At 25.9% G+C, this 68129-nt stretch overlaps 2 protein-coding genes across 2 annotated transcripts; one reads left to right on the top strand and one right to left on the bottom strand.

Annotated features, from left to right (window-relative positions):
- Positions 1-11402: 11402 nt before the first annotated feature.
- LOC129614045 (uncharacterized) lies at positions 11403-18596 on the bottom strand. Its single transcript, XM_055528431.1, has 2 exons — positions 18573-18596; positions 11403-13100 (listed from the first exon to the last, which is right to left on the bottom strand). The coding sequence occupies exons 1-2, from the start codon at positions 18594-18596 to the stop codon at positions 11403-11405; spliced, it is 1722 nt and encodes a 573-aa protein (XP_055384406.1).
- A 583-nt stretch (positions 18597-19179) lies between these two features.
- LOC129614046 (uncharacterized) lies at positions 19180-27160 on the top strand. Its single transcript, XM_055528432.1, has 4 exons — positions 19180-19191; positions 21014-21110; positions 21153-22960; positions 25613-27160. Exons 1-4 carry the CDS (start codon positions 19180-19182, stop codon positions 27158-27160), a joined length of 3465 nt encoding a protein of 1154 aa, XP_055384407.1.
- Positions 27161-68129: the final 40969 nt, after the last annotated feature.

Here is a 68129-nt window from a genome sequence, read left to right on the forward strand (position 1 = left end):
TCATTAACATACACGATAAAATGATGTCCCCATTTTATTCTCTTTATACAAAACTTTTTGCTCCTTTACAAATCACATAATGCTCTCTATATTCTATACATACACTTATATAAATAATATATTTTTATTCACTAGTCAAATGCAATTAAAAAATATTATTTAAAAGTATACAAAAATGAAAGAAACCCATCCCTCTTATATTATTTAACACTGACGTTTGTTTGTAAACAAAATGCAACATTTTATAAAGGTAAAATCTTATGAAAAAGGAGAAAAGAAAAAACAGGTATTTAAATTTCCATTAAAGAAAAAAGGAAATAGATAAAATATTATGTTTATTTTTTAACTGTAAATAAGAAAAACAAAAACAAACAAATAAAAATGGAATATTTATCTTAATTTCAAAATTACTGCAATAAAAACCCTTCCTTTATATCTTTTACACTTGAGTCCTTATTATTATTATGTAATGAATTTCGTCTCATCCTTTCAAGTTTGCTTTTTTTTTTGCGTTTTTTCTTCTAATCATTTCTATTTTTTGTTTTGAATTTAAAAAAATAAAAAACACTTTATACGATGACGTTCTAAAAGTGGAATTTTTAACGCTCAACAAATTTTTTAATTTATTAAAAAAGTTCAAAGTAATTTAAATTAAATATTTTTTTCAAAATAATGAACCTATAGGTGTGGATGGCAATAACCCTGCCACATAGCATCTAATATTTAGGGGATTGTTTATCGAAATTTTTCTCTAAAATTGGTTCTGTATAACGCCCGGCGAATAAATAAGTATGTTATGTTGCAAAACATACAATTTGGAGTCAAAACCAAATCAAAGTTTTGCGACTCTATATTTTTGTACGGAAATCATTCCAAATTTTGAACGTTGAAATAAATTCGATTCGATCCGACTGAATCATGTAGCGGAATTGTTAAAGAACATATTATAGAGAAAGTAATATTGAATATCGATAATGTCAGATATTTCAATATAAATCTATATATATATAACTATTAAGTTGAGTTAACAACTTAATCTTAATTCAGTCGATCAAAAGACATATATGTGACAATATAATCGTGTAAACAAAGAACTAAACCGACGACGACAGCCAATCTACATTATACGTAGATAATTTCCAAAATTCTTAAAATGAAAATTTTCATTAACTTTTGAAATGTGAAAATTTTTGAAAAAATTTATGCTTTGAACTAAAGTAACAAACAAAATAAAATTAATGATTATTTAGATTTTTCGGAGTAGTTTTTAAATATTCTCTTACCTTAGACTGTTGCTACTCAAAAATTGTCATATAGTATTACTCATACTTAAAATATAGCAAATAACTCCTGATTCATTTTCTTAATTTCAGAGAATTCTCATTCTCTTATTATATGCAATGAATTTAGATTCATCTTTTTTTAATTTATTTAAAATAGAAGGGCTTACTTTATTTTTTTGTCCTTTTTTCACTCGTAGAAGGAGCATAGGGCTAGCGAATGATATCATAGATAGTCATCCCCTAGTTTCATTGTATCATAGAGTTTTAACTAGGTAGGTGACTAGACTGAGTTTGAACCCGAGACCGTTCAGTTAAAAGACCGGTACCATAACTAGTGCACCAATGGTCGGAAAAGACTTAATAATATATGTAACTATTTTCATTATTTTTTCACAGACTAATTCTAAACTGCATAGAAAAATTATTTTTTTCAGTTGTTTTTAAAGCAATTTCCTAAAATACCACCTTAAAATCAGTACCGATGTTCACATACTAACAGAATTTAATATTAGAACTTACAATTTAAAAAGTAAAATGATTTGTTTCACAGTTCACGTAACTCACAATAATCTTTTTAAAATAATTTAATAAATTTCTACAATAAACTTATAGTTTCTTAATTCGGTTGCATGCGCGTACTTTAACTTTCTTCTCAAACCAATTACTTTACAGAGGAATGATTTCCTGTAATTTAATGCCCATTATATACTCCAATATTCACAAACTTTAGCGTAATTTATTCCTTTGTCCTTGAAATTTGATTTCTTTCACTATAAATTTTATACATTAGCTTAAAGTCACAATGACGACAAAATAATATTATTCAAACATCTTTTTAGATCCAGTAGGTGGAATTTTTCACCCTACAACTAGTATAAAAAAATATGTAACTTTGTAATTTTATAAAGTTTTAAGACTTACAATTTATTTGAATTAATTATTTTTGAAAAATGAAATTTATTATAAAGCATACTTATACTTTATAGCGCTATTTTTTTCCCCTTAAGTCTTTTAAAATGTTAATCTGCATTCTTGTATAATATTCTCCTGTACACTTACCACACAAATGCATAAAATTATTTTGATTCAACCAATGAATTGCAAAGCTTTAACCTTTACTTTTTTTAGAAAACGAAAAATCTGTTCATATGTAACTATGCTTTATAAAATATATTTTTCTTTTAACGGCACCCACAAAGTTGTTGCATATAACTATGTATATAAAAAGTAGTTAACTTTCAAATAATTTTTATCCTTACTTCAGTTATCTTGTATCTTTTACCTTTGGTGGGGTGTAATTTACAATATTTTTGTTTCATTTCAATTCCACCTTCTTGTATAAACTCTTTTTTGTGTTTTATATACTAAAAACTTTTACTTTTAAAATGTTGTAAAACAACAAAAAAAAATTGTTCAAAAGCATGAGGTCAAAAACTTTAATACTTTCTTTTTATATTCTCATTTTTTACCACGTCATTCTAATAAAATTTGTAAAAAAATGTGAGTATTAATAACAATTTGTCTGTTCATCCGTCTTTTCGCATGTAAGAGACATGCGAAACCGTTTAGAATGAAAGGTATAAAAGAAAAATTTAATTAAATAAACTCTATTGTTCTCTTATACTCTTTATATTGTATCTATTGTCGATAGTCTATAATATTCTTCCTCTCCTATCTAAAACTTGTGACATCTTTTTAACGGATCTTTTTAACGGAAATCAAAGCACCGTATTAATAAATAATTCAACCTGGTAGCACCGCCTTGTCGAGTCCCCTCGCTTCAAGAAATAAGCACATCTTTCTTTAAAAGCAAATAAATAAGGGTAAATGCCTTCATATAAAAAAATGCAGTGAAATATATTATTTAAATATCGCAATTAATCCTGTATAATTCCAATAAATTGTTATGATTTCTATTAATTTCGTTCTCTTTAAAAAGATATGCAAGAATTTTAAAAAAATGTCTTCGCTTGGAAATGTGCTACTTTACAAACTTTTTGATTCTAATTTATTCCCCCTACGTTCTTTAGTTGCATAGTATATAGTATACTATATATATATTTATACATAGTTAAAGGTTTTAACTTCTAAAATTTCACAACCCATTCTTTTTAGTTGATTCTGTAGTTAAAAAAAATAAAATCTTACAACATTAGTTTAAAATAACTGAGAAAAAGATGTTACAGTAGTACTTTAAAGAGATCTCTTTATTGCCCTTTTCAACTTGAAAAAGTTTATAACTTGAAAATTTGATCAAATTTTAACAAATATTTTCCCACTTATGTCGGTAGGAGTTCAACAATACTCGTATTATTACGTTTTGTAAAACTTTTTATTTTTGTGCGATTCTTATAACTTAAAACTAGTATGATTAATGGTTCTAAGCATTGTTCGAGTGGCAATACCTGGTTGTTTTTTAAATAATGTATTTCATAATTTTACATAAACGGTCGCGACAACAACAAGTGCTATTGAGTTTTGGTTGAGAAACACGGTTCAAACCTTAATTAATCAAAGTTTGGATTTTTAATTTTTTCTCATTAGTAGGAAATGAGATACATTAACGTGGGAAAAAATCTGTCAATATCGCAACATTAGCTAAGCTCACTTTGCGACATGCCGACATATATGCGACTAAAAATCGCAAAACAGGTTAGTGTTCGTTTAGCTGTCGGAGCTTGTTGAGTTTAAGTAATAATTTTGTTTACATGTGGAGAGTTGGCAGGTTAGTAAGTTTTAATAAAATACTTAAGTTTGTAGGGTTCCAAAATGGAATAGTGATGCGATTTATGCTGTTGTATGCTGTTTACAGCACTTAGCCTCTCCTATTCAATCCCTATCCTCACTATATCAATCAGGAGTACGACAGGGTGATGCATTATAAGCTATGCTGTTTAACATAGTATTGGAAAAGGCTATAGGAGAAATGGATGGGGGTGGAAATATTTTTACAAAGTCCCATCAAATAATTGCATACGCTGATGATATAGCAATCATATCAAAAAATTACAGGACTCTAGTTGAAACATTCGTGACACTAGAGGAAAAATGCAAAAAATTCGGACTAATAATAAATGAAAAGAAAACAAAGTACCTAAAAATATCGAAACAAGAACACAGAAGAACCGCCCAAAATATCACCATCAACGAACACAATTTTGAGGGTGTTACACATTTCACTTACTTGGGAGTATTAATAAAAAATGACAACAGTATGCACTCAAGCATACAAGACAGAATAACAGCAGGAAATAGAAGCTACTTTGCAAATAAGAAATTATTACAATCGAAATTACTTACAAGACAAACGAAACTTATAATATATAAAACCATTATACGACCAATTGTCACCTATGGATGTGAGTGCTGGACACTTACTGTTAGAGACGAAAATAACCTACGTATATTTGAAAGGAAAATACTCCGTAAAATATTTGGTGCAAAAAGACTAGATAATGGCGAATACCAAAGAAGAACAAATGAAGAATTAAATAATATAATGAAAGACGAAGATATTGTAAGATTTGTAAATGCACAACGATTAAGATGGGCAGGTCATTTAATACGTATGAATGAAAATAACCGGGCTAGAGGCAGACCGAGAGTAAGGTGGAAAGATAATATTGAAAATGATACCAGAAAAATGGGTGTACAAAACTGGCAACATTGTGCACAAGATCGAGTTGTCTGGAGAAATATTGTGAAGAAGGCTAAGGCTCACACCGAGCTGTAACGCTAAATGATGATGATGATGATGATGACTTAAGTTTGTAACCAGAAATACCAGAAACCAGGCGTAAAGTGTTTATATACTAATATTAATTATTATTTTACTTTTGTTCTTTAACAAATGTAAACTTATTTTAACTTATTCATGTATACCAAAATTAGTGTACTATAATAAAGGCCAATAAAAATTTTGAATAATTATTTTGTATTTACATATTATATTCTACAAATATATGTATCAACAATGTTTATAAACAATGATATACTTATTAGAACAAAAATATTTATACACAATATCTGTAAACTATTATACATAATTGTTGTATTTGGAAAAACAAACTCACCACAAATTTTAATTGATATTTAGATAATTTTTTTTTCAATATTTTCGCCTAAATATATGCAAAATATCATGAAAACTAATATTTGATTAACGGAATAGAAAAAAATGAAATTAATTTCAAAGATAATTTGGGATTATAAGAAAATACTAATTACTATATAGTAATTAATAATTATATTATATACCTATAGCCATTTCTCTCATCATTAATATTTCGTGACTATAGAAAATAATTATAATTAAATTAAATAATTGCTGAAAAATTATAAAACATTATTTTATTGGGAGAATTCAGGAAATTAAGTGGAGAAAATTTAATTTTTCTTTTAGGTGTAAGTGCTATAAAGCTTTGTGTTGAGGGCTATTGTCGCTCTGGGATCACGAAATTAAACCGCTTGATTATATCACCTGCCTATGTCAACGTATTATTGTAAAATGTAAAAAACTATAAAAAATATTTAAAAAAATTAGCTCCAAAAAAGCAATATTGAACTTGTAAATCCGAAACCATCGCTATTATGGAAATAATTTGGGGATCATTCATATAAAATATATACACCTAAGAACCAATTTATTTGTTGTTGACAGACGCATGCTATTTGAACTCATCTATTACTAGTTTAGTAACATAAATAAACCTTGAAAATTTGTATTGAGAAAATTTGTACAGGATTCATGATATTCAATTTTTTTAAAAGCTTTTTAATAATAAAATTCCAAGCCGGAGGCGAGTATAAATAGAATCACGTTCAGATATTTTAAGATTTGTTAACACGCTCCCTGTCCGCTGAGCCACATATGGTTCAGAAAACGTGCGCTTGATAAGCACTAATACGTTCCTGAGCCATATGTGCGTCAGGGGGGTATATGAAACTTCTAAAGCAAATTATTCGACTGGACGTAACGGAACTGTACTTCCGTAACCTTTTGACTACAAAAAAACAAATTATTCAAAAAACCCTGTTGGACTTGTCGATCAATTTTGCATTTTTGTAATATGGGACAGGGAACGTGTTAAGATGTATAGTAATGTTGTAAGTGCAACTGTTATTGTATACATATATAATAAAATGTTTTACTCTGGCCAAATACTGCTTAAAAATTAAGTAAATAAAAATACTTAATCACATTTTCTATGTGAAAAACAAGTTCAGAATTAAATTAATCTAAAATTTGACTAAAAAATTTTCAAATTACCAATATGTCGTCGCGCTTATGTCAAATAATTTTCCACTTGTAAATTTTTTTTTAAACGGAAATCTCATCTCAATTGATCTTTTTACACAATATTGTACATGAAATGTACACACATGCGAAATTTTTAAGTCATTTATCAAGGAGCAAATCTATTTTTTATTACAAAATATTGTAAAAAAAAAAATGAACTCTATAATCTATGAGAGAAATCAAGCGTATACCACTATTAAATTTGATTTACTTTTACATTCTTATAGTTGCAATTTATCAAAATTTCCAATATAATATGACGGAAATTTACAAGATGAACTTATAAAAAGGGTTCTGAATAAAAACCAAAAAACAAGATTGAGTCAAAAATAAATAATGACATTGTTTTTTACACTATACCTACATAATAACTACATTTTCCACACTATGTTAACACAAAAATATTTTTCTCGGTGCTGTACAATGTCTTCATAAAAAGTATAAGAGGAAATTTCCCGGAAAATATTACAATAAACAACGAAAATTATTGACAACTTACATAATATTTATTTCAAAATTGTTTTTTTTTTTTGTTTTTTATTTTATTATTATTGTTAATCAACATTTTGTCAAAAATAATCAAAGTATTTTTTTTTGAGCCAGGAATTATGTTTTCATATTTTCACAAACACGTGTAAGTATATGTGTTGTGTATTAAATAAATATATAATGTACAACAATATTATATTGAATTATTTAATCATATTGATGTTTATAAAAAAAAGGATATTTTTTGATTACTGTGTTATTTATAATGTTATACAGTATTTATATAGAAAATGATTATCTGAAGAAAATTGGAAAAATAAAGGCCTAAAATGGTAACAAATAGCTCTCAGATCTACAGCGTGATTTAGTAAATGAATACTTTAATAAGTACCATTGTTTAAAAGAATGAAAAATAAGAAAAATTTTTTTAAAGTGTTCGTTTTGCTTATAGCTTTTGTTCTCTAAAAGATACAAACTTCAAATAAATAATTTTTGAAAGGTTTAATAAATAGCGACTTGAAACTAATAATTATAATATTGCCTTATTTATTGTATTCGTTACAAGAGCCTTTCGAACTTTAAAAAAATTCCAATATATATGCCATTTTTTGTAATATTTGAAGCTAAATTAAAAATTTACGAACGAATATTAGAAAGATATCGTAAATTTAAAATTTCGTTTGTAAGGCTAAGGAATGAGTATTTGAAATGTATATATATATATATTATGTGTATAAATATAACATATAGCTCAGCATCGATGGGTCGCATTAATTATGTTTTTTCGTTCCTCTGTTTGTCTATCCGTTTGTTGCAGTGGTATTTTAAAGCCTACGAGTATTAAACTAGCTAACAATATTTTTAATAATTAATGAAACTTATTACTGCAAGAACCCTATTTATTTTGGATTTGATCGTAGCAGTGGTTCGAATTGCTACCATGCAACGATCTATAGAATAAATTTAGTAGTAGAAATTTAGTAGTGCTTATATAAGTTTTTGCAATAGTGGCCATATAAATTTAAAAATAAAATAAATAAATTTATTTTACATTTTTCTAGGTCTATTACCTTAGCGCCGACTAATAGCTTTGATAGTAGTTGAAAGAAACGTGTAAAGAATATTTTGACAATCTTATCATTTCGTCAAGTTAATCATAATGAAATAATAAGAATTTCTATAAATATTATTCAAAAAAATACGTGTTGCTGTGGTCAGTTGTCTGAGGTCCACACCAAATTTTTAAATATGATTTCATTTAAATATTGGTGACAACTGCTTAAGTTGTCCTGTTATCCATTTGAAGAATTGTGAGTTTTTGAACAGAAATGCAATTAACACTTCCGAGTATAAATTCAAAAAAGCAAAATTTATAGTTTAAAGACTAAAATAATAAAACTAAGGTGAAGTCTAAATAGCTATTTCTGCAAATTATTACGGATTTTATGAAACAAAATTAAAATTTCGATTCAATTATCTTTTCATGGAAATCCGAAAGTTCCTAAGAAAAATTGACGAAAGGCGAAAAATTGTTGTAACCAATGTTTTATAAATTAATAAATTGAATTCTTTGATTATTCAATAATATTAAAATGAATTATTTAGATAGATTCATTTCAAAATTGGAAGAAAACTTTAGCAAATTTAAAAGAGAATGGGATTTTGTCATAAATAACAAACTATGAAAAATTCAAAAAAAAACTCTGGGAAGAGAACATAAATGATTTTAATATACACACATACATTTCTATATGCAACACAAACTGTGAAAAATCATTAAAAATTATAAAATGTTATGCAACAAAACATTTTACTGAAATCGCCTTCTCGCTGATTTTACATAATTTTTAACTTTACATAACAATATGTAGATATTATTACACAGCATTTATCCTAGTAAAAATTCCTATAATTTATATGCATTTCATTGAATATGTGTGTTGCATCCATATATTCTTTTCATATGTGTGTATCATAACGTATGTCTACAACTTAATGTTCAGAACAAAATTTATGGATGTCATGTTCGTGTCAAATTTACCGCATGGGAAATAAATTAGGTGAACGCAAAAATATTGACAAAAGTAAGTGATGGTTAGCACGTTCATTTTTTGCTCTCTTTTTTCTCTATTATTTTTGCAATGGAGCAAACGAATGAAAAGAAAATTTTTTATACTTTTTACAAAACAAACGAGTTAAAAGGATGCAAAAAAAATAAAATATGTAAAATTTTCGTTTGCTGGCAAAAATAAGCTATATAAACATGAATACATTCGTATGTGTATGTGGGCATATAAAAGTTCGGTGATGAAAATATTGCTGTAAAGCGTATAAATTATGAAATACCTATATACGTATGTATAGGTAAAAAAGGTACAGAAATTACAAATAATTTAATCGATAGATATTGTTAATGCTTGTATAAGTAACGGTATTATCGTTATTGTTGATATTTTTGATTGGGTTTTCAGAATTTTGTTAATGTTTTCTTTTACCATGTTGTTAAATATTTATAAACATGATGTTTTTCACTTGCGATATTGTGAATTTTTTTATGTTTTTTGTTTTCTCTGATGAAACGATATTTTAAATGACGATGATTATAATGAAGTTAATAAGTTTTTAAAGAAAAACAAATAAATAAATTTAAAATTTTTTCATATGAACACGTAATATACAATATAATCGTTGAGATTGACCGAAAGGTGTAGCATAATAATTATTATTTTGTTGATCGGCTTAAAAAAATCCAAAATTTGAGAATAAAAAAAAATTATTATATTCATATCAATTAAAAATTATGTTAGCATGGGTGCTGTTAGCATCTCATGACACAATGTAATATTTTGAATATATGGTAAAAAAGAAAATTATATGGACCCATTAAATCGGGTTAAAAACAATAAAATATTGAAGGTACAGGGAATTATAAAATGATTGAGTAATTATTATGAATTTTACGAAACAAAATTGATATCATTCTGGGCAAACAATAAAAAGCGTTTAGAGCAGGGTTGTTAATAACAAATCTATAAGAAACAAATGAGGAAGAGTATATTCGAAAATATCGCACAATTTTAAGAAAGTCAGAAGAAATGTCGCATATACTTTAAACTGAAATTTTATATTTAATCAAACTAAAATTTGTGGGATTACCCGATTTATTGAAAAAAAATGTTACAAATTACCCGATGAACGCTTTCTTGCAATTTTCTTGGTGTTTTCTACGTTCTTAAATGAAGTGATAAAGACAGCCGAAAGTAAATATTGTCGTACTCTAATAAAGGGCATTCTAACCTTTCAACATAAAATTTTATTAAAACTATGATTTCTAATTCATGTACAGTTTCGTTGAAGATTCAATTGTCAAAATTGTTAACTGCCTAATTCTACCAGCAACAACAAAGTTGAAAATGAGGCTTTAAGTAGTCTTCAAATCAATTTTATACTCTTAAATATAGATTTTTTTTTTGTTTTTTTTTTTTAGAATTATATAAGAATATTATCAACGCACCTTTAAAATCCGGTATCATTATAAAAACTAGAATTTTTCTTAATTTATTCGTGTATTCAAATAATTTGAAAGCGAATACTTTTTTTTTTTATTATTGAATTTCTATCAGATTTAATTTATCAATATTTATAAGTCTAGAAAAAGGTCTGTTTTAGAAAATTATTATATAAAAAATCATAAAATTAAATCGATTTTGCGATAATGTTTGAAATAAAAAAGAAATGTTTTAACAATACCGGCTTTCGATTCTCGCATAATAGAATATTCAAATATTTTCAAAAAGAAAAAACATGTTTCAAAAAAGAAAAGATCATTTTTGATTATGTAAGAAGACTAAAAACCACCCTTTTTATTAGTTTTAAGTTTGGATGACGCAATTCTTCTTATATGAGATATGTAAGATTAACCGTTTAGAAACAAATAGCTTGAACTTGTGTCTTTAAGGTCAACATCCCAAAGGTAAAAGTTTTAAAAGTTTATTTTGTGCTGTATTTTATCTCCAGCTGGCAAATTAAATCTTTGAAATATATGAGTTCTGGACATTTTCAAAAAAGTATATCCTTTTACTTTTAGAGTCTCTCTTCAGATTTATGTTAATGTTGTTGGTTAAAGGAATGTAAAAAAAAATTGTTAAGGGAGTTTTGAAAAGGAACTATTTAAATTTCATTTTTGCAGCACTTGAAACTCACATATCTTTTATAGACATTATCGAATTGAAAAAACTAATTATTATTTTTTTAATAAAACGTTCTCATCTCTTTTATTAATATTTAATAGGAATTTAAAAAATTATATTCAAAAATTAATATAATTTGGTTTAGTATCTTCGTCTGAATACTCTACGTTTAATAGCTTTGTATCTATAACCATCATCACTCAATGTATGTGCTGGGGCTGCTTCTACAGCTGGTTGAGCTACTGGAGGTAAATATTCTTGGCTAACTTCTTGGGTTGGTGGTAAGTATTCATTATTTAATTCAGAAACATCACGACGATGACGGTATCTGTAACGTTTTACAGCCTTGTAACGGTATCCATCATTAGATAAAGTGTGTGCTGGGGCTGGTTCTGGGGCAACATCTTGAGCAACTTGAATTTCTTGTTCTTGTACTGGTGGCAAGTATTCGTTGTTCAATTCTGAGACATCACGACGATGACGGTATCTGTAACGTTTTACGGCTTTATAACGGTAACCATCATCAGATAAGGTATGGGCTGGTGCTGGTTCACCAATTGAAATTGGTGCTGGAGCAGCTTCTTGTACGAAACCTTGTTCTTGTACTGGTGGTAAGTATTCGTTGTTGATTTCACCAACATCACGACGATGACGGTATCTGTAACGTTTTACGGCTTTGTAACGGTAACCATCATCAGATAAGGTATGGGCTGGTGCTGGTTCGGAAATTGCGACTGGAGCTGGGGCAGCTTCTTGTACGAAACCTTGTTCTTGTACTGGTGGTAAGTATTCGTTGTTGATTTCACCAACATCACGACGATGACGGTATCTGTAACGTTTTACGGCTTTGTAACGGTAACCATCATCAGATAAGGTATGGGCTGGTGCTGGTTCAGAAATTGAGACTGGTGCTGGAGCAGCTTCTTGTACGAAACCTTGTTCTTGTACAGGTGGTAAGTATTCGTTGTTGATTTCACCAACATCACGACGATGACGATATCTCAAACGTTTTACGGCTTTGTAACGGTATCCATCATCAGATAAGGTGTGAGCTGGTGCTGCTTCAATTGTTTGTACTGGTTCTTGGACAATTCCTTGTTCTTGTACAGGTGGTAAATATTCATTGTTGATTTCACCAACATCACGACGATGACGATATCTCAAACGTTTTACGGCTTTGTAACGGTATCCATCATCAGATAAGGTATGGGCTGGTGCTGCTTCAATTGTTTGTACTGGTTCTTGGACAATTCCTTGTTCTTGTACTGGTGGCAAGTATTCGTTGCTGATTTCTCCAACATCACGACGATGACGATATCTCAAGCGTTTTACGGCTTTGTAACGGTATCCATCATCAGATAAGGTATGAGCTGGTGCTGCTTCAATTGTTTGTACTGGCTCTTGGACAATTCCTTGTTCTTGTACTGGTGGTAAGTATTCGTTGCTGATTTCTCCAACATCACGACGATGGCGATATCTCAAGCGTTTTACGGCTTTGTAACGGTATCCATCATCAGATAAAGTATGAGCTGGTGCTGCTTCAATGGTTTGTACTGGTTCTTGGACAAATCCTTGTTCTTGTACTGGTGGTAAATATTCGTTGCTGATTTCTCCAACATCACGACGATGGCGTAATCTGTAACGTTTAACAGCTTTGTAACGGTATCCATCATTGCCTAGCGAATGAGCTGGGGCAACATCACCGGGTACTGGTCCCAAAGCTTCGTTATAGCTTAAGACATCGGATTCTTCTTGTGGAGGTAAATATTCTCCACTTGGTTCACCGCAACTGACCAAGCCAAAGGCCAATACGCACACACTAACTGTGATAAGTAGTCTCTGTATGTAAGAAAATTATATAGAAAAATTAGAAATAATATCTGATATTTCTTTTTCAAGTATCTAAAAAAAAGTATTTTAGAATAGGGATGATTTTTAAGTGAAAAATACTTAAAAAAATCAAAATGACGAATTCTCGATTAAATAATCCAAATTACCATTTTAGCCCGATTTAATAGATATTAGTAGTATGAAGATGCTACTCTGAATGATTAAACCTCGTTTTGTTCTGTCTATTTATACTAAGCAGATGACTCTCAAATTCTAAACAAATGAAATTCAAACCATCTTAAGATTTAACCAATTTTTTTTTGAACAAAAAAAGCATTAATGCAAAATACAACCAAAACATTTTTTTTATTTGCAAAAAAACAAGAGAAAAACCATAAAAAAAGAGCATCAAAGCAAAAAACATAATAGAAAAAGCTTTGGACTTGAACTTTACGATTCTAAGGTTATTCAATTTATTTTTATTTTAATGTATTTTTTTTTTTGCTTTTCTCTAAGATTTAAGACTACAATTTATATTCTAAATTATGTTGTTAACTCCTTATGTTAAATTATCATAAGTTGGTAATAATTTCTTAGGGGCAAAATATTTTTCATATTCTGCTTTTTCTACGGTGGTTTATGAGTAAAATTTTTTTGAAATCAATTGTTACTTTTATTTTTCGTTTTAATACTCACGTGCTTTCTTAGTTCATAAATCTTAAGATTTTTATTTATAAAATAATTTCTGGTTCGATTCACTCTTGCTTTTTTTTCGGTTGTTAACTTGATAAATTTCCAGTTAAAGAAAATTCTGGTTTATTGAATAGTCAGTTTAGAAAATAATTTCTACGAAGATGGTAGCAACCACTATGTTCCTCATTTTATTAAAATTAATTAAAAGGAATTTTTTAAAAAGACATAGTTGAATGATTTACGTTGAGCATTTACGATTTTCAAATTATATTTTAAAATTTTTGTCTTTAACAATATTCTTGTCTTTTATTGAATTACAAAAATTTTAAAACATTCTTATTATTTTGCTAAATTTCTGTAATTTAAAAAATAAAGTATAAAATTTAAAAATAATATTTCTTCTAAAACGTTTTCGCATTTTAAACCCCGTTTAAGGAACATAAAATTTTGTGTTTATTTTATTATAAGTGCAAAAATTAAATATGTGCAAAAAAATTTAAATTTAGCGCAGTATGTACTAGAGTTACTCTGGAATATCTCATTATTTTACGGTTTTTCATGCTTTTTGGTAGCAGAAAAAAATATATGTACATAAACAAATAATATTGTTCAATAATAATGGAAAAGTGCTTGCAATTAGAAATTTTAAATTTTACTGTTTTGTAGTTAAAACAGCAGTTTGTGAAAATAATTTGCTCGATGTAAATTAAATTGAGATGGAACACAATAGATTTCAGATACTTACCAGTCAATAAGATTAGCAGTACAGAAATTTTATTTCGAATAAATGAAAACAAACTAATTTTAAATAAAAATATTGTGATTGGATCCTATAAAATACTGAGTTTCGAATTTTACAAAATCACCATGAATTTTTTTGCTTAAAATATGAATATTTTGGCTAGTGAATTTATAATGGTTCATTAAATATTAACCGTAGCATATTAACAACTACAATAACTTTCATCGGCGAAATTCCAAAATTGAAAAATTTTACAATAAAATTAACTGAAAAAACATTAAATAATAAAATTTACCGAAAATCAAATTTATTTTTTATCAAAAGATTTGAAAATAAAATATTTGATTAAAAATTACCCACCCACCTATTGAGACTAAAATAGAAATTGACTTTTAACAACACCATGATGTTCTAAAATTTTATGATCTACCATTCAATGAATTTAGAATTGTATTTTAATTGAATTCAAACTAACGTCTCTATTTCAAATGTGTATTACCAACAAAAACCATTCAAGGTTAAATTTTTAAGCAATTATAATTTTTTTTTTTTAAAAAACTCTTTTGCACAAATCATTTTCTTCTTCTTTCTGTTATAAAAACAATCACACAATTTAATTCTTGTTATCAAATTTTGTCTTAATCTTAATTTACAATTTCACTCTTGATTTTAGCAATTAATTTAATTTGTATGTAAATATTAGAAAAAAAAAAACAAGAAAAAAAAATCGCTTTACTAATATAATTTTATTCAAATTATAATTCATTAGAGTATACTAATGAGCATATTAAGACAGTACATAGTCTACTTGTACGTAAAAATAAAAACAGTTATGTAAGCAAAATCAAATAAATGTTAAATTAAATAATAGTTTAGTGTTAAAAAAAAGCCGTATTAAAAAATTGAATAGTATTGGAAACTTTATATTCTTGATTTTTGCAATATCAAGAATCACAATTAATCGGCAATTTGATGAAATTGTTAAAACCAAGTTGTTTACCACCAATTCCATTTTCCAACAGGAAATATCGTAAAAATAAAATATTTATTAACAACGTTATTGTTAACACTGTTGAACAATATTATCTGAGTCATTACGCTATTCTTACATTACGTCACATTTACGCGCGTATCATTATGTTATGTTAGCGCTACATTGTAAATGTTGCTAACAAGACTTTCTAAACAAATCATTCAAAGCATCTAAATTTTTTTGACCAATTTTTCGTCAATTTTTCGGCGATCAATTAAGAGGTCTAAAATGTGAAATGTGTTGCTTACAGAACCGTTTTTCAAGAAATATTTACAAATTATTAGTAATTTAAAGTTGCTGTATGGAAGGGCACTATTGTACAGTTGGTAAATATATTGTGCATTAAAAAATTAGTTTTACTGTGTCCACATATTACAGCTATAGTTGGTTTATGATTATTTGCGAATGACTTTATTTCTATCCACAACATTTTCATTTGATCATAAAAAACAAAATTTACACTTTTATTGTTAATTGCACCTCATTATATAAAGGCCGTTAATCTGAAAAAAAAAAAAACACGACAAAATTTGAATAAGAATCATCATTATTTTTATAATTTTAATTAAGCATCAATTACTAAAAGAAAAATTTTGCTATTTTGAAACCTTAACTCTTAAACGCATATACGATAGAAAAAATGTAAGAGTTGCTCATATCAAATTAGATTTAATTAATTTTTAGTTTTATTTTAATTCTTTTTTTTTTCTTTCTTTTTGAATTTTATAATTTTGAATGAAAATCTCATAAAAGCTTCTAAAACATCTTCAAAATATCAAAAAACAATAATAAAAAAACAAAATGTATTTTCAAAATTTAAAATTTGTGTCTAAAAGTTTTCTGGTTTTTCTTGTTGCTTAATTGTGAATTACAATAAGCAGCGAATAGCATCTACAAAAAAAAACGGATGAGATCAGCATATAACCGAACAAAGGTTTTGAGAAAGTGTTGAAAAACGGCATGAAAATATCCTTTAAATCAGAGATTCTTAAAAAGGGTATCGCAACCACAAATGTGGCCGGCCGCAACATAAAAATGGTCGCGCGACCATTAAAATTCGATAGTTATAGTTCGATAGAAGGAAGATGAGAAAAGTCGCTTAAGGAGCATGGCCAACATAAAAACCATTAAACCTTAAATTCTAAATATAAAATGTAAATGTGTTTGTTGCGTATTGTAATAAAATGAATTCGAACTGATTACCTTAGTTTTAATGCTTAATTAATATTCTTAATACTTGCATAACTTTCTGTTTTAATTTTTTTTACAGTATATATGTATGTATATAAGAAACATTTTTCTAAATATTTTTGCAAAAATTTGAAAATCAAACTAGCCGGGGTCACAAAATTATTGCCCATTAATTATTTTTGTAGTCGCGTTGTCATGGATATGAGAAATATTGCTTTAAACATATCTTTCAAATTTTGAGAATGCAAGTAAATTTTAAGCTATTTTAAAAACTATAAATTTGATTTTTAGCAGAGTTTCATTTTATAAATTTAGAAATTCTTAATATTTTAATTTTATTATGTCGTCTATTAGTCCAAAATCATAATAAGAAATGTATAAGATCGGTCTGTAATTTAAGTTTCATTTCCCAGCCCTGATATTCTCAATAAAACATTAAATTCCCTTGAAATTTAATGCACAACTGGATTTTAAACCCTGAATTTCAGAGAAATTTAGGAGAAATAGAAAAACACATTTCTGTTTAAAATTCGTCACGTGAAATTCGATGCCATCGCATCACCTTTCTTATAGTATGTAATGCGGTCGATAAAAAGCCAAATATACATACATACATATATAACAAAGATAATACAAAATCTTTGAGAAAAGTGCTATGGTTTTGCACAACAAGTTTTACTATGATTCAGTTAAAATATAAAATGCTTATTATGATAAATTTCTGAACTAATTAAGATATGTAAATTTATTTTACTTGATTTTTTTTTTAGATTTCAGAAAAAAAAAAGATTGCAAACTTTTGAAATATTCATGAACTTTTATAATTTACAATATTCAAGATATAGAAAAAAAATAAATGAAGAAAACAAAAAAAAAAAACTGCTAAAATCTTTATTTCAAAGTAAATCAACGTCTTGACAAACAAATCAAAATTGATTAAATTGAAAATTATGCTCGCAACAAAAAAAAACTCGCATTTTTTTTTCTTCTTCATTTTTAAATTAATTTAATAGTAACATGATTATCTTTTCCCGTATATGCTGATTTTATGCTTCTTGACTAGACAGAATTTCCTTCAATTTTATCCAAAATTTTTTATTAAAAATCATAATATTATACTTTAGGTAGTAAATTGTCGATGTTTCCCGTTGTTGCAAGATAAGCAAAGAAGAACCCAATAAAAAAGAAATTTAAATGACGTGTTTAAAAATACTTTGTATAAAAATTCACACTTCCATTCCAAAAAATTAAAATGGGACAAAATTATTGCAAAATTATTTAAGTAATTTCATCCATGCCCTTTTTGATAATCATCACCAATTTATGATTTTTTTAATATGAGTATCGTAGCTGTGATGCTACGAAAGTTTCGCATTGAACATTCGTATAGTAAAAATTATTAAGCCATATTCTGAAAACCTTATCGTGATCGACGAAGGGATCATAATAAGAACGGATATAAATTTTTTACACTATACGATTGATGAATTTATCTTAATTTTAGTCGAATAAGCTGCGAAATCAAAATTCTGTGTCACAGTGTTCGCGAGTGAAAACAAAATCGCAAATAAATCAAAATGAAAAGAAAACATTTTAAAAACAATCTTACCGCCATTCTTCCTCGCTCCTCTTTTTTTTTGTTTTTGCAAAAAAAAAAATGCAATTAAAATATCAATTAATTTTTTTTTTTCAAATCCTCATCCTCTACATTTCCAGTTATCTTGAAAGAAAGATCTTAAAATGTTCAAAAGTTGCTGATGTTAAAATATTTTTATTGCGTGTCTGCTAGAAATACTCAATTGCGGCTATTTTGCCGAAATACCCGCATTTTCATCATCTTAGTCATATTGCAGAATATTGGCGATCTTTTTAAACAGAACAGCATCAAACGCTATTCCTACACCTATGTGAATTGGCTATGTAATAGAATGCGCGCGTACTTATTAGAAGAACTTTTTCACTTAGCATATTTTTAAAAAATTTATACGCCATTTGAATTAAATAATAATTAACTAATCCAATTACTTACGGTATATTTCAATTTACACAATTACTATTGTGTCATATTTTTTGTTTTTAATGTTTTATAAATTTATTTATGGAAGTACAAATCAAATTTTAGTAAAGAAAGAAAAAACTTCAAATTTATTTAAGTTCATTTCAAAAATTTCAAAATTTTGCTTTTTGACTCTTTACAATTTTTTAATTCTATGTAACACAAAAGACTTATATTTGATACCGCATTAAAAATTTATTTTAATCTTAAGACTCAATCTCACATCTTGTTAGATTGAGTGTAATCTAATATTAATAAAATTTTTTAATAATATAAAATGTTGAGACCAGACATTTACATAAATAAAAAAAAAATCCTTTACATCCTGCAAAAAGTCTATTAACAATTTAATAAATTTTTTCGACAACACTCAATGCATGATTCGGTATTTGTCAGCAAAAGCAAAGTAAATTTTCAAATTCATTCTCACAAATGTATTTGGGGAAAAATTAACTTCAATTTTGTCAAACGCGAGAATTAGAAATAAAACATTAAAAATTTTTTATTATTTTAAATATTTTTGCAAACACATTTTTTTATAGTTGCATAAAAAATAAGGAATTAATAATTTTCATTTCTATATCAAAAATTTAAGCTTTTTGTTTTGAAAGATTCGCCGTGGTTAGTTTATTTGTTACTATTTCATACGTTTATTATCTTTAGCTTCGTTCAAAAGCTAACAAAAAATGCATTCAATTTAAATTAATTACATGATTTGCATTAACAAGACTACTAATTAATAATTTATTGATCTGTGTGTCTTTATATCTTTATGCTTCACTATATACTATAACTACATAACTATCAATATACGAACATTTTTTTTGTTTGATTGTCAATGATTGCCGAAAAAAAATGTTATTTTAAACACTTATTCGCTTATAAATGTGTTAACAAATTAATAAAAGAAAACATTTTTATTAATTAAATAAAACATTATTTTCATTATAATTTTATAAATATAATTATTCAATATTTTATCAATATTTTCGTGTATGTATATATTATATTATATATAAATTAATGTATGTATGTATTTATTGTAGTTTATATGAATGAATGTATAAATTAAAATAAATTATAACATAAAAATTGCTCCCACAATGTCTGGTATATCGTTTTTTACTAAATAGTAAACTTGTACCTCTGGTTTTAATTAATATTTTTATTAATATTTTATTTTATATAATTATTTTGCGGGAAATTTACGTTTTAGAAAAGACTTCTTAATTTTGCAGTATTACTTACGATATTAAATAATATATTAATATATTAAATTTCTTAATTGTAAAAATTATTCAATATATTAATATTTTTATATTTTGGATAATAAAATTAGAATTTTTTTAAATCACCGGCTTATTTGCATATTATTTTTAAATATTATTAAAAATTTGTTATTACCAAATTATGTTAAAACAAATCATATTAATATGAGTTTTTATTAATTAATTTATATAAAATTTTATAATTTTGGATTTTTATTTTAAAAATTTTTTTAAAATCTACAAAACGTATTCCGGAAATATAAGATATCTAATTTAAAATAGTAAAAAAAAAGAAAAACGAAAATAAAAGAATATGAAAAAAAAAACAAGATAATCTCATTGAATCGTCTACATACTCTTTTAGTACGTAAAATTAGAGGTGGAAACTTAAAACAAAAGCGATTTTTGGAAAAATCTAATACATACATACATAATTATATATTATAATAATGTGTACATATATAAAAATTAAATATTAGGTAGTAAGCGTTTGGTATATTGGTTTTAGAAAAACATGTAAATGAAAAACTTATTAAAAAAAACTCGTTCAATTAGAATAATATTAATAGTAATCCGTTCAGTATAAATACGCAGAACAAACCCAAATTTAATCATTCAATACGAATTCTCCAGTCTAAAAACGTTGAAAAACAGAATTAGGCTAAAATGGTAATACAACTAAAATTAAAAGAAGAAAATAAATAGTATATTTAAATCAAAGTGTTAAAAAATATTGCAATTACAATTAAAGTTGAAAAAATTTATATTGAAAAAAAAAAATTATTAAAAAAATGAAAAGAAAGATTTATACTAAATTAAAATTTCTAAACTCAAAACATTCATAATTTGTGAATTAAAAAAAATTAATAAACAAAAAAAAAAAAAAAGGGATAAAAATATAATTAAAATTTTGTTTTTCTTTTTTTATTATTGTTATAGAAATTACTTTTAACTGTTAGTGTTTGCGTTTTGGCCTTTGGATTAATTAATTGTGCCGATCCAAGTGCAGAATATTTACCACCTGCACAAGAAGTAAGCCAAGAATATATTCCACCAGCAGTAGAAGAACCTGAACCAGCTGCTGTATTAAGTGATGATGGATATCGTTATAAAGCTGTAAAACGTTTAAAATTCCGTCACCGTCGTGATGTTTCAGAATTAAACAGTGAATATTTACCACCAGCACAAGAACAAGAAGTTTCAGTTGAACAAGATATTGCACAAGCTCCAGTTGCTGCACCTGAACCAGCACATGAATTAGCAAGTGATGGTTATCGTTACAAAACTGTTAAACGTTACAGATATCGTATTCGTCGTGATGTTTCAGAATTAAACAATGAATATTTACCACCAAATCAAGAACAAGTTGCCGAAGTTGTACAAGAAGCAGCACCAGCACCAGAAGTAGAACCAGCCCATGAATTAGCTGCTGATGGATATCGTTACAAAACAGTAAAACGTTACAGATTCCGTCATCGTCGTGATGTTTCAGAATTAAACAATGAATATTTACCACCAAATCAAGAAGTAAGCCAAGAATATATCCCACCAGCACAAGAAGCTGCTCCAGCACCTATTGCAGCTCCAGAACCAGCCCCAGCTCATGAATTAGCTGCTGATGGATACCGCTACAAAGCAGTTAAACGTTACAGATTCCGTCATCGTCGTGATGTTTCAGAATTAAACAATGAATATTTACCACCAAATCAAGAACAAGTTGCCGAAGTTGTACAAGAAGCAGCACCAGCTCCAGAAGTTGAGCCTGCCCATGAACTAGCCGCTGATGGATACCGTTACAAAACAGTAAAACGTTACAGATTCCGCCATCGTCGTGATGTTTCAGAATTAAACAATGAATATTTACCACCAAATCAAGAAGTAAGCCAAGAATATATTCCACCAGTACAAGAAGCTGCTCCAGCACCTATTGCAGCTCCAGAACCAGCTCCAGCTCATGAATTGGCCAGCGATGGATACCGTTACAAAGCAGTTAAACGTTACAGATTCCGTCATCGTCGTGATGTCTCAGAATTAAACAATGAATATTTACCACCAAATCAAGAACAAGTTGCCGAAGTTGTACAAGAAGCAGCACCAGCACCAGAAGTTGAACCAGCCCATGAATTAGCTGCTGATGGATATCGTTACAAAACAGTAAAACGTTACAGATTCCGTCACCGTCGTGATGTTTCAGAATTAAACAATGAATATTTACCACCAAATCAAGAAGTAAGCCAAGAATATATTCCACCAGCACAAGAAGCTGCTCCAGCACCTATTGCAGCTCCAGAACCAGCTCCAGCTCATGAATTGGCCAGCGATGGATACCGCTACAAAGCAGTTAAACGTTACAGATTCCGTCATCGTCGTGATGTTTCAGAATTAAACAATGAATATTTACCACCAAATCAAGAACAAGTTGCCGAAGTGGTACAAGAAGCAGCACCAGCACCAGAAGTTGAACCCGCCCATGAATTAGCTGCTGATGGATATCGTTACAAAACAGTAAAACGTTACAGATTCCGTCATCGTCGTGATGTTTCAGAATTAAACAATGAATATTTACCACCAAATCAAGAAGTAAGCCAAGAATATATCCCACCAGCACAAGAAGCTGCTCCAGCACCTATTGCAGCTCCAGAACCAGCCCCAGCTCATGAATTAGCTGCTGATGGATACCGTTACAAAGCAGTAAAACGTTATAGATTCCGTCATCGTCGTGATGTTTCAGAATTAAGCAACGAATATTTACCACCAAATCAAGAAGTCAGCCAGGAATACTTACCGCCAGCCCAAGAAGCTGCCCCAGCTCCAGTTGCTGCTCCAGAACCAGCACCTGCACATGAATTAGGAAGTGACGGTTACCGCTACAAATCTTTAAGACGTGTAGTTTATAGACGGAGATATTAAAAATTTTTAGGTTATATAATATGAAAATTCCTATATTGTTATCCTTTAGTAGTATAATAAAACAAAACTAATATAAAACAATTGTATTATCTCTACTCAATATGCAAATTTGAAAATGAATATTAGAACACTTTCAGGTCTATATTAGAATATTATTATATTAAGCGAGTTAGACCATGAAGTATTACACCGAAATCATGATTTGAACTTAGTATTGAAATAGTTTAAGAACATGCAACAGAAAGCTCCCTAGAAAAAATATTAGACGATACTTGTAAGTTGTAGAACGCTCTCAGTTAAAAGAAATTCACTTTCAAGAGAAGTATTGTTTCAAATAATTTGATTAAATTTAACGAGCTATTGATGAAGCACTCAAATTTTATGATTAATTATAAAATACGTGATTTTTCATTATTTTTATTGTTTATAACAATTTAAATATGATATATGTGATCAATCTCAGAAATGTAATCATATTCGTCAAAAGGCGTATACTTAAGATTATGTAATAAAACTCTGTATCTTGAGATTCTATAGTCGGACAGAAATGATTCAATACGCGAATTTTGCTAAGAATATTAAATAATATAAAAAAAGTCGAAAATTGCTGAGTTCCGACTTTGTCGAAAAGTAGATTCAAAAAAAGTGTGGCAATTGAGACTTTCTGAATTTGTTTTTTGATGTTTTCTTTTTGACTTCTCTTACATGATTAAAAGTAAAACTTTCTCAAATTAAGTCCATAGATGGTTTCCAAGATATCAGAACTTTTTTAATAAGGGCAAACTTTCTTTTCTATAAATTCTATGAATTACTACACTTACATTTAGTATGTATTGTTATTGTCATGTGTAGATGTAAACTCGAACATACATACATATAATAATTATAATTTTACATTTTCAAAATTCGTCATAAGATAAATTTGAATAATAAGAAGATTTTATTGCAACTTGTAAGCAAAAAGTCTTAGTTTAGTAATTCACTAGGTCTGTAGAGTCATTCCATATCCTGACGCTATTTAGATGTCAATAAAGCATTTCACTATCTCGAGAAGATATTCTGAATCTTCATAAGCAAGCTACTATAGTTAAAAAATATTTTCGCAGATGGAAAACTGCTGAATGATAATAAATTGCAGATAGAAAATTTCAAATTAAGTTTTTAAATCTTTTTCAGAGCATTCGTAAGTCTCTTCCTACCTTGAGCTTCTTTAATTCCTTGGCAATAATTTTCTTCACCAATGCGGTCCCTAATTTTCAATTAAGAACAAGCACAAAATTGCTTTGCTTTTAAATTGTAAATAAATATTGATCAGCTGAATATTTATCTTTGCCTACAACCAAATCAGAGCCATTTATGTTTAGACAAGCAATATCAAAGTAGACTTCACCAGTTGTTTTAACAATGTTATACTAAAAACTGTTAAAAACAATATCTAGTTTAAAATATGAATTAATCTAAACAAAACTTACAAATTTAAAAATTAGAAAACTTTTTTTTACTGTTGTAATCTACGTCAAATACTCCTGCGAAATTGTGTCTGCCACCTGAATTTTGTTTTTGAATTTAAGGTACCAAATTACATCTTAGGAAGTTCGAATTTACAAACTTAATAAAAAAGAAGCTTTTCCAACACTCAGAATTGAGTTTACTGTAATTGGCGTTATGTACATTTTGATTGACCATAAATATTTTTACCGAATTTTGTAATAGTTATGAGTAAAACAACTAATTTTCATTAAATTAACATAATTCTTTAATCCGAGGTGATGTGCTTGTTAATTTGTTCACGGAAGTGAGTTTCGTATTTCTTGCATCACCAAAAAGAGAGAAAAAATGGCGATTACCTGCTCCTATTCAATCTAGGTTTTCTGTTCAAGAAATTTTAATTGCTATTATAAAGTTTTAAATAATTTTCTAAATAAATAAATATTTTTTTCTAATATTAAGACTAAACGTGACAATATTATAATATAGAACTTAAACAAAATATGTCAACAACTTCTATTTCGTCCATTTTAAGCTATTAGGATATGTGTATTTCATATTTTCTGACCATTTGTCCAAATTTTTTACAAAATTATAACGCACACTCTTAAGAATAATTAAAAATTAGTTCAACATCGATGTATACATATTCGAAAAGTATTTTATTAGTTTATAATTATAAAATAATTCAACATCTTTAAAAACCGTTGGGGTAGCTATCATTTATCTCAATTAATGTAAGCTTTTAAGTAAAAATATGTAAAGTACAAAGGTTTCCGATCAACTAAATTAATTCATCATTAAAATGCGAAATTAATTCTTTATTATCAAATTCAAAGCTTTATTAGTTACTATACGAAATTTTGACATTTTAGTTATAAAAATTATGAATTGAAAAAAAGTATCAATGAAAATCTCGTTAACCATTCATAAAATTAGAATAATTTAGATATAGATGTCTTTAATATAAATACGAAGAACATAATTAAATTAAATCATTAGCACGCTGATCTTTAAACTAGAAAGACTTATTTCATAAAATATAAAATGGTAACATTAGAAAATATGAAACTATTTTTTCTGAATTTTTAATTTATTTTCCATATTGATTATTAATCAAATTTTTGTATTTTTCTATAGCGACTATTGGTGGCACTCAGCCTTTGCGCTTTAGCCTTCGGTTTTATTAGCTGCGGCGAGCCCAGCGGAGAATATCTACCTCCCAATCAAGAAGTTAGCCAAGAATATTTACCACCAGCACAAGAAGCTGGTCCGGTTCCAGAACCAGCCCATGAATTAGCTAATGATGGATACCGTTACAAAGCAGTTAAACGTTACAGATTCCGTCATCGTCGTGATGTCTCAGAATTAAACAACGAATATTTGCCACCAAACCAAGAAGTAAGCCAAGAATACTTACCCCCAGTACAAGGAGCTGCTCCAGAAGCTGCCCCAGCTCATGAATTAGCCAGCGACGGATACCGTTACAAAGCAGTTAAACGTTACAGATTCCGTCATCGTCGTGATGTTTCAGAATTAAACAATGAATATTTACCACCAAACCAAGAACCAGTTGCTCAAGTTGTTCAAGAAGCAGCACCAGCTGTTGAAGTAGAACCAGCTCATGAATTAGCTGCTGATGGATACCGTTACAAAACAGTTAAACGTTACAGATTCCGTCATCGTCGTGATGTTTCAGAATTAAACAATGAATATTTACCTCCAACCCAAGAAGTAAGCCAAGAATACTTACCACCTGTACAAGGTGCAGCTCCAGAAGCTGCCCCAGCTCATGAATTAGCTAGTGATGGATACCGTTACAAAGCTGTAAAACGTTACAGATTCCGTCATCGTCGTGATGTTTCAGAATTGAATAACGAATATTTACCACCAAATCAAGAACCAGTCGCTCCAGTTGTTCAAGAAGCTGCACCAGAAGCAGAACCAGCTCATGAATTAGCTGCTGATGGATACCGTTACAAAACAGTTAAACGTTACAGATTCCGTCATCGTCGTGATGTTTCAGAATTAAACAATGAATATTTACCTCCAACCCAAGAAGTAAGCCAAGAATACTTACCCCCTGTACAAGGACCAGCTCCAGAAGCTGCCCCAGCTCATGAATTAGCCAGCGATGGATACCGTTACAAAGCAGTTAAACGTTACAGATTCCGTCATCGTCGTGATGTTTCAGAATTAAACAATGAATATTTACCTCCTACCCAAGAAGTAAGCCAAGAATACTTACCCCCTGTACAAGGTCCAGCTCCAGAAGCTGCCCCAGCTCATGAATTGGCCAGCGATGGATACCGTTACAAAGCAGTTAAACGTTACAGATTCCGTCATCGTCGTGATGTTTCAGAATTAAACAATGAATATTTACCACCAAATCAAGAACCAGTCGCTCAAGTTGTTCAAGAAGCTGCACCAGCTCCAGAAGTAGAACCAGCTCATGAATTAGCTGCTGATGGATACCGTTACAAAACAGTAAAACGTTACAGATTCCGTCATCGTCGTGATGTTTCAGAATTAAATAATGAATATTTACCACCAAACCAAGAAGTAAGCCAAGAATACTTACCTCCAGCACAAGAGGCCGTTTCAGAACCAGAACCAGCACACAGTTTAGGAAATGATGGTTACAGATATAGATCAATTAGACGTAAAGTTTTTAGACGGAGATATTAGTCCAAAATTAATATAATGTAATTAGAATAGAATTTTTGGGACACTGCCTGAAAAAATATTATAAGATCTGTAATAAAAAAGTTTTGTTAAAAAATTACTTTTGCTGTTTGTTTCTTCAAATTTTGCAATTTGTACTATATCCGAATTGTGATATATTCCGAAAAATCGACGAAGCTATTAATTTACTAATCTAAAATATGAAAAATAATAAAATAATAAATATGACGTAGGAAAAGTCTGGATATTCAAACTTACATGTTTCATATCAAGAGATATGCAAAAAATGCTAATATTTTTCTACAACGATTTTGATTATTTTAGAATGCAACTTAATTGCTTAAATTTACACCTGATCATCGTCCCAAATACCATATTTTAAAAAAAGCAATAATAATTGTATCGTCTTTAAACGTTAATTTATGGTAAAATTGTTAAGGAAATATTAAAGTAAACAATCTGACAGCTTAACTGAAAATTTCAAGTATTGTTGTAGCAGAACATTAAAGAAAACAAAAATTACGAAAAAAAATTATTTTTATAATATTATCAATACTTACCTGATTAAGTTAAAATAAAATCACAGAAAAAAATTTTAACAAAATTATCTTTGTGTAGAGCAATGATACTTAAACATCTGCATATTATTTATGAACCAAGTGAAAATAAAGTCTTACGAAATCAATAATACGTACGTAGTGGTTATTTACTACGATATAAAAGTAGAAATTACATTTTGGAATCAAAACATCCTGAAATTATTACTATTACACAATTTTTTTTCACAGTTCTTCAATCCTTAGAACAAAATCCAACAAATTGATCGCAAAATACAAGATGGATGGTCGTAATAATAAACTCCAATGAATACGAGTATCATAATATCGTAAATAGTAAAATAGAAAAATGTACATATGTTTACGAAGAATATGCAACACTAATTTATTATATTCTTGATATATTTACGATAATTTTCAAGCTCTTGAATAGAAGAACTTCTGGATGTTTCAACTGTTTCATGTGTTATATTATGTCCGCCTTAATTAAAAACATTCATTTAATTATCAATAATTTTATACTGAAAAGGTTGAAAACAAAAAACAGAAAATTTTTTTCTGTGTATGTCTTTGGAATCTCCTCTTTTTTATACAATATTTATACATTATGTATATACCTACATAAAATTTGTCTTGTTTTGCCTAGTTATCTTATAATATTCATTTTCAAATTGATCGTCAAAGATTTTGAAGATAATAATAATAATGATCTTGCGAATCACTTGATACATAGATAAATTATTGTATTTCTTTAAGTTCTTAATTAGATTTCCGCAAATCTATTAAATAATTAGTCTAGACATTTGAACAAGTAAAAAAATTAAAACAGTCTAGAAAAATATTAAATGAAATACCTATTTTGAAGTTCGAAAGTTCCTGAAATTCTATTATACACTTGTATAAATGAAGATAAATTTATTAGACATCTAGTAGAATATTAAAAATAGGTACATTTTACATGCACACACATTTTGATGAGGCTATTTGTTTTATATTTTAATTCATTTTAATCCATCATTATCATAATAATCGTCATAATTACCATCAAAATATATAAAAATAAATCCGGTTTTTTTTTTCTATTTTATTGAAAGCAAAATTTTTGATAAAGTTCATACATAATATGTATGAATGAGTAGGCATATAGTATATGTACCTATGTATACATACATTATAATAATAATAAATGATTGCTATTGTTATATAAGTTGTCGACTAATGTTTAATTAACAATTTGACATGTAAAATTTATATTAAAAATAAAAATTATTTATATTAGTATTTTGAAACCCAATAATTTAATTTTATACTTGTTCTAAGAAGCATATACAAATTTTGTAAATATTATTGATTTGTTCGAAGTCAAAAAACAAATGAAATTTGAATTTTTAATTAATACATACAAATGTTTATTATGCTTACCTCTTTGCACATATACAGTAGTGAACAAACTAAATTGAACTTCAAGTAGGCTGTGCTCAATTTTAAAACAATATCATTCCTCGTGTGATTTGTTATTACACAAAATACCGTGCCAAAAATGTAGTTTGAAAATATACTAAAGGTTTAAGTTTACTAGATTTAAAAGTTTACTAATTATTATTTTTTGTTAATATTTACATTTAACTTTACCCAAAATTTTCACAATCAACTGATTTTCAACAAACTTATTCTCCAAAATGAGGAAATTGTACTCTTCAACTTAACTAAAGAAGAAAATGTGGCAGCGAATTCAGCTTGCGAGGAAAACATACCACATACAATTCGTTGGGAGCTAAGGAATGAATCAGAGAGGAGACGGTCAGAGCGCTGGAAAAGTGTTCCTGAACTGCGGCAGACCAAGAAGCTCTTGGGATATTATGAACAGAAGCGATTTCAGAAAGTTGTGGGTATGGACAAGAACAAGTGAGAATTCTCACGAATCGGTCACTGTAGATTCGGAGGGCACCTCAGTCGGCTGGGCCTGTAAAAGTGGGACAATTGCAGAGTCTGTGGGGAGACCTCAGTGCAATGTCTGGAGGAGTGCAATGCTTTCAGTTATTGGAGAAAAGAGGCGCTAGGGAGCTGTACTCTCATGGCACCGGAGTTGCGTTCCTCCGAATCTCACAAGCAACTTGAGTTGATCATGAGGGTGGGTCTCCAGCGTGTATTGTATAACACTCAGAGAGGAGCGCACAATAAATCCTTTATACGTGGTCGCGGTGCATTTTTGTCCCCGTTGTACAAATCTATAATCTACAACTTAACTAAGAAAACACAAATTAAAATAAATTACGAAACAATTTCTCAAATTAAATAATTAAACTGCTGTACTAAAAAAAGTAAAACCTCTTTCATAAAGTTCATTTAAATTCTACACGTTATACATATGTATTTTTGTTTTTGATTTTTCTCTATTTCGCTACTGTATATTTACTAAACATACTAGTAGAGGTAATATTGCGAACCACCAAAAACTATGTTTTTGACATTTCGATTAAAGGTGTTTGTGTTACAGACAAGTTTACTTACTGTGAATATGTAACTTTTTGTTTTATGTTTTAATAAGACTTCATTAAGACATGTCATATAGGACTCTTTCATACATGTTCAATGTAATGTATATTACATAAAAGAACATTTTGTATATGGGTACATATGTATACGTGTATATATAACTTCAATATAAAATGTGAAAAGGTTCTAAGTTTATTTTTTCTAGTGAAGAGGTTTTATAAAGTCTATGACCTTGGTTAATTATATAAGTTTTACTTGTATATAATTTAAAGAATGTAAATAAGATTATGCTATATGAGAATATAATTACGTGAATACACATAATATCGTACCTACATGATTTATTTTTGTAACCAGCGCTCAGTGTATATGAGATTATGAACATATTATGCACATACATACATATATTACGATTTGAGTATTATAAAACGATGTAGGTTGGATTTCAATCTTTATAATTTTTTTTTTTTTGCTTTACCTGTACCTGTCAACTTTATGGTACACCAATTAATCAAGTGAGTGAAGAAAAAAAAAATGTGCCGTGTAAACAAGTCAAATATATAAAAATGAATAAGTCGTTTTTATTTTGTTTAATAAAGTTTTGTTGAGGAAGATCAGAAAATTAATAAATGTATTTCTCATTAAAAGTAAAATTAATGTGTATATTATGAAAACTGAAACAAAACTAATTAATTTGCGAAATTAAAGGGAAAATTAATGTAAATATTAAGAAAACAGAAACGAAATTAATCAAAATAGTTTTAATCGATTTTTTTTAATTGAAGTGATGGTAAAATATTAATTGACTGCTTAAATTTGAAAAATGCTTATAGTATACTCGTAATGTAGTTCATTACTTAATAACTATAAGAATAACTAAAAGAATTTACATACTTTCTAAAGAACTCACAATATATAAAATTATATTGAATTTCTTCCTTCATATTAGTAATGGTAATTACAATCATTAAAGTATAAAAATAAAATAAATTGTTTTGACTTTTTTTGTCATACAAGGGTGTGCCTAATTATTGATGAAAATCTTCTTATAAAGGATTTGAATGCTGTCAAACTTCGAAAAATTTCTAATCTTATGAAATTACGCCGTAGAAACGATTACATAATCAAAGGTTCTTAAAAGTTTTGGACTTTGTAATTAATTGAAAAGAAGGTAGAAAAATATTAGCCATTTTTTCAATGTCAATATTGTTAATAAGTCATTATTATTATACCCGTACGAACGTATGTTCGAAGGGTATACTGAATTTGCCTTACCATTTGCAACGCTAAGAAATAATGGTCTGAGATACAGACTCAAGTGTATGTTTTTGATCAGCGTCGAATTCTAAGTCGAGTTACTTTGTCTGTCTGTCCGTCCGTCCGTCGCAACGATAACTCAAAAACTAATTGAGCTCACCAAATTTTCACAAATGGTTCATTATTGTAAATGCCAGAACCCTATTAAAAGTGGATATGATCGGGGTACTGATTCAGGTTAGTAGGGTCATTGTGCTTGATGAAAGTTGTTGAAATTGCTTGGCCCTTTCTGGTAGCTGACATAAAACTTCAATTGCAATTTGACCATATCTCAGAAAATATTGAAAACACAGTACTGAAATTCTTGATAAATTAATATGGTAATACGACAAATTAAAGTCATAGTCAGTCCCATAGTCAGTTATGGCATGTTTATTCGCACATAGAATATAAAATTCGCACGGGTATCACCGAGTTGTCACGGTCAACTCTATTTTTTTTCGTTTTTATTTGATTTTAATAGAATTTACAATATTACAATTAGCTGGACATTAAACCTTTTTCAAAAAAAAAAGAAGAAATATCTAACGGCCATTATCTGTTTACCTATAGACTTATTTCCAATCCAAAAAGAAGTAAAAACTTTTAAATCGGTGGGACATTTCTAAATTAACGCAGAATTTTATGTTGAGCAAAAATATATAGATATATATGTATATCGTGAGGTTAATACTACAATTAGGTAACTCAAAAATTTTATATTTTTAGATAATTAACCTAGATGTCATAAAATCAAATGCCGCTTCATCTGCGACCAATATTTAAGCTTTAAAATGTTCTTAAATATCTGAAAATGATAAATTATTTGTTATTTCTAAATTTTGTATCTTTAAAAATCTGAATCATTAATTGTGAGTTATCTAGTTGTAGCATTAATCTTACGATATGTCAATACCGCAAATTACTTCATCAAATGGTTACAGACTCTGCACCAAAGTAAATTTACCCTTCCTATGAGGTGCGAGGTATAAAGAATTTAAGACAAAATATAGTATGAGCTGAAGGTAACTAAAAAATTTGTCTAGTCTAAACAGACAGGTTTCTGTCCAAAATATTTGATTTCTTCATAAAATTTCAACTTTCAATAAAGGGTTTAGAAGTTTTACAAATAGACGCACAGACACAGTGCACACACTGTTAATAAGAAATGTTTATTTAAAAGATTCTTGTGGTGATTATAGATTAGAAATTGAATTGAAAATATTAATTTTGAAAAATATTCAAATTTTATGGAACTTAAATTTTTTTAAGCTCTACTATCACTATAATTATCTTCAATATTACAAATTGGTGTGAAAAAACTCATTTGCATTCGTTCTGTTTAAAAAAAATAACACAAAATTAAATATTTATTTGTATATAATAGTAGCTATGTTTAATTTTTCCCGGAAAATTTTTAAAAACAAAAGGAATAACGTTAATCTAAATTCTATATTATGCTTTTATTATATTATAATGAAGACTAAAAAAAAAAAAAAACAAAAAAAAACACGAATTTTTAACCGGAAACAATTAAGTCAATTTTCGGATATAACAAATAATCATCATATTATATATACACATACATACATTAGATAAATCTATAAAAATTTGGCTATTTTTAAAAAAAAAAAAAATTTTCTCACATTTTAATGAGATTTTTGTGTTTTCATCACAGCGATCGCTTGAATTGAATCAATTTAAATTGATTTATATTGAAAGTTTATGTTATAAAAAAAAAAACAGAAAAAAGAAAAAAACCGACAAAAAGTATATTTTGGGTTTTTAATTTGCTTCTGGCTTACGTTCATTTTATGATACACTTTTATGATACATACATACATACATACCTACATGCATACCTACAGACATGCAGAGTATATTTTTTTTTTCCTTATTCTTCATTAATCTAATATCAATGATCTTTTGATCAATTCTTTTTCTTTTTGATATAATAAATAAAAATATTGAATGAATTAAGCCCGATGAATGATTAAACTAGACTTGTTTGTCGAAAACAAAATAACAACAAAAAATAACAAAACTGAAAGCATTTTTTTTTTTTCACCGTTTTGTATAATCAAGCATTTTATTTACATACTTATATGTACATGCACATATACATAAATTCTTTAGCGTTAACTTTAAATGATTTGTTAACATTTTTGTTTGATTTCAATCATATTTAACAAAAAACAAAAAAAAAAAATTTTTTTAAGTTTATACTTTTTGTGTGTTTCAGTAGTCATCTACTCTTATCAAATAATCTACAAACTTGCGAAGTATAACAGCATACTATTAAATAATTTATTTTTGTTTTTATTTTATTTTTTCACTTTCACATGAAATACAAGATTTTGTTAATCTTAACACATTTTGTTAAGTGTATTTTACTATGCCTTTTTTTTATTTTTTCAATTGAATATTTTAAGAACTAAATAGTTTTATTAAAAAATTATATTGTAGAAGCATTGCCATTTATACTTTCATTATAATTTTGCCAAACATTTTTTCTATACGCATTTGAAAGCCTTCCACCTGAAAATAAAAATAAAATATTTAAATAAAAAATTTTACATTTTAAAATTAATGAGAGCAATCTTGAGAGAAAGAAGCATGTGGATGAATTAATAACTAAAATTGTCCGCACTACAATTTTCCTGTTTAATAATCGGTAAAAAAGTTCAAGTGAAGAACTAGGATATCAGAATCTGTATAACAATATATTAAGCTACAATTCGGTTAAATATGTCCGATCAGATTTAGAAAAATGTATTATTTAGAGTTCACAGGCACTGACTTCTGCAAGGCTCTACTAACATTAAGTATTAAGTAACTCTTAACTTTAATTTTCTAGTACCAAAGATTATTTATAAATAATTTTTGCTGATATGCAACTATTAACTAAAGAAGAATTTTTACAAATGTTGTGATTTATGCATCTACACGTAAATCACATGATGCAAATTGTGATTTGAGGAACATAATAGTCTCTACTGCAACATTTAGAAACGTCCTTATCTTTAACCTTTTTATATATAGAATAAATATTATTTTGTTTACAAAATAGATACTTAACGATAGAGGAACAATTGATAATAAATTAAAATAAACTAAAATTGAAAATATATAAGCAGCAAAGTAGCACATGCAATGAAATTGTTAATTTAACCCAAATAGTTTTTTTTCACAAGGATAATTTAATAATTTTGTATCCTCAGCAACCTTTTTTACTGAGAAATTTTATATCCTCAATGATCCTCAGGAATGCTTGATTTTTTGTAAAATCTTTTTTGTCTACGTTTAAAAAATTCACAGTCAATCCAATTCAAAGCCGATCTTCACATTACTTCAGATTGAAATGTACCGTTAGTTCTTTTAAATTTCTTCTGACTTGGCTCAACGTCTTATAAAGTGTCCTTCCTTCATAGGACATTCTAAATATTTTGCAATCAAACTACATATTTATTTTGATTCTTCAACATTAATTCTCAAATATGCATTTTACTCGAAAAAAAGTGGAAAATGGTAACTTAGTTTTCCAGCAACGCCCGCATCTAGGGCTCCCAATTTTTCCCATATTGTTTAGATTGATATTTAAAAATCCATAGGCCATGTAGATCTTACTTAGTAATGTATAGCAATTAACAGACCTTGCATATTACATGTGAAATAAAACATATTAACTTAAATTTATTCAATCATTTCTCCCTTGGTAAGAACAGATTAGATGAAAATTTTAGAAAATGTGAAAAAAAACAATAATTATTTTACGATATCATCTTTAGACGAATAATGATTATTTTACGATAACATCTCTAGTTTAATTTCCTTCTTAAGCCCATCAAATTTTGATGTTTTTTGCTGTGCAGATGCCTATTATCAAATATAAGACAGCCAATTGAGGTAACGCCTAAAAGCAAACAATTTTTCATTTATATTATTGTCAATTAAGACGAACATAACAAATATCATCTAAATATTTAAGCCTAACATAGTTTATTAGTGTCAATACTAAAGTTAGTGATTATGATATTTGATAAAAATAAAATTTCTCAACATAATATGGTAACACAACTTCGAAAGGACTTCTTTTTTATTATAAATATAAAATATATGTAGATAACTATATATGGATGTATAATTATTTTCTCTGCAAGAATCATCTACCTCATAACCAGTATTTCTTTTAAAATTTGATATTATTTTAGTATAATTATTTAAGAAAAAAAAAATTGTCTGGTCTATTCATAATTTCTTACCTATATAGTCATACACATGAGCACATTCTTACATATATATTTTACATATATAAGTACATAAATATTACATATATGTATGTATATATTATTTAAAAAAAAATAAAATTGTAAACGAATAAAAAATACAAGTAAACAGGCGACATTTCGTCTGCAAGAAAAAAATTATTAAAAATACAACCAAAAAAAAAAAAAACAAAAAAACATCCGGATAAAATTTATGTCATTTGGTAAAATCTGGAATATAAAAAAATAAACCGACTAACAAATAAAAATAGAAGATAAAAAAAAAATAATAAATATACATATTAAGTAAAAAATATAAAAAATCAAAAAAATGTCAAAATTTAATTTGAATATTTTTGCCGCTTTTGGCTCTTTAAAGTCTACCTTTTTAAAAAAATTTTCAGGTAAATCAAGTATTCATTCCGCTTTAATTTTTTCTCCTCCCTCTTGTTTGTTTGTTACCGTAACCGTAATATAATAGCATTTAAATATTATGTGACACATTTTATGTCTATATAAGAGAGAAAAAATATATATATGTATAGGTATACATATTTACATAATTTCATAAAATATATATATATATATACATATATATAATATTTAAATATAAAAATTTAAAATTTATTGTTAAAATTTAATTGCAAATTGAAAAAAAAATATAAAAATGACAACAATATAATTTCTATATATAAATTTCCATAAATATATATCTAATATTTAAGTATAACTTGTATATAATATTATTAAGAATATTTATATACATAAATATATAAATATATAAGGGAGCTTTCTCTATAATAATTATATACATATAGAGTTATCAAAATTAATGATGAAATCTTGAAAATTTATTATCAATTCATAATCCACACTCCACACAAATTATTTAATTTATATTTTTATTTTAAGAATATATTGTACTTATATATAGTTATTATATGTGTACACATTTATGTAGGTACAGCAAAATTAATTGAAGAAACAAGGAATAATATTAAGTCGCGTTTTCAATATTATGAAAATGGTAGAGCACGTATTAAGTGAGTTCACCGACATTTAAGGATTTTTAAAAATTAATTTCCATTTTGCATAATATTTTAAATTATAACAAAAATAAAACAAGCTTGGGTCTGTCTTTAAAAAAAATTTAATTTAAATTTCTTGAATAAGTGAATTTTGACAGAACGAATAGAAGCGAATGCGATTTATCTATCTCTTTCCTTTTTTTATTCTCTCAAACGCACTTCAATCTGTGCACACTTTTAAAATTTAGACTTGAATTTTTTTTTTGTTTTTGTATATTGGTTTGCGATTAACAATTTATGACAAACAATATTTTTATAAAAGTCCGAATATAAAAATCGTAATAGCAGAAACAAAAAAAAAAGATGAGCGAAAAAATTAATACACGAAAACAAGAAAAAAAAAATTTTTTTTTTTAGAAAAAAAAAATGTGAGCGATAAAAGTCAAATTATTACTATAGATATTCGCGTGGCAACTCATATAAACTTTTTTTTTTATATTATTTTTAGTATATTTAGATAGTTACTTTAATTAATACAATAAAAATTGTGAATAAAAGTAGAAATATTACTATAATATTAGCGACTATATATAAAATACATTCACATCAGCTATATATATATACATACATAGTTATACTTATTTATTCCTGTTTTAAATGAATTCATGAAATCTATTCATACTTGTATATAGATTTTATGCAAATGTCATTCATTATTAATTCTTCTTATATATGTATGTATGTACGCGCATTGGCACAGAATTATCTATAGTATCTACTATTATTGTCATTATTGTCTCGTCAGACTTAAATCTACAAAATACAATATAGATATAACATGATTTTATACTTATATTTTATTATTATAATTGTTAGTATGTGTCTGAATTTTGAATAATTATAGGACATAAATATATCAAAAGCAAAAAAAAAATAAATAAATTCTAGTTTTTATCTGGAATAATAATGATTTTATTATTTTAAAACTTGAATTGTTTTTTTGAAAAAAAAAAAAATATGCAAATATCCACGTGTTTTTTTGCGGTAAAATTTTATTTCCGGAAAAAAAATATTTGTATATACAATACTCTTGATAATTAAATACAATACTTAAAAATCCCTTTAATCTAAATTTAAATATACAAGTATTCTTAGAACATTAAAATTAAAGCCGTAGAAATCATAGAAATATAAGTATATATATAGATAAAGTTGTATGTAGTGCAAATATACAAAAAAAAAAATATTTTAATTTTACAACGTAAACAGGAAACTTAAAATATAAATTCTTGTCAAAGACAATATTTAAGAAAAAAAAAAATTAAAAATTGGAAACTTTATCTTTTATACCAAAGAGGAAAACATGAAAACTAAAATTCACCATAAAAAAAAAAGTCATCATATAAGGAAGGAAAAATGTTTTTTTTTTTTTGAGTTTTCCTGATTAAAAACAGAACAAAACGATTTTTGTTCTCTAATCTGCTTTTTGTTATTAAACAAAATATTTCGCTGACATAAACTTTAATAAATTAGTATTAGGATTCAAAATATAGATTGTCATGAAATGATTGAAAACGTAGTTTTCCATTTATTTCCGAAAAAAAATTTACTTCATTTTTGATTCTAAAGAAAATTTGTTAAAAAAAAAATTAAGGTCACAATATTATTTTAATATACATTATGTTTGTGGGCCTACACGTAGCATCTTCTCAAAACTTCAATGTTGCCAACATTTAAGTAAAAAATTACTTCCGATGACGTAGTAAAGATTTCCATTTTAATATTGTTTTATTCCCAATTTCTGATATTCAATATGCTTCATAATTATAACTGTATTTTTAATTGCATATTAAAAGTATTTCAAAAGATCAATTACATGCGTTTTAGGCTAATTCCATTATAGGACATTACAATTTTTCATATTGAATTCCCTATAATACCCATTGCAAATTTTCAGTCAAATATTAAAAGAAACAAAAAAAATTAAAGAAAATTGCTAACAATTCTAGTAAAGCTAGAATTAGAGGATTAGAATATTTTTAACAAGAATTTTTGAACGCTTCTTGTCTGCATCATAATATTATTTCTTGGAGTTTTTGTAATAGCATCTAGTATTGTAATAGAATGGTTTGTAATATATTAATTTCAGACATTTATTTTGCTGTATTTGTAATTTGTTAAGATGAATAGCACCATAATTTCCCCAACACTGATTATGCCGCATAGCATAATCAGTAAAATAATTGTTTTGTAAAGTAAAAGATTTTTTCATAACATTAGTACTGAATTTTTTTACTGAACTTCATAAAAGTTTAATGAAATTTTTTATTTTTTGTTAAAATTTTATTTGTATGAAACGGCCAACCAGTCACAAAGCCAGCCTATTGCAAGGCGATTGATAATTTAATATAACTTTATTGCTATTCAACTAGTATAGAACTACTATTAAGCACTTCGCTTTAAAAATACAACGAAATTACTTGTTCTTGTACGGTATTGCAAATCTTTGCATCAGGACACTACACATCATAAGAAGCAGTCAATTATGGATTCATTAATTAAACCCTTATCCAAATATTTATATTATTGAGTTTTTTCCATTAATTTATGCATCATTTTTTTTTGCAAACAACTTTTACAAAAAAAAATTTTTTGATAAAAAATATAATTGTGAATTGGCAAATCTTTGACAGATATTTTGCGCACATTTTCTCATCATTTCGTAAGGAAAAAAAAAATATTTTAAATATTTTATTTAGTTTATCGGTTTAAAAAGCATTTTTTTTTCATAATTATCCTTCTTACTATAGAGTTCCATTTATCAGGTGAAGAAAACATTAACCTTAATGACATTTAAAATTGATTGTCTTGTACCATTAAAAAAAAAATGACAATATAATGAAAGTAGTTCATAAAACCGAATATAAATCTAAAATTTAGTTATATGAGTAAAACTTTTATACACCCATGCATATACACATTATTATTTCAGCATATTATTTACATATTATAATTAATTTTAATTTAAATCATAACAAAGAAAAAAATTATAAGATAAGCGGCCAAAATATAAAAGAAAGACTTGATCTCATTAATCAATTAAACAATATTTTTGGATTTATTTCAATTCTTTATCTATTAATTTTTTAATGTCTACCAGATACAAAGTAGATAAAAAGAATATCGAATTCTTGGTTAAACGACACGCACACATGCCGTGCCATTGTGAATTAATTATTAAAATTGTATTCAAAATTTTTTTATTACTTTTTTTTTCTTTCTATGTAATTTTCATTTTTGCTGTTGAGAAAAATTAAAAAAGAAATCCAAAAAATTTACATTTCCGATTTTTTTTTTTGTTTCTCTAAATTTTTTTAAATTTATATTTTTTATTTTATTAAGAAAAAGAATTAAAAATAAATAAAATTATGGAACTTAATCATTTTTGTGTGGGTCAAATCAAAGTTTTAACTAAAAAATATATAAAACAGAAACTTATACAATTTCATTGTTATAATCTTGTCATTATTTTATTAATTTTCAACAAAATAGCAGTATTATTCTTCATCAATCTTTAATTGACTTTATTGTAAGATATTTGATGTTAAAATTTTTTGAATTATCAATATTATCTCGAAGCCATCTGTATGTCTAAATACGAGTATTAATTGCTGAAAACAAAAAGATAATTTAGTGTTATTTGTGCCAGGCCACAAAGGGATTAACGAGTAAATACCAATAAAAAACAATTTACTTTAATTATTCTATTTATTTAAATATCGAAAAAATATTGCATACTTTTCGGAGAAAAAAAAAGTGTTTAATGGTCGAATTACATAAGCTTAAATGTTTAATTTTAATTATTGATGGCAAAACCTTTATCATTAACTTCGGGCTTATAGAGAAATTTGGAAAAGATTGCGGTTTTACAGGACTGTAAATAGAAATTTTATTAATTTTGAGATGGGATATTTCAGAAGTAGAGAAGGAGAAAAAATTTTTTTTCTAAGAAAAATAAATTATTTTTAAATGTCTAAAAGCTGTTAAAATTTGAAGACAAAACTGTTATTAAGAATATGATAAAAAATCGATTTTAAGAAAAATATTAATTTGGACGGCCATTTTCTCATGGTGATGTTTAATGCGTTTTTTTATAATAGCAAATAGACAGACACAAATAGAAAGATATTTTTCAGATTTTTATTATTAATAAGCATAAGAGTTTGGACAAATGGACCAGACTGAAAAATTTTTTCAATTTCCCTGTAAAAATGCCGTTAAGTCAAAAGCCTATGAACGCTGTTTTAACTCTTCAGAATATGTTCTGAAATTTTGTAATAAATTGCAATATCTGTACTAATCTTATATACAGATTTTAAGTACATATAGGCATCAAAATACCGACAAAATACTTTACCAGAAATAAATGAATATACCATAAAATTTATTGAGCTAGAATTAAGAAAGTTATAACATGGAAAGTCAGAAAATTAATAGTTACGTAAGATATGATAAATTTTTAATGACACCAGCTTTATTTTCCCGTCTATATATTAATGACATTTAAAATATTATTGGCAACTCTGTATATAAAAATCAAATCTTCATTAATTAATATCTTCCTCTTATTATTTACTTTTTTTTTCGTTTTCAATACGATTAGTTTAAAAACAAATAAAATTAAAATTTTTATTCGCATAACTTTTTTTTTTTTGTATTTAACTGCAGGCGGTCTTATATGTGTAACAATAGGCGTGCAATAATCAAATTTTACGCTTAACTTTCTGATCCATGTGAATGAATTTAAAATGTCAAATCAACTGAGTTTGTTAAATATATTAAAAATACACAATCAAATATAAATTTTTGTTATGTCAACTTATTATTTATGTATGCGCAAACACTCACATATTTACATACACTACATACAAAAATGATGTTGAAATATTTGAAATTTTTCTATTTTAAACGTTTGTGTAGGACTCTTGTCAAAAAAAATTTTTTTTTGGCTTAAATTTTTTTTTATGTTTGAATTCCATAATGATCTGCAATACAATGAAAACTCACAACAATTCAAAGTCAATGTCATTATCAAGTAGGGTGTTTCGTTTATTAAGTGCGTACATGGTATGTATGTGTATATATATACATATTTAGTTTTTGATTTCTTTAAGCATTCCAAATATTTACTTTGATTTCAGTTTCCTCCTATAATGACATAAAAAGAAAATAAAGTATAAACAAAAATAATTAAAAAAGTTTATGGGAAATTCGATTAAGGTATAAAAATTAAAAATAAGAAGATCACTAACCTGCTGAGAGTTTTGTGAAAGCAAAACTTATAAACATAATATTTGGCCGTATCTTAATATAAATATGTTTGTATGTATATGCACATTGTTTACTTATACATTTTTTTTAATTGGGTACTTAAGTTGATTGTCATCGTTATATGTATATGTATGTATAACGGCATTTCATTAGAAAATTTTAAGATACATATGTATGTAAGTATATGTATTATGTATACGAAAACAAACGTAGATCTCATAGAGGTTAATAAAATTACAGTTAGTTATCATTAACACAATATTTATCACAATTTTATATACATGTATTTGTTTTGCGGTCCAATACGTCAACAAAATATTATTTTAATTAAAATACACCGCTTCTACTGCATTTATGATTTATTTTAACAGATAATTTTTGTGAAGTTGGTGAAAGTGTTGTAAATACACAAATGATTATCCGATCAATACTCGTAATATGGGGAAAAAATATGTACATTGTAATATAATATTTCATGAAAACGGTATATTGTTATTGTTATGACAACACTATATAACTGCAGAAGTCACTTTATTAAAAAAAAACAAAAAACACCTGACTGTTTTCTGAATCCAAACAAGAACTTTCACTGTATGTACGGCAGTCTTCTTCTTATTACCCTGGCACGGTTATATGTCTGACTAATTACATCTAGTACCATACAATTATTTAATAAATTTTTTTTTTTACATTTCATATCCAATATTTTAAGCTTTTGTTAATTCTTTTAAAAATCCAGTAAGCCCATAAAACATTACAATAATTAAATTAAATATTTACCACACAAAATAATAATATAAACAACCTGAAGACCAAATTTAGATAATTACAATGCTATATGAACTAATATATTGTTATACTATAGAATTTATTGTCAAATTTATTCCTAATTATGACGGCTTTAATTAAAAATATTTTTACAAACAAAAAAAAAATTCTTTATTTTTGTCACCAAATACAAAATATGTGAATGTAATTAATAAAAATACAATAAAAGATTATAAAAATACGGAAATAATTATGTTTAATTAAATAAAGAAAAACGAAAAAAATTTTTGGTAGTAAATTGTTTGCAAATTGTTGTAAAATTTAAGTTTTACCATAATGGGTGCACCTTTAATTAATATTTACTATAATTTTGTTGTTATTAAATTTTTAAGAAAATGTTTCAATTCATATTTTCTCAAATCATTTTGTAAATAATTACTTTTCAAATATTTTTTGCAATATTTTTGACAAGATGTTAAAAATATTCGTCAGCATTGACAAGTCCTTTTATATAAGTAAATTTTGTTTTGTCAATCAAAAACGACAATTCACTTTTATTTGAACCACTCTAATTTTTGCTTTTTCAAAATACTTTATAATTCCCTATAATTGGTTCGTTATAAATTCACAATAATTATTTTCAATAATTTATAAATTTATTAAGAAACTTGTTTTAAAAAATTATTATTATAAACATATGTGTTTTAGGACATTAAAGAACCAGAATTAGAAATAAAAAAGAGAAACAAGAAAAAAAATGTCAAATATTAAGAGAACGGAACTGGTATAATAACAACAAAACGTGTAGAATTGCGGTTTCGAATCGAGAATTTAAAATTAAAAAGAATTTTTTAAATTATTTTACTATAATAAATATGATAGTAGCAGTAAAAGTTATAAAAAACATCGCAACTTAATTTAAAATTGATAATTCGATAAAATGAAGAAATTCGAATTGGTCTTGTAGGTTCGAAGAGTATATTTAAGTGTTGACTGAAATACGGAATAATTCTCAAATATTTTTCTTTTAATTAATTTCCCTTTTAACGTGACAAACAACAAATGAAATTTTTTAAAAGCATTTCGTTCATTTAAGTTAGACTGCGTTTACGAATTTGCAACGAAATTTTAAGTTATACGGTTTAAAATCTGAAACTCAAATAAAATTTTATTACTATTTAGTAATGTGTATCTTGTGATCCTCTTTGTTGTCTCCATCCCGCCATTAGCCGGAGTAAATTAAATTTCATTATAAAATTTATTTTCTTTAATTTTCTCCATTTTCGTTTTATACAATGCTTCTTGCGTAACGTTTGTTTCTCTATGTTTACGCTATCACGTTTCACTTATCCTTGTTTTTAAAATTATTCCTCCAAAACTATCTAACGTTCCGGTTTCTGCCGTAGACTCTAAACCTTTCTGTTCCTATACTCACCTTATGTTGCCCTCAAAAAAAATATAGAAGAGATGGTCATACGTTCTGTAACTGTTCCCTCCTTCAAGACTCTTGATTTTTCCCGTTGTTTTATAAATTAGCATGAAATCATTTAATTTCCATCAAACATACTGTGTTAGCACGTGGTAGATATCAGTATGTTTGCAGTCAATCCAAATATAGAGGTCGTGTATCAATTTTGCCGTCAACATACGTCACTGATAACAGTTTTTTATATTGCTTCCATATCTTCATCGTCTTTTTTTGCGTCCACAATGCATTTTCTTCTCTGTTGAAACATAAATATCTATTTATTCTTTGTTTATAATATTTTCTTACTTTGTTTCGTTGAGTAAGTTAACTGGAAGGAAACTTGTGATATTCCAGTAACGACATTATTGTAACTTTAAACTTTTCGATCGACGAGCGCGCGATCCATACAAGTTCTGGGCGCTTTTTAGTGGTATTTTATTAAACACACTCTCAAATCAATAAAATATTAATAACTGTGTCGCAAACAAGTAAAGAACTCAGACACCTTTAACATTATATTCTTCAAGTTAAGTAGAATATAAAACTTATTTTCACACCAACTATTCCGTTATTGCGTTTCCTTTTCAATTTTTAATATCCGGCACTAAATTTAACTCTCTTATTAAAATTTTATTAACTCGATAATTTTATGTTAAAAGCATATTTTAAAATCGATTTTAATACTTTGATAATTAAATGGTAATGATAAAGCGATCAAAAATAAAGAAGAAATTATCTTAAAAAATCTTAAAATTTCCGTAAAAATTTTTAAAATCAACAGAGGGAAAATCATAATATAATCATTTTGTATAAAAGATTATATTGTGCGAAAAAAAAAGAATTCATTTGAAAACTGATTTGCAATATTTTATGCACCTTTCATCTCTCAAAATGCTAAAAATACAGACCAGTTTTATGTTTTAAACTATTTTTTTAGTAATACTTAAATTCCGCTTTTTTTTTTATAGCCATCAATAGTATAATTTTTGTTTTCGTCGCTTATTTCGGCATTATGTGTTGTTGTCATCTAATGTTTTAATTTTGCCGTTTTTTATTTTTAGATTATTTCTTATAAAATATCGCTTCCTAATGAGCATTAAAATGAGACACGCGCCGATCTTACACACACCCAAATTATTTTCATAATTTCCATAATTTGATATTTAAATAAAATACAAAATGTGTAACTAAGATGATACTATTTCGGTATAAACATAATATGTATGTATGTATGTAGTATGAGAGCATTTAAAATAATGATAAAATTCATGTTCGTAGTTGATTTTTTCTTTCGTGTTTATGTTGAACATGTGTTCGTAGTATATACTATATAGTTTCTGTTAAACTTGCTATAATGCGAAATAACATTAAAATCATAAAAATTTGCCGGTCTTTAAAAAAATTTCTTTGAATACTCTCATCAAAGATAAGTTCTGGGCGGTCGATAATCAAAAAATGAAAACTTTAAAAAAAAAACACAAAAAACTAATCTGAAAATCCAGAATTTTAAAAGAAAAAAATATCTATAAAATTTTCGAAAACAAAAGAAAAACCATAAGAAAAAAAACGCGACATTTTTAACTATTTGAGCAGACCTTGAATTAAGATTTACTTAGATTTCTTTAAACTATTTTTGCGGATCGTGGGAAAAATAACGTAGACTTATTTTAGTAGTATAGACAGATAGTATAGGAAATTTGATTTTTTCTCATTTTACATATTATTTTTTGCCATTATAACAATGTATAACAATTTGTTCTTTTTACAATTTTATTCTCATAATTCTAATTTTTTGATATTTTAGTTGTAAATTAGTTAATTTAACAACTTTATTAAATTAATTCAAAATAATTAAATTAAACGCGTGTAGTAATTACTTAAAGGTATCAATGAATTCGGGTAAAAGAACAAGTTATTTTGAAAAGGGTTTTTTATAAACCGTATAACGTTTTCATATCCCATGCTAACAGATATTTGTTATGCGTCTAGTGAAATTTATTTTATTTGCTGCTAAGTTAAGTGCAATTTGCATGATCATAACAAATAAATAAAAATCTGATGTGGTCTGCACATAACCGACCGCAATTGGCTCTTAGTAGAATTTCGCTTTGTGCCACCCGAATTACCTGAAAAGTTATTCAGTTTTCTTTTTAAGAACCAGAACTCAAATTTCCAATTTCAAAAAATATCATCAATCCGTTCCGTAGATAAGGTAAAAAAAAATAAAATCGGCCCCCAGTTCGGTTTCTGACCTCGGATATTTTCAAAAAATTTATAAGTTAATTGTTTTAACATACCAAATTTAAATATTAAATTTCAAAGAAATTGGCAAAAAGGTTCGCAAAAAGAAGATTCCGTGCCTAGGCCTGACTTATCCCAAAAATTATATGAAATTTTTGAAAAATATATGAAATTTCATCAAAATCAGCTCGGCCGATCTTGAGAAACAGGTTTCTAAAAGTAGTTTATTTATGCTTCCCTGCTACGGAGAAGTGGATTTCCACAGAAAAGTCGATGTCCATAATTTGTTGCCATCACATAACCTCCCTTATTACAACTTGCAAAATTAAAAAAGAAAAAAGGTACTTATTTATTGTCAAATTCGTTTTGTAAATTTTATTTAATGGTAATTCTTTTGATTTTATTTGGAACTTGAGTGAATTTAATTGGATGAAGTTCTGTAATAATCGAAATAATTGAACGGAATCTAATATTTCAATATTCATGTTATAAAAGTAAATAAAATCTACATCTTCTCGACGAAATATTTCTATTGCAATAATTATTTTCCATTTTACATAATTCAAACTAAATTAATACTATAAAACGTGTACCAACGTTTAATTAATATTGCACCAATCATACAAATTATGAAAATATTGTTATTTATGTCTTCCACATGATCTATACTTTACAATGTCATTAGAATAAATGTTCGTGTCTCATTAATAAAATGAAAAATTAATAATATTGTGATGTGTAGGAGATGACAATTAAGCATTTTTTATCAATCTAAATCCGGTACTAAAATTTGACATTGAAATTTACTACAAAATATTAAAATTCAAATTGTTTCACTCTATTTTTATTAGTTAATCTTTAAAATGTAAACTGACTATAACTATCGGATATTATCTTAAATTGGGTAAGGAAACATTTTGTATTGTTAAGGTGTGATTTTGATTTCCACATCATTATTCTTAATTATTTTTTAAATTAATTGAGTTTCCCTTAATTATAATATAAACTATTTCACTTCACTAATTGTGTTTCAAAATAAAACTAATTTTTATTTCAAATTATATTTGATTTGAATGATTTTTTCCCAAAAAATAAACAGAAAATGGAAATGAAAAGAAAAAAATGAAAATGTTAAAAAAAGCGAATTAGTTGATTGTCATTTTAACACGATGTGTGCGTGAATATTACAATGTTTGTATGTCACATAATTAATTGGTTTAATTTTTTTTAGAGTTTAAACAGTTTGTAACAAACTTTTTTGAAAACGGAAATTTAAACTATTTAAATTTCAATTAAATGCTATTTATACATCATTAAGCATCATAAAAATAAATAAAATGAATTTCCGCTAAAAATGAATAGTTTTATAAAAAAAATTATAACGAATGGAATTCAAATTATAATTTTAATAATAACGCCAATAATTTCTTCGACAATACTTCTTCCTGATTCCAACACTTAAACCATAATCTCGCTTCTCTTATATGCATTCAGTATTCGAAGCATTTTTTATTTATTCAGCAAACAATTTTTAAATCACTTACACACAAGAACCTTTGTTATTATGCACTCCTATACGAACTTTATTATTAACATACGAACATATGTTCGGAGAGTATACTAAATTTGTCTTATCGTTTGTAACACTTTGAAATAACCATGCCTGCCTGCCTGCCTGGCCTTTCGTCCCAGCGATAATCACCCAATTTTCACAAAATGTTTTCTTATAATAAATTTCAGAACCCTATTTAAACCGGATATGATCGATGTACTGATTGGAATAGCTGCCATACAATTTCCAAATTTATTTTACTATATCTTAGAAATTATTGAAGCTATAATATTGAAATTTTATATAAGTAAATATATTATTAGGGCTGTAAAGTGTAATAAAATTCATTGAAATTTCTTGACTCCTTGTGTTAGCTACTACTGAAATTTTGCATAAAATAATATTGTAATACGGCAATTTAATCTTTAGTTCTATAGTCTGCTATGGCATACTCGTATTTGTTATTCCATAGAATAAAAAATTCGACATGGTCAACTCTATTTTTCCTCATTTCATATAGTATAAGGTATAGAGATCGCTACTATTAGAGTTGAAATTTTTTATACGACATACGTTATTAATTGATAGTTTAGACGCGACAATTTCTGTTTTTTGGAAATTCTTTTTTATGACTACCTTATGATTTAATTAATTACTTTTTATGAATTGCTATATACCCTTTTATGATTTGTAACTAAATAACTCTCCCTTTCAAGGAAATCTACAATAATTTACTAAATTCGCCGCAGAAGAATAATAAGTTTGTAATAATAAAAACAAAATAAATCAGTGTTTTAATTTACAATATATATGTATATAATACGCGAGGACAATGAATGCCCCTGATACTGCGTAACTTAAAGTCCGAATAAAGAACAGTATAATAAAATGTTACGAATTTTCACATATTACGAATTTTCCTTCATAAGAAATTTATTAATGTTATCGAATAATAAATAGAGATTTAATTCATTCCTCTTCTTATAAGTCAATAAAGGATATTCAGGATTACAATAAAGAATTATTTTAGTAATAGATTCTCAGTATCTTTATTAAAATTTAACACAGAAATTAAATGCTCTCGTATAATAAATTAAGATAAAATGTTAATGAGAAAATTAAAATACAAAATTGTATATTAAAAAATAGTTCCGTTTCAATTTATTACAATTCGTTAAATATATAACAATAAGAAATAAAAACTCATTAATATTTTCATATATATATGAATAAATATTAAAAGCATATTATTATGTATTTATTATAGTAAAACTTGATTTAATATTTTAATCAATATTAGATCTTATAAATATGATATACTAATGATGATTTATGATTATAAGAATTAAATATTTCATTTAAATTTTATTATCCATTTTAAAGTCAAATCGTTGATATTCAAGTATTTTACTCCTACAATTTCATTTCCTCAATTTTAGATTATCAGTTAATCTTAATCATATTCCTGTATATTTGAATTCATATATGTATTTATATAAAATATGTAATATATGATAAGATTATTATAATAAACTTGGACACCATGTGATATTTAAACAGGATTTTTGTTTATTTATCATATAAAAGTTCATTATGATTTTTTTTCTATCTAATTTCTTTAATCGAAAAATTTGATATTAATCGAAACAGGCAGCAAAAATTAATAACCTAATATAATGTCTATTTAATATAGTATTAGCAGAGAACCGTGAATACCTATAGGTCGCTACATACATATTTTTAAAACAAAAGAGAAACCTCTTATGTTTGAATTTAAAAGGAAAATGCCAGAACAAAATTATTTTTTATGAAAAATCCTCAATATAACCTAAAATTTAATATTATGTACATTAATTCAACATATTAAATTTTGCATACTTTTGGGCAATTTTCTTGAATTTTTCATTTTTTACATGATAATAAAAAAATCAATAAATTTTATCAATAATAAATTTTATTCATTAAAAATGAATAACGATATTTTAATAGATTGATATAATAATTCATTTTTATATTATAACAGAATAACACATGCACACTTGTATTTGTAATATCATACAAAATAACAACATACAATTTGTACACATAATACATATATATACAATAGGTGTTATTATAACATTATATATGGTTGTATAACAAACGAGTTTGTCATAATAATAAATTATTTACTTATGCTTAAGAGATATTAAAACATATGCTATTTATTATTTATTTGCATATTTAATTTTTCTATACATACATATATAAAACTTCCATGATAATGTGTGACTATAAAATTTTAGAAAATTTTTTTTTTTTAAATTTATTATATTAAGTGGAAATTTTGAAATTTTCACATTAAAAATAAGATTTGAACGTGATTAAGAGTTATAAAAATATTATTTGATTTATAAAAAAAAAAAAAAAACATGTTTATATAACAATAATGGAAAAATTAATTTTACATATTTAATATGTATGTAAAAAAAAATAACAATAAAATTGAATAAATGCTCTTTATCATCTCGTTAACGATTTTTTTTTGTTCAATTTATGGTACTTTAAATAATAGGTAATAATTATGCGTTTAAACTAAAACAAATATATTGTATGTAGTATAGTGTGTTGAACACAAATCGGCTTATATATAATTTTATATACAGAATAATAATAATTATTGATCGTATTATGCAAAATTGAAAATTGCGATATTAATACTTGGTATAATTCTTTTGGTGTGTATTGCATAATAATTAAGGAGATATTGAGTATTTTGGAAATTTGTATTGAGTATTTTGGAATTCGGATAAAATATATGCTTATTTCAATAAATATGTGTTCAAAATAATATATTCCAAATTTGGAAATCTTGTGAAAATTGCATAATGAAAAAATATTATTTTACAAATTCATTCTAAATGAATTTATTTGACATAGTGATTGAACGTTTAATCAATAGTAATGTATATCAAATTAGTCTCCCTCAATTGTTTAACCTGTATACAGTAATCCATCACATAAATTCACCTCGATATATTAAGATTCGGTGTAAGTTTCTAACATTTTTAATATCATTTTCTTACTTTAAGTCACTTGAACATCGCTAAATTAAATATGCTATACACATTTAATTTTTCTTTTATAAATAACCCTGGAAAATTGATGAGATTTTTCAAAATTAAGCATAAATCGTATATTCTTGGTCCCTCAAACGACTTTAAACGAGGGATTATAATAACTTTAATGTAATTTGTCATTTGAACATTATACGTCCCAAATGATTTTATATGGATATAGTATACTAGTAAGCATTGTATATGGGCATTGCCCAATTATTGCGTAAGAAACAAGAATTTAACTCAGAGATTACAATATCATACGGATCAATAACCGCTAGCCAAAAGAAAGTGAAACTGTGAAATATATTTGCGGAAATGACGAAAAAGAGAGACATAATTGACGAATACATGTCTCTGATTCCAATGGATTTTTCAAACTGTACATAATATGCAAATTCGTTTCCTCGAGTTAATTGCAAAGATAAACACATAGGGTAAAACACGAAAAATCAACAATGTGGAAAATTGAAACCAAAACAAAATGGTTATATTTATAGAATGTGGAAGAACTTCGCTTATTTAATATAATTTTATAGAATTTAATATAATTTTACTAATTTCATTTACATCCAAGTGCGATTTATTAAGGTACAACAATATGTTTTAATATTGAAAATAGTGTAATCAAAAATTTGTAATTGGTAAAAAAATCTAACAAAAATTGTTCGCTCCTTAAGTAAAAATTGCACATTATTAAATTAGTTTAAATTAATTTTAAACTAAGTACTTTCCATAATTAAAAGGTACTAATTGTAGAGAGTTCAAAAAGCTCACATTCACAATATTTACAATATTTTCGAAAATTTCGAACAAAATTACCATTTTAATCAAACTGATTGTAGTCATAAAAAAATTCAACCCATATTTGATTAAAATATAAAATTCTTAAAAAGTACTAACAATATTACAGAAATTATTCATGAGATTCCACAAAACTTAACCACATAATTTTAGATTATAATCTCATACACTAAAATAAAACGTGCGTATGATTGTTTACACACATGTGTAAGTAAATAATGATGTGATTGTGTATATAAACAATATTATGTACACGTGGATGAATTAAAGTTAATTAAATATTTTTCCCACCCACTTTTTATTATAATTAATTTTTTTAATATTCATTTTCAATAATTTATTATTTAAACACATGTACAACCATTGTTCGTACTCATATTATCATAACTCATAAATTAATAATTATTAAGATAAGCATTTGAAATATGTTAATTTTTAAATATTTTTTATTTATTTTAATTATTTGAAAATATTATAATTAAAAAATTTTGCTTAAAGTATTAAGTTTGTCCAAACAAATTTTTCATCAAATTATTAATTATTTTATATTTTAATGTGGCATATATCTACGCGAATTGCTAATATCTGCAGGATAATATTGGTTGGTTAATTTTTTAATATATGTATGTATATACGAATTTTAGATAAATATGTGACGATATTAACATTAAATGGAATATATACAGATATGTACAGCATAAGACGTTTGTAAGAACCCCCATAAAAGGAATTCCCGGTTTAAGTAAACTCTTTTTCATGTACTTATCATTTTACATCAATTTCAATATCCTGTTTAGTTTTATGAGAAGAAGTAAAGAAAAATCTTTTAAAAGCGGCAAACGTGAAGAAGAAAATATTAGCACAGCGTAAAAACTTACCCTAGTATTCCGTACAGAATTAAAGTATATTGCAGATTGCCAAGGGGGGTCAATAAAGCACTGCGACCTAAAAGATCTATTGTGCTCCTCACCACGAGCCCTCAGTGTCCCGCCTAGAGCACTCCATGGAGCTCCCGTTGAAACATCCCACAAGAGGCTTAAAATAAAATAAAATAAAATTCACGATCACTTTACGAGATTCGATGGTACTGCCCAAGTAGTGATAGAATACGTCCATACGAATAAAAAACACCTACTGATATTCTGCTTTTTAGGCCTCTCTTCTCGATTTATGAGCTCTCAAAGTTGAAAATTCTGAAATAAAAGTTTTTGTTAAAAATAAACATTTTATATTAACAAAATCCCTTTGATTGAGTTTTCTTTAAGACGATACTTTGAAGCGCAATAAATTGAGTTCCTATTAAGCGAGTTTTACTGTATATGCAATTTATATTTAAACTTTCATAACATCATGACTATTTTAATTAATAACTACATATAAAAATATTTATTTAACAAATTTGTTTCAAAAATTAATGAAAAGAAAAACAATACTGTCATTTTAATATACATAATATGTGCATGTATTTTTGAAGGCTGTCACAAAAGCAAGCAATTTTAATACAAACATATACAACTAGTATTACTTACAGGATTCTGCTTTGGTTTTAACCATAGAATTTATTGAAAAAAATTTGAATTTTCCAATTTGGCCTGTCATTAAAAAAAGGTTATATTTATTTTTTCGTTAAATAATAAAAACAAAAATAAAGAAATAATTTTTTTGCATAATCCTATGCCTAATTAATTCAACGCCAATTAAATGTCAAATAGAATTTATGGATTATAAGGTTTTTATTTTTTTTTTTTAAATAATAATTTAAATTAATGATGATCTCTTTTATTCAATTAATCATTAATTTCGAATTTATATATTAAAACAATACCAAGTATAGATGTAAACGTAGATATGCAATTTTCAAATTGAATTAATTTAAAATAATTTTAAAAATAATATTTATGGGAAATTTAATATTGAATTATTTACACATTTGGCAATTTATAGTATAGGTGCTTATTAAAGTTTTATAAACTTAAATGTGAAAATTTAATGTATAATTAAAAATTTAGGAAATGTTAAATATTTTTAATAGATAAATTGATTTTTTAGCCTTTGGATGTTCTGTTATGCACTATTTAGAAATACACGAGAGGTGAATATTTTTTTAAAGATTTGTATAAAGAGAAAAAATTTTAAATATTCGTCTGTTGTGGTTGTGGTGGTAACTTGTTTGAAAAAGAAATAAAAAGTAATAAAAATTATTTCAAACTGAGATGGTATTTACTTGAAGGAGTACTTTGCACTTCTGTAAAAATTGAAATTTATTCTCTCTTTGCATTGCATATACTACTGTTATTTTATTCAGCGTCGTTTGAGATGTATGATAGAATCACGTTTACATTTCAAATATAAGGCATTAAAATGCCATGTATTATACACGAGTAAAATAACTTGTAATAACTCGCAATCGGAAAATTCGAATATGGAGTTATTAAACCAGAAGAAATCATATATATATGCTGTATAACCTTCAAAATTTCCTGTAAACTTAACCACTATTTAATGACAATTTTGTGTTAAGATATTTTCAAAAATTCACTAATTACATTTTGATGCACATAATAAACTTATCAATAGTATGGTTCATTAGTAAATCATATAGATTATAGTATAGTTTGAGCCCATATTTACATATGAACTTCTTTTCCAAGAGAATTGTTTATATTGCTTATTGGTCGATGTAGTCGGTGAAGCGCACTCATTGCGCCCCAAGTAGCACAATCTTCGATATTTTTTCTAATCCCGGTCGCACATGCTCTTTTCTACATGACCAGTCTGGTTTCACCCAGAGCCGAATACTCGTAAAGATAGTGAAAAATGGTCTCCTTCTTGTCCGAAAGCTGCGGCACGTTGTGTTGAATGGCAATCCCAGCCTAATCCCACAACGACCAGAGTTCTGTGTGGACTGCCGTTGGGCAGGCAATCGCCAGGAGCCCATCCGACTTTCTAAGGTCGTATTTTGGCAATATCTTTCTTGCCGTCTCACAGGGCTCTCCACCTTTCTGATTATATTGTAGTAGTACAATCAAATTGTATCTTATTTTATGATAAGATACTGGCTTACCATTATATTCTCATATTGAATATTTTGGAATGTTGAATCACACTCAAAATCTCCCAAAAAATAAGGTAAAGAGGGGTTGGCTGGCTCTTAACATTCCAGCACTCTAAATAATTACTTTTGTATAAACGAATTTAATATATACATATTGTACATGATTTTAAAATTATTCTATTACATCTTACGTTAACACTGCAGTTCAAATACAATTGAAATTCATTATAAACTTCAAGTGTAATAAAAGCAAACCCCAATACACCATAATCTCGTTTTAAGTAAAAATTCATGTTCTTACAATAAAAACGAATCTGAAGTTATTAGTATTGCTTTCGGCATAAAATGAAAGCAAAATTTTTATAAATAGACAAAAAAAAAACAATAAGACGAAATAATTATGGCAATATTTTTACTACACTAAAAAAATCCGTAAAAAAATAGCTTTGACCAAAGTAATTGAACTCTTTGAACTTTTTTTTTTAATAAAAATGAAATAAAAAAAAATGTTTTTTAATTTTTATTTGAAAAAATTAAAAGTTCAGAAATCTCCTAATAAAAGTGTATATCGAGTCATTGACCAAAATGCAAAAAAAAAAAAGTAGAAATTTTTATCATTTACCTATCATCTCTCAATTTTTAGAATGAAAAATGTTAGAAACTCCAATAAATCACTAGCACTTTTTTTATTTTTTTTTTTTTACTTTTTTTTATTTAATACCAGTTGTTTGTCTATTATGGGTAATAAAACGGGTAAAAAAATGTTCAAATCTCATTATCATTATTATTATAATATGAAAGTGAGAAATTGTGAAAAAAAATCTATAAAAATGACAATTAATTTTTTATTTGTTTGTGCTCTTCTATCATAAGGTTTTTCTTCTTTTCTTAAGCAAATAAAATTCTAAATTTTGTTTTCATAGCTATGGCAGAACTAACCAACTCACTTGCAATTCTTTTCAGTTTGAATATGAAATTAAACAAAATTATAAATTTCACGGTCATATTTGATTTTATTAAAATCACGGTCATACTTTCTCTGGGTTGGAATTTACATGATAAAAATACCATTGGTTTTTATTCCTTGGTGAATTGTCGGACATGGTAAAATCTGACGCATCAACGTGCAAGGACGAATGTAGGCCAATCATTTTTTACGTTACACCTAATAAGATTTTTGAGCTTATTCTGGACAAACGTAGCATTCAGAAGAAGGCTAAGGCCTGCAATGGTATCTACTTTCGAAGGAAAGGGTTTTATACCGTTTGAGGTGCATATATACATTTAACTAGATTTATTTTTAGATCATGGGCTTGAAGTCTAGAAATAATTTGAAGCAAGTGGTCTTCGTGTTGTTCTTCGTTATTGAAAACAATGAAATTATCGCCAATGTATGCCACAAATCAAGTATCGTATCGGCCTACAAGTATCGGCCTTTAATGTTTATAACAGATGATATTAACTCAAACAGGCAGACTCAAAAATTTTAATGCAACAATTTATTTTAATATTTAAAAATTAGTTGTAATTTCTAGCATACTATAAAAATACTTTCAAAAATAAACTGTAACCATTTCCTGTAGCCGGATTTTCAAGGAATACACACAATATTATAAACGAAAATTTTATTTCAACATGACGTTCATTTCATTTTTAACATATAAAATTATAATTTTTACTTTTGATTAACGATAATTTTTTTTTTCTTATCTCCTATCCTACACAACTCAGGTAGTAATAATGATCGCATTGATAGAAAATAATCCGAATTCGATTTGAAAATATCAAAATTCGGAACAAAAAAATTAAAGTTATAAAAATATTCAAAGCAACCAACTATAAAGACAAAAACTACAAACCAAATTATCAAAACAATATGTTTGACAGTGCTGAAAATATCAAACAGCGACAAAAATGATAACTAAAATCTAAGATTTAGAAAAAAAAATAAATGATAATAAACGAAATAAAAAATTCATGAATAAATATGAAAAAAAAATTAATTTTTACTTCTAAGAAACTGGAATTATTGTGGTTTTTGTTGTCGTCTAAAAATATACTTTTTTTTTGTAGGGGGAAATAAAATTAATGATTAGTGACTGAAGATCATAGATTTGACGTTAGTAATTTTTGATTATTCCAAATTTATGAATTAAATTATAACAATTCCTATAAATTTTAGTAAATTCTTTCTTTTCTAAATTCAAAAATGTTGACCAGGAACAGAAAAATTAGAACTTCCACATAATACAAGGCACTCCTAAAAGTATGCATTCAAAGATCATAAATTAAATTACCTATTCCCAAAGGGCTAAATTTACTAAATCCATTGACGAAACATTTTAAAAATCGAAATATTCTTGTGAAAAAAAAAAATTAAACTTTTCGTGCTAATTTATTAATAATCTCAGAAATCTCAGTAACAGAACTAAAATATTAGAATAAAAAATATTCAGTTGCTTGTTTCTAATATAAGAACATAAAATTTAAATTTGAATTTCTTATAACACAAGTAATTTCAAGATGGAATTTAATTTTAAATAAGTTTTGTAATTTTGCACTTACACTTCTTGCTTTAGATCAATTTCCCATTCAATTCTATACAAAAGATTTTTAAGATTTTTAACAAAATTCAATTATATTGAGCAATAATTAGATTCCATAATAAAATAACAAGAATTATTTGATTTAATCGATTGTATTACAAAAATACAAAATATATAAAACAATGTTGATAAATCAAAAATAAAATCATTAATTTGTTGATCAATTACATAGTACATATGGGCGACAACAAAGAAAAAAATTGACAAAAAAAAAAATTTTTTAAAATTTATTCCATTTCTGTCGTTGTTATATAATATATGCTTATTTTACATAATAAAATGTACATATATATAATAAAATATTCATAAGTATGTAAATTTAATTTTGAAATAAATTAATTAGTAGTAAAATTATCGAAAGCGTGTCCACTTTAGACTCTTTATATTCAAATTGAGAACTGATTAAGTTGGATCAAGGTTCTTTTTTATTTTTTTGTTTTTTTTTTGTACTACACATTCAATAGAACACTTTAGAGAAATATCGTAGAGCAAATTTATTTAAAATACAATCTACATTTAGAAAATTTAATCACATATGTACAATTATATAATCCTCTAAATTTTTATAGATGCTGGCATAATATTTTTAAAAATATATTTTATTTGTTTAGATATACTAAAATCACATATATACATATATAAATAAACATGAGAAAATTAATTTTTCCTAAATTTTATTTGATTTTTTGTTGTAATTTTTTTTTGTTTTATTATTTTTTACCCAAAAATAGTAGGATAATTTTTGATTTTCTGAACGAATTTCAAATAACAATAAACAATAAAATTTGGTGGTATAATAAAAACAAAGTAGTCAGTTATAATTTTTAACAAAAAAACAAAAAACATAGTATATTAGCATAAATGTAAATAATTTCTAAATTAAAAACCGGTTAAATTAATTAGAGCTCAAAGAGGCTTTTATATTATTTTATAGCGTACTTTAATATTAAAACGATTGTAGAATTAAAAATAGAAAAAAAAATTCAAAGTATAAATATCAAAATGTCTGCATATTTAGAGTATAACAATTAATATAATATAATAAAATTTTATTATTAGAATTAGATAATTGAAATAGTATTTTTGTTAGACAGGGGTATTGAAATTTGAATAAAATCGATACATGGAGAAAAAGCACATCCCTTGTGGTATATGAATATGGGTACAAACTGAAATTTTAAATATTATAGGGGGATCATTTAGGCTTTTGGTTTTAAAAAGACAAATTCGATTTAATTTTCCAACACTTCTAAATGTTTGAAAAACCTTCTATACTAAATTCAATAACCTTAAATAACAAAATAATCTAGACCTTCTATTAACAGGCTCGAAAAGTAGAAGTATTTGCTTACCGAAATATTTGAAATATTGTAAAATTTTCTAGAAAAAAATTTTGATTTATTCTATTTATTTCAAATAATATTTAAGAAAATATTATAGAATTTGGAAAAATTTATATTTTTATAATAAAAAGATTATTGCTCTACAATAAGCAATTCGTGCTCTTTATCTCTCAAATATACGTACGTATATCAGAATTGTGTCACCAAACAGAAATTAAAATTGAATGAAATACGTTTTTTTTTATTTATAATTTTAATTTTTATACTTTTACGAACCCATTCTCAATTCCCACTCTCGCTGATAGAAATCATCTTCAAATTTTTTTCATTTTTTCTTAAGTAAATTTATTTTCACTATCACAATATCTATAGCCTCCCATTCCATAAATATTATAAACCAATAATTTTCATCCTATATTAAAGAACTCTAAAACTACCCTCCACCATATAATTTTTATTAAAAGCTTGACAAATACGAAACGTTACCTAAGATAATAATGAAACCAAAATTCTTTTTCCTCATTCAATTTCAATTCTTTTACAATTTTTACTTATACATAGCATATTTTGCAATGCTGATGGTGCGATGGTGCTTATTTTAATATTCCAAATTTTTTTAAGTACATACTTATATTATAGTTTTTTACGTATAAATAAAATTCCGAAATGTAATTTGTTTTTCATTCTCTTCAATATCATTTTCAATCATGCATACATGCATGCATAAACCTAAAACATATTTACACGTACCCATTTTGTAAAGCAAATCACTGGAAAAATAATAAGAAAATATGTGAACATCGGTGAAAATGTTCTCTTGAAAAGTGAATGTATGCATGTATGTAAAAACAAAAAAATTTTTTTTTAAATATTTTAAAAAATTTTATGTAACGCCAATAATATGTAAAAGCTCGGTCTACTCTAAGGTATATTTTAAATATTTAATAGGATCAATTACAAGAGTTTAAGCAAAGGCCTACCTACCCGTATTTTTTCATTTCATATGTCAAGAAGGTAGTGAGAAAACTATATCTCCAGTATATCTCAATTCCAAGTGCCCGCCCCAATATGTCTGTGTCAAAATTTTCTGCAAATATATACATATTTTAAGTTGCATATTTAGTTGTATAATTCCAAATTCAAAAATTTACCGTGACTTCGGTTTAAAACAGCTTCTTTTTACAATCGCATCAATATTATTTGAATAGAAGGTAAAGTATACTCACTCCATGACATTATGTTTGGATAAAGAATACCACAAAACATGCTTGATTTACAAATATTCAAAATTCTATAGAATCGTAAAATTTCAAAAGTATGTGTAAGTAAAACATCTTACAACTTACAATACGTACACAAATATTATTTATTTACTTATTGTGCATATGTATATATACATAGTAAAATTTTCATTTCATGAAGATAGTGTTATTGATGCTGTCGATTTTGAAATGAGCTTTTCCTTTTCTTATAAATTTTAATATCTTAAGGTGATAACAGTTTGAATATTGATTGAAAGTTATGTTTTTTCATTTCTTCTCTTTTTAGCACTTTTCAAAAAATTTGAAAAAATGTGCTCATTAGTTATACTCTGTTCTCGCTTTCGACCTTGTGTCTGTTTTCACATTTTATACACAAATAATCTTTACTAGAAACCTATTTCTCTTCAAGAAAATCTGTCCACAACCTTTTAAAATTTATAACTCCCTAAGAGAGACTGTAACCGGCTCTTTTACCGTAAAATAGTATTATCAAAAACTAGCAATGACAAAATAGCTGTTGAAATTATCCGATATTTACCCATTAACAAGTTAACACCCTTCGAAATTCGTAAAATCGAATTTTCGAGTCCTTATATTTCTGAAACAGCAAGCCTTTCCAAATTTTAATAGAAGCAAAAAGGTAAAGGGAAATTCCACCAACACATAATATTTATTTCTGATTCATTAATTTAACCACCCAATTCGACCATTATTTTAACGCCTCTCTCACTTTTTTTTCTGGTCTCCCTAATTGTATGCAATAATTTAATATATTTTGGTATATAAAGATATTGAAATAATGCAAGCAGTAGATTGCTCTAAAATCATAATTTTCATCTGTTCAAAAGTGCTGCTTTACAAACCATTGCTTTGATTCAACCTTATTTTAAATTATTTAAAGTAAATTTTAAAATACACAAATATCACAATGTATAATATACATATATGATGTAAATATGTAAACATATTATTTTTTTAATATTATTTATGAAGAAATTCATGTTCTATTTTATAGATTTTGTATAAATTTAAATTTTCTTCTATTGCACCACTTATTCCAAGTATACCCTCAAATTTTTTTTTGATTTCCAATGAATTTTTATTTTTTTCAAATAGATCGTCCTTTTCGTATAATAATAATAATGTATATGTGTATGTATGTGTAAAAAATATTCTTTTCCCACACCAAATTTTCAAAAAGATTTTTTTCTATTTCAATTTTAATATTTTATTAATAATTTTTATATTTACCTATGCATATGAATTGAAAATTTCTCAATTTTTTTTTCATGGATGTGGAAAAAAACAAAAAAAATTTAGTAAATTCGTAGTTTTCCCGACTTTTTTGTATTATTTTTGTATGGGTTGAATTTTCTTTACTTATCTTACTAAAAAATGAAGTCAAATTAATTCAATTTTGAGTATGATAGATATTTTTCATTAAAATCAAACAACTACCGTATACATTTGTGTTGTTTGTTCTCCGATTTGAATTAAAAATGTATAATAATTTCGCTAGTAAACAAAATATATCAACCTTTCGCTAATAGACGGTTATTAGTAATAAAAATTTTCATTACTGGAGTATAAAGCAGTTCCACATATTCCTTACAAATAATATCAAAAGAAAAGGATCGTTTCGCATTGTGCAAGAGAAAAGTAAATTGCAATAGAATTATTTGTCTACGTAATTTTTTGAAAATGGAGAAGGAGTTCTTTAAAAGTAGCGTCAATTCCAGCCAAATAGCGTCACGTGTTAAACAGTGAGTGAAACAATCATAATTAATGAGTGTGTTGATTATTTATAATATTACAAGATTATTTCTAGTAGAGTAATTTAGAGTTGTTTAACTACGTAAATAAACCAAACATTATTGTCGCTTGCAAAACGAATATTAAAATATCAAATACAGTCACCGGAAATTGGAAACATCGAATTTTTGTAACTTTAACAAAATTCAATAATTATTTCAACAAAAATTATATTCAATGTAATTCGAACTATCATTTAAAATATTTTCTACTATATTAAAATTCTTTTTCATACACTTTATTTTGACAAAAACTACGTATTCTCTCATTAAAGAATCTGTTACAAATATAAAGGATATGACGGTTAACTACACAAATGATATTATGATTAGGATAACTTTAAATCTAAGAACTTAAATTTAATGTGTGAAGCACACCCGATTCCAGGCATATATCGAGAAAATCAAAGAAAAATATAAGATTTCATTTTGAAATTATTTATAAAATTTTAGATTTAATATCCACTTCTGGCGAATTGTAAAAATAAATGAGAAGAAAATTCAAATTTAATGGAATATTCATAAATTTTTCTTTTCCAATTTTTTTTTGTTGTTTTTTTCTTTTTTATTTTATATATTAATTTGATTTAAAACTCATGTTCATAATTTAAGAATAACCAAGTTCTGAAGGTAGTGTATGTAGGAAAATTTTATTATTAAAAAAATCACATTTATTTATCAAAAATTGAAAAATAATTAAAGACTTTTTTATACTGAGATTGGGAAAAGGAAATTGACAAGAAAATATTGATTTTTTTTTTCATATTTTAATTTTTCATTTGAACTCACTTTGTAAAAATATGAAAGAAATATAGGCTTTTGTTAAAAAGAAGCATTTTCTCACAATATTCTTAAAACTATTCAAAAATAGAAAATTTTGCTTCAACAATAACCTTAATGTCAGGTGCTTAAAAATGTCCTCATATTGTAATTTTAAAAATACACAGGAATTAAATATTATGTAAAATATATAAAAGAATAGAAAAAAAATTATTGTAATATTTTAAAAATAGGTCGAACGTGTCTATTGAAATAAAGAAGGTCAGAAAATTACATATGTGTTCCTGGAATCATTGCACGATTTGAGTAAACTTTTAAGAGGATTAATTATTGTTGTTTAAAACATGTTGGATAAGATAAAATAATAGTATTAAATCGTAAATAAATAATTGTACTTACTTTGGTAGTTGTACTCACCAAATTGTATTGCTCATATGTCATTGATTCTCCTAAAAATATATAAGTTTTATTCAAGGAAAAGGTAGCTATTATTTTCATATTTTACTTTTTTCAATTTAATTCAAAATTTTCAATAAAAACAATCTCTTAAAATGAATTGGGTTTCCACTTTAAAATGTGGTATGCAACTTTGGCGGCTGCCAGTTCTTTTGAAGACTATAAAAATCGAATATATAAAAAGTAAAGCTTTGCGATTCGTTCCTAGATTTGGACTTGCCTCCCAAAAAGAATAGCTACAATAGTTAATAAATCTTAAATAAGTTGATTTAACAATATTCAGTTGCTTCCTTTAATCGAAAATTCCAATTGTGAAATAAATTGATTGTAACTAAGAAGCAACAGCAAAATTTCACACTCATCTTTTTGAAAATTTTTTTTGCAAAAGAACTTGAAAAGAGAAACTATGTATGTCATTCCAATCCATTTGAATTGCCTGAATTTCCAAAATATTTAATTGAAAGAAATGCCTATTTTATTGAGTTTGAGCTTACAATATACCGCAATCCAAGATAATCTATTGTGTTCATAAGATAGCTATGGCCCACGATTTACAAAATAAACAATTGCGACCACAGATTCCATCATTTGCAAGCATGTTATGTACACCAATTCAAATCGATACATACAAAAAAATTTCATTTCCTAAAATCAAATTTATAACTTAGCAACTAGTTTGTCTTCGGAGCTTAATATTCAAATTTTCTAAAATATTCTAAAATATTTACACAAAAAAAAAAAAAAAATTTAATAATCGGATTTCAAAGATTTTAAAATTTTTATTATTAATAAATTAAATAGAAATTTATTTGAAAAAGTAGAGAAAGTAAAAATTTTGCAGAAAAAAAAAAATATAAAATAAATTTGAAAATTATAAAAAAAAGATATTTGCCGCGGTGTTCTTCAAATGGTAACTAAAACACGCGATCCAAAGAAACAAAAAAAAAAAATTCAAACGCGTATTTGGTCAAAGAAAGTTCATTGGTTTATTTTCATTTTGCTTTTGTTGTTTTTTCTATATTTTTCTATTTGAACGTTTAAAATTTAGATTTTATATTTTAAATTTAATTTCTAAATGGAAAATTTTGTAATAATTTTTTCAGTCTTTTTATATGTGATTCAAAGTAAATTGTAGCCAAAATGTCTCCAGGTAACAAATTGCGAACTAAATTTTTTTTCCATTTTTTAATAAAAAAAAAAATTTAAAAAATGACATAATTTTTTTTTTTCATTTTATTTTTATCAAAAAAAAAAATTTAAGATGCTAATAACATTTTCAACTAATTTGAATAATTAATAAAAAAAAAATTAAGTTTTTTCAGAATTTCTAATAAGCTCATGTGTCATTTTCTTATTTTAAAATAAAAAACAAAAAAAAATTAATAATTTTTATGTGTGGCTACCTATGTTGGCCAATTTAAACTTCTAATGTAGATTTTTCAAAAATTAATTAATTTTAATTTATGTTTGTTCTTTAAATTATTTCTTATTTTTTTTTCTTTATTAAAAAAGAAGCACAAAAGTTTTTCGTATAACATTATAATTTTATAATTCCGTTAATAACACATAATTTAAAAATTAATTTTTGTTTTGTGATATTTCATAAATGAACCGTTCAGCACATTAGTGGCCTACTTGCAAAAATGACATTTTGAGTAAATTGTGATTGAAATATTTTAATATTTAATTTTTAAGATAATTTTTAAAAGGCAAAAACGAACTTATGTCAAAATAGAGTGAAAAGAGGAGTAAACTAGGTATTTTGAAAATATAGAACCATTCTTGAGGCCATTACAGCTTTATTGAACATAATAACTTATTTTTTCAAAAACGTTAGATAAGCCACTAATGAACTAAGCGCCTTAAATGGCTTAACCTATCTGTTTTCTAGCATTGTCCCCAGTCGAGATCATTCTTTTTTTAAAAGTTTCATTTTAAACTATTTGTATTAAGAAAATTAAAATATTAATTTTTTTTAACAAGAACCATAGGTTCAACCACATTGCAAAGAAATGGAATATATCCTATGAAATATGAGGTAACTACCAAATTTACGGTATTTAAGATTTAATGTTAATAATATTTTATCAATTTCGGGTCTTGCTATATCAGAAGTTTCATAGACTGTGCTCCTCAACCAGAATGATAAAAAGTGCCGCCTTGTGGAATATAAATGTAGCTCATTAAATGTAAAATGAATTATGGATCTCATCGCCTACATCATATTTTTACTCGCTGACTGTTTTCAAATTATCCTAAAAATTATTGAATTACAGACTGAATTAGAAAATATTAAAAAGGAAGAAATGAATTTTTAGTTTTAATATTAAAAAATTATACAATTTAGTTGGTTAGTATTTGTTTTTCCTTTGATCCGTTTTTATTTAGTTGGCTTTTATTTAGGCTAACATCCATCAACGTCCACTTTCCAATCAAGAAGATTGTGAAAATTTAAAAAAAAAATGAAATATTAGTAAACTATACTGCATCGGAATTTAAAATAATATTCAATGTAGTGAAAATAAAATGCAGTTGAATTCGTAATTTTGTATTCAATTAATTAAGTTGACGTATTAAGAGTAAAACAGTAAAAGGCAATACAATAATTGATTCCCACATTGATTCTAATGTAATATTAGCACAAAATTTAGCTACATACCAATATAATTTTATCATTTTTGAAAAATTATATCTTAATATAAACGGGATCAAATATTTTTATTGTTCGTTGCTTTTTATATTAAAATATTTGCAAAGGTTCTAAATATTTTATGGAAACTTTATATCTATATATCCTTCTCTGTCCACCTTTATAGTTTTAAACATACACATATATGTATGTATGCGTACATGTGAATGTTTTAACATAATTTTTGTTTTAAATTAAATTAAAAAGATTAAACAAAGAACAAAAGTAAAAAAATAATAAAAAAAAAAACACAATTCTTTTTAATTATTAAAAAGAAGTGGATTTTTAATTTATTTAAATTTTAAAAGCTGAAATTTTAATTGGATTAAAATTGGCTTAGAAACATCTACACTTCATTATTAATATTAATTTTTGGATTGGATCAACGAAAATTAGAAATAAAAAAAAAAATTTAAAGTAGAACGATATCACATTATAAAGAGCATATTGAATTGGAAGAAACAACATTGAATGGTTCTGTTCAAATTGTAAGAAAACAACTTTCAAATTCATATAGTTCTGTTTTTTTGTTCCTTTCAAACGAAGCCTCTATAATTAATTCATTTATAATGAAAAATTGATCTATAATTTATTTTTTTCTCATTATTGCTTTTTGATTTTTTCATTATTATCTATTTTATATTGGTTAATTAGGATATCCGCTAAAAACAAAAAAAAATTATTAATAAATTTTTAAATTTCATTGCTTTAATCAAAAATCAGCTGATTTGCTCATTAAAAATTTGCACATTTAAATTTGATTAAAGATTTTTTTTTGGAAAAAGTATTTGTAGAAGTAATGGTGGTTTTGAGAAAATTTCTTTGACCTCAGCACATAAATATTTTAATGAAAAATTCTCAAAAAACAAAAATTTCACATTTCTTCCTAGGAAGAATCTTAGAAACCAATTAAATTACATTTAGATTTCCGAAGAGAAAAATTCCAAAAAATGGTCTATTACAAGATAATTTTTTAAACTTATAATAGTTAATTAAGAAGACTATTGTGTTACTCTTAATTATGAACTCTGTTTAATGCTAGTCGAACAAGAAGTGAGTGCTTAATAGATTTAATTTAAGATTATAATAACTTATAATTATATACAAAGTATTTAACCCTTGTTACTATTGTATATGCAATTGTAATATAATTACAACTACATTTGAATACTATTTATTCTTCACATATTATCAATTCTCTAATAAGTAGAGTTAGAGATGAAAATAGTTAGATAGCAAAGATAACAGTGCATTACTCTTATATTGTAAATCAAATTTGTTAAATCTAATATCGTAAATTAATTAAATCATGATAAAAGAATAGTTATATGATTCAAATAACAGAATTTTTAGTGCGAGGTGCTATAATATATATATATATATATATATATATATATATATGCAATTCACGGGTCTAAATCTTGTTTTTTTCTTCTAATTCGCAAAAAAACACATAAATGAAAATTTAAAATGCATTTATCTCAAAATGTTACTTTTGCGTTTGAACAGCTTGATGTTGTGAAAAAGAGTCCAACGCCAAATCCTTGAACTTAATCTTAAATAAATTTTAAAGCAAAAACAAATCAAATCTCTTTGAAAATCTCGTTCCTGGGATCAAAAATTTAAAATTTTAAGCGAAATGACTCAAGATTAGATTCATTTCTTAAAATTTTTGTTATATTTGTAAAAACAAACCAAAACTGATAGACTTAAATGGTATTAAAAAAATTTTGCAACTTTTTCGAATCTTTTTTTTTTATTTCGAAATCGATTTTTTTTTTATTTCAAGGTGATCTTAAGTGAAGGGTCACTGTACTGCAATGCGAACTATGTTTAATTTCCGGCTTACGCAACTTAGAAAATTCTTAATTCTCTTTAAATTTAAAAATACAAGAAATTTAATTTTATCTTCATATAATCCTATATTTTGATTTATTTCGATTTCTATAATTTATTTTGCAATTGCTTTGAATTACTCAAAATTTTTAAAATATTTGAGTAACCGGTTTATTTAAAAGGTTTATGACCCATTTCATTTCCAATAATTCAATAAAATAATATTATAT

Source organism: Condylostylus longicornis, unplaced genomic scaffold, assembly GCF_029603195.1.
Source record: "Condylostylus longicornis isolate FDR11 unplaced genomic scaffold, ASM2960319v2 ptg000100l, whole genome shotgun sequence".
NCBI lineage: Eukaryota > Metazoa > Arthropoda > Insecta > Diptera > Dolichopodidae > Condylostylus > Condylostylus longicornis.

What these genes read in the sequence shown, in the direction of transcription:
- LOC129614045 (XM_055528431.1), bottom strand. Translation starts at nt 18,596, where the DNA reads ATGACTAAGATGATGAAAATGCGG. An exon ending in CTAAGATGATGAAAATGCGG is followed by an intron (nt 13,101 to 18,572) that starts GTATTTCGGCAA and finishes TCTTACATACAG; the next exon opens with AGACTACTTATCACAGTTAG.
- LOC129614046 (XM_055528432.1), top strand. An exon ending in ACCACCTGCACAAGAAGTAA is followed by an intron (nt 21,111 to 21,152) that starts GCCAAGAATATA and finishes AACCTGAACCAG; the next exon opens with CTGCTGTATTAAGTGATGAT. An exon ending in GCTACAAATCTTTAAGACGT is followed by an intron (nt 22,961 to 25,612) that starts GTAGTTTATAGA and finishes ATTTTTCTATAG; the next exon opens with CGACTATTGGTGGCACTCAG.